General features: G+C 51.7%; 2 protein-coding genes across 7 annotated transcripts; both read left to right on the plus strand.

Annotated features, from left to right (window-relative positions):
• Positions 1-10,476: 10,476 nt before the first annotated feature.
• Positions 10,477-34,930, plus strand: LOC120392989 (maestro heat-like repeat-containing protein family member 7). The gene is made up of 12 exons (XM_039517640.1): positions 10,477-10,514; positions 14,880-14,982; positions 16,122-16,257; positions 19,646-19,746; positions 20,785-20,934; positions 21,559-21,713; positions 22,093-22,237; positions 27,776-28,203; positions 28,934-29,048; positions 30,319-30,459; positions 32,245-32,421; positions 34,871-34,930. Exons 1-12 carry the CDS (start codon positions 10,477-10,479, stop codon positions 34,928-34,930), a joined length of 1,749 nt encoding a protein of 582 aa, XP_039373574.1.
• Positions 34,931-34,947: 17 nt separating this feature from the next.
• Positions 34,948-51,022, plus strand: LOC120392994 (maestro heat-like repeat-containing protein family member 7). Of its 6 annotated transcripts, XR_005591842.1 has the most exons (7): positions 34,948-35,026; positions 35,850-35,951; positions 36,222-36,324; positions 36,773-36,832; positions 37,840-38,136; positions 47,655-47,883; positions 50,947-51,012. XR_005591842.1 is itself a non-coding variant. In XM_039517645.1 (5 exons), exons 1-5 carry the CDS (start codon positions 34,952-34,954, stop codon positions 38,022-38,024), a joined length of 525 nt encoding a protein of 174 aa, XP_039373579.1. In that variant the 5' UTR covers positions 34,948-34,951; the 3' UTR covers positions 38,025-38,533. The 6 variants fall into 6 exon arrangements, 1 of the variants encoding a protein (XP_039373579.1); XR_005591844.1 differs by lacking the exon at positions 47,655-47,883 and having other exon boundaries at positions 50,947-51,022; XR_005591841.1 differs by lacking the exon at positions 50,947-51,012 and having other exon boundaries at positions 47,655-48,540.
• Positions 51,023-67,333: the final 16,311 nt, after the last annotated feature.

Here is a 67,333-nt window from a genome sequence, read left to right on the forward strand (position 1 = left end):
GCATCCTCTCTGCCCCTCCTTGTGCTTCCCACAGCAAGTCTGCCCAGGCAGGGTCCTAGAGAAGCCAGAGTGGTCCTGCACCCCACTTCGCAGTCAGATGGGACTCTTAGCCAGCCAGTGCAAAATAGAGGTTTATTAGATGACAGGAACACGGCCCTAAAACAGAGCTTGTAGGTCCAGGAGAACAGGACCCTTTAGCCGGGTCCATTTTTTTGGGGGGGTGCAGTGAGCCAGAGCACCCACATCTGCACTTCACCCCTTTCATCCCCAGCCAGCTCCAGTAAATGGAAACTCTCCAGCCCCTGCTCTCTGGCCTTTGTCTCTTTCCCGGCCAGGAGGTCACCTGATCTCTTGTTCTCCAACACTTTAGCATCCCCTTGCAGGGGAAGGGGCCCTCGCCATTAGCTGCCCGGAAACAGTGTCAGCCATTTATGCAACACTGGCCTTTATCCCACCACCTAGAGACTTAAGAAATGCAGAGGGGAAACTGAGGCACCCCTACAGTATTCAGAGGAAACATTAAGAACAGTCCCACTTTGTCACAGTGAGAGTTGAGAGTCTGTGGAAGCTCCTCTCTGTGAAATCAACCACCCCAGACAGTGTGGGTCCTTCAGAGGCCTGAGGGTGCTGATCCGGCTTTGCGGCGCTACCCAGGGCTGTCCCATCCTGGCTCATTCCCAGGAAGCTGGGAATGTGAGTGGTGGAGCTGCTGGCTCTGGGCATCTCCCTTCCCAGCACGAGATTGCCTTGTGGCGGGTAAGCTCACCCCAGGAGCTGCCATTTGTTGGCCTCTTCACAGAGTGCTGGAGTCTCAGCCACTCCAGATTGGGGGAGGCCAGCTGTGAATTTGGAGCCAGATCCGGTTTGGATCTGAATCGCCGGTGCTGTGGAGCTGCTCAGGATGGGGAGCCAGCTCCTGCTCCACACCATAGCACAGCGTGCCACTTCAGCCAGCCACCTGCCAGGCTCTGGCAGCGCCCAGTGTGGAACTGCAGCTGGGCCCTCCAGAGCCGAGCTGCTCCTCCTCTCTGCTGGCCAGCCAGCCGCAGCTCCTCAGCACCTGCCCGCTCAGCCCCACCTCAGTGCGCCTGCCTCCCAATCTCCTCCCTGGCGCTGCACTCACCCTCTGCACCTGGCATGTCAGCACCAGCGGGGCCGGGAGCCAAGCGCCCTGGGAGCCATTTGTAAGGGGGCTGAGTCCTCCTGTGCTGGGCTCCAGCCAATCCACAAGCCAGAACTGGCCTTGTGACTCCCAGAGCAGCTTATATCAGTCTCACAGCAGCAGCTCAGTCTGCTCAACATCACCCAGGGCCAGGAACTTGCCCTGCCTGACAAAGGCAACAGTCTGAGACCCAGGAGACCCATGGTCATTTCCCAGCTCTGACACAGATACTCCATGGCCTCGGCAAGTCCCTTATTCCTCTGTGCCACAGTTCCTGTCTGTTCAGTGGGGGTAGTAGCCAGGCTCTGCCCTGCAGGTGGTTAGATTAAATGCACCGAGGTTGGGCAGTGCTCTGATGACATGGGGATGAGGGCCAGGATGGTGCCTAATACAGACCAAAAGCAAGGGGGAGCTACAGAGCCGGTGGTGAGAGGGTTTTGGCCTTTGACAATCTGCTCTGGGTGCCTGGGCTGTCAGACCCTAGCCAGCCACTGGCATTGCCAGACTTCCTGAGCTATGGTGCTGCTGCTTTCCTGCTTCTAGGAGTCACTGCCTTCCTGGGCTGAGACCCCGCAACAATCATCTCCTGGGCTGCTGTGGCACTGAGTGGCTAGCAAGGCCTGAGACTCAGCTGGGGGGGCTGCTCTAAAGCATGGGCTGGGAGCTGGAGGAGGAGAGAGTTCGGGAACCCCCGGTCTGTACTGTCATGAGGAGGAGGAGCCGGGATGGAAGTGATTCTTCCACTCAGGGATCCATCCGCAACCTCCTGGCTTCAGCTGCATGGACGCAGGGAGGGCTCTGCCTGGGGTCTGCAGGAGCTGGGACTAGACAAGTCCAGCAGTCCCTTCCAGCCGAACGTCTGTGACTGTGGGGAGCGGAAGGTCCCTCCCATGACCCTGGTGGGGAAGGACAGGCTCTTAAACCCTGCGAGGCCAGAACTAGTCTGGGCTGGGGCATCCCATGGCTGCGGAGTCACACACTGGCTGGCTTGTGACTCGCCTGCCCATTGTGACATGCCCTGCTGGCTGGCACAGCCTCATCCCCTCACTGCCAGGCTTGGCCTGGCAGAGCGAGAGCCGCACGTGCTGCTGAGGAACGCTGAGCCAGCTGCTTCAGCCTGCCACCGCAGCAGAAAGTGGTGGACCATATACACACCGGCTTTTGCCCACCCCTGACTCCAGGTAGGAGAATCTTCTATTGGCCACCTCTGCTCAGCCACTGCCATGATGGGGCCAGGTAAGTGTCCAGACAGGGAGGCAGCTGGTGGCCAACTTGGTCCATGTGGCAGTGATGAAAGGCAAATGGGAAGAAGCATGAGAGGTGAGGGAGCTGAGAGTCTGTGGGAAGCTCCTCTCTGGTGAAATCAACCACCCCAGACGGTGCGGGTCCTCGCAGGCCTGGGGTGCTGATCTGGGCTTTGCGCGCTATCCGATGCTCTGATCCTGGCTCATTCCCAGGCAGCTGCGAGCGTGAGTGGTGGAGCTGCCGGCTCTGGGCATCTCCCTTCCAAGCACGAGATTGTCTCTGGGGGAAGCCCACCCCAGGATCTGGTGTTTGTTGGTCTCTTCCACAGAGCGCTGGAGTCTCAGCCGCCTGGATCGGGGGAGGCCAGCTGTGAATTTGGAGCCTGATCTAGGTTTGATCTGAATCCGCCAGTGTTATGGAGCATTCAGCTGTGGGGAGCTAGTTCCCGCCCGCGCCACATCACAATGTCCCACTCCTGCCTCCCCAATCTCCTCCCTGGCTCTGCACCTCGCCCCCTGCACCTGGAATGTCATTAGCGAGCTAGGCCTGACCACCTCCATCACCTTTGCTGACCCCATCACTTCCATAGGGAATGGCACTGAGGATGCCAGGGGAACAGGCATTCTCAGGTTGCCAGGAGCCATTGTTCTATTTACCAAGACAGTCCGATGCCAGGACAGTGCCCCTGAGCTCTGGACAGGGCTAGGGCTGCATTAGGACACTCACTGTGCAGCTGCTGGAGAGTCAGCAGGAGACATTGAGTGAGGAATAGAGCCCCCCAGAGCAGGGGCCATTTAGGAGACCCATCATGGGGGGAATCAGGCCTGGGATGCTTTCCAGCGGCTGCTGCCACCCAGGCCTTGGAGAGATGAGCCGTGAAACCCCCAGAAAGCGTGGCCCCTGGCACACAGCTTTGTAGCACTGGGACCCCAGACACATGAGCCGCCATCCAGCAGGGCCTTGGGCCAGCCCCACCCTCTCCCACTGCCCCACTCTGGGAGGCCAGGGAACAGTTCACAACTTTGCAATGACCAGCTGCAGGGATCCTGGCGGGCCCTGGGATGGTTTTAGCAGCATTTTCAATGTTTGGGAAAAGTGAGATCTGTGCAATAGGCAACGTTGTTCCATCTGGGCACAAGCCAGCTCCTGTGCCCCAGAGAGCTCTCTCAGCTCACACTGAACCAGGGACAAAGGGGGCAAGAGCTTGGAAGAGAAGGTGCCAGCCTGGGACCCAGGAGACCCATGGCCATTTCCCAGCTCTGCCAGAGATAGTCTGTGTAGCCTTGGGCAAGTCCCTTATTCCCTCTGTGCCACAGTTCCCTGTCTGTTCAGTGGGGGGTAGCAGCCAGGCCCTGCCCTGCAGGGGGTGGTCAGGATAAATGCAATTGAGGTTGGGCACGTTGGAAGAGAAGGTACCAGCCTCTCTGCTGCTCTCCCACCTTCTGCTCCTGCCCTTCACGGGGGTGAGCAACTCCTGCTGCTCACGAGCCCGCCCCAGCTGCCCCACCCCCCTGGCCTCGCCCACCTGGGAACTGCCATGGCCCCAATATTCCTGGGGAAGGGATTAGGTAATTTCCTGGGCAGGAAGAATCCTGAGTGGCTGGATCCAGCCTGTCTGCTGTGCAGCCAGAACCAGCAGAAGGAGAGGTGGAGTGACCCAGGAGGCCGCTTGGCCTGCGGGATGGGGTGCTGGCTGGGCATAAGGAGACCTGGGTTCTAATCCTGCCTGTCCTGCTGACTGGCTGGGTGACTTTGAGCACATCCCTTCACTTGTTTCCTGCTGGCTGCCTTGGCTAGTTAGAGTCTGAGCCCTGTGGCCCAGGGATTGTCTGCAGCACCTGGTGCAACAGGGCCCTGATCTCAGCTGGCATCTGTAGGCGCTGGTGGAACAGAAATAATTGGGCTGGCCCTGATGCTGAACGGGCAGTCGCCTCGTCACCACAAGCAATGCCTTGTCCTGGCTTCTGCAGGATGGCTGAGGAAGTCCCCAAGGCCCCTCAAAGCCCATCCGTGCCTGGGAGGAGACGGAACCTCCCAACGGAAGAGTTGGCGAAAGAGCCCACAGCGGAAGCAGGAGCTGTGTGTGCCTCAGCCCTTCCGTGCCGGTGAGTGGGCGCCCTGGGTGGGCGGAGGGGCTGCAGAAATGGCCGGGCCATGGCCCTGCATTGCGGTGGGGCTTGGCCCTCTGGGGTTGGGTGGCAGGACTAGGGTGTCACTGGGGGGAGAAGGTCCATAGACCTTGTACTGCTCTGGGCTGCCATGAGATGGAGAGACAGGAAAACCCCGGCAGGGGAATGGCCCTCCTGCTGGCAGCAGCTGCAGCCTCTAGAGCTGATTGGGGCATTAGAAACGGCAGCTGAAGCATGGGGTGGAGACTGACTGAATCGCCCACCCTGATCTGTCACGCTGCAGGGTTGGAAGATATTTTCCACCCGCGAAGGGGCTACTTGGTGCAGGGTGGGTTGTTAAAGCCTAGGATTGCAGGGCACCGCCAGAGCATAAGATGCCCCTGGTGTTGCAGCCCCATCTGCTGGCTCCTTTGTTGCATGTCCCAGCACAGGGCATTTGGGGGAGTGTTGACGATGGGAGCCCAGTGCCTGCCCAGGTTACACCCGATGGCTCTGGCTGGCTGTTGGTGCCAGGAGAGGCAGTCAGAACAAGCAGAACGGGCAGGCTCTGGGTCCCCATCTCTCACACAGACTGGGCAACTGTTCCTCTCCTACACGAGGACCAGACCACCCACTGCCAGTCCTCTGCCCTCCAGCAATGGCCTGGAGAGTTGGGACACCACTCATGGCCTGACATCATCCCTCCTTCCAGATGTGACGCCCCAAATCCCCAGACTGAGCCTGCATGCTGGGCGGGAAGTGGGTGGCTGTTGGGAACCAGGGTTTGACTGGATCTTTGCTGGGCTGGGCAGCAAAGAGGTGGGAATCCAGGAATCGCTGTGCCAGACCCTGCTGTGCATCGGGCTGCTCTGCTGGGGCGGAGTGAGGGGTAAGGGTTTTCTAAGATCTCTGTCACCCAGCCTGCAGCTTGGCAGACCCAGGTATTACCACCGCTCTGTCTTTGATCAGATTCACCAGTCTATTGTAACGCCTGCTTGAGGAGGCTAGACTGGGAGCACAAAGAGGCCCTGACTACATCAACGCCTTTCTAACGAGCAATGAACAGGTACTAAGAGCCCTCCTCTGACCTGTCAGCTAGTGCCCTGTCCACATGCACCATCCGCCTCTTCTCCGGGAGACGATGGATTCTAAGGCCAGATGGGACCACTGTGACCTCCTGTAGAACACAGGCCAGAGACCAGCCCCTAATAATTCCTGTTTAAACTAAAGCATCTTAAAAATGTCCTGCCTTGAGTTACAAAAGGTCACCCACCATGCCACTTACTCAGTTGTTCCAATGGTCTATTACTTTCTCAGTTAAAAACGTACATTTCAGTTCTCTGAATTTGTCTACTTTCAATTTCCAGCCCCTTTGAGGTGCCACCTGATGTATCGGGATACCACTGAGCCCGCCTGTTCTGTTCAGCCTGGGCCCCTTTACCTTGTCTTGCTGGGCTTGGGCAGGCCACCCAGAAGGGGGAAAAGTGGGGCAATTTGCACCAGGCCCCGGCCACGAGAGGCCCCCACGAGAATGCCGAGGCTCCTCCGCCTGCCCCCATCCCCGGCCAGCGCCGCACCGCCGCCTCCAGTGGCCCTGGACAGAGCTAAAGCAGCGTGGCTTGGGCGGCCTGAGCTCCTCCCACTTGGAGCCACGTGGTAAGGGCGGGGCCCGAGCGCCTCCCGCTTGAGCTGCATGGTAAGGGGGCGCCTGAGCACCTCCTGCTTGAGCTGCATGGTAAGGGGGCATGGCCTGAGCACCTCCTGCTTGAGCTGCATGGTAAGGGGGCGGGGCCTGAGCACCTCCTGCTTGAGCTGCGTGGTAAGGGGGCGGGGCTGAGCTCCTCCTGCTTGAGCTGCATGGTAAGGGGGCGGGGCTGAGCTCCTCCCACTCAGAGCTGCGTGGTAAGGAGGCATGGCCTGAGCACCTCCTGCTCAGAGCCACATGGTAAGGGGGCGGGGCTGTGAGCTCAGGTCCCGATGGAGCCAGGCTGCTGCAGTGCTGTCCAGGGGCCAGGAAAGCTCCTGGACGCGGCGCGCTCTGAGGCTCTGGGAGAGTGGGGAGGTGGGAGGCAGCATGGTAAGCCCTCTGAGCTGGACACCCTCCTGACAGGCCCCCAACCCTGAGCCCAGCTCCCACCCAGCCCTGGGCAACAGCAGCGCCACCCCAGGCAGCGCCGCCCATTGGCACCAACCATCACCATCCCCCAGCGACAGCCCATTATGTAATTGCAAATGTATATATACTGTCAAGGTTCCTTCCCCACTCTGAACTTTAGGGTACAGATGTGGGGACCTGCATGAACACCTCTAAGCTTAACTACCAGCTTAGATCTGGTTTTGCTGCCACCACTCCTAAATACTAACTCCCTTCCCTAGATAGTCTTGAGAAACTTCTTTACCAAGTCCCTGGTGAACACCGATCCAATCCCCTTGGATCTTAAAACAAGGAAAAATCAATCAGGTTCTTAAAAAGAAGGCTTTTAATTAAAGAAAGAAAGGTAAAACTCATCTCTGTAAAATCAGGATGGAAAATAACTTTACAGGGTAATCAGATTCATAGAGCCCAGAGGAACCTCTAGCCTTAGGTTCAAAATTACAGCAAACAGAGGTAAATCCTCTTAGCAAAAAGGAACATTTACAAGTTGAGAAAACAAAGTTAAACCTAACACGCCTTGCCTGGCTGTTACTTACAAGTTTGAAATATGAGAGACTTGTTCAGAAAGATTTGGAGAACATGGATTGATGTCCGGTCCTCTTAGTCCAAAGAGCTAACACCACCAAAACAAAGGGCACAAACAAAAGCCTCCTCCCGCCCCAAGATTTGAAAGTATCTTGTCTCCTTATTGGTCCTTTGGGTCAGGTGTCAGCCAGGTTACCTGAGCTTCTTAACCCTTTACAGGTAAAAGGATTTTAGTGTCTCTGCCAAGGAGGGATTTTAGAGTATTGTACACAGGAGGGAAGTTCCTTCCTTTATAGTTATGACACACACATTAAAGCATTGAATGTTTTAAAATCATGTATTTCGTGTATACCTCTACCCCGATATAACACTACCCAATATAACACGAATTCGATGTAACGCGTAAAGCAGTGCTCATGGGGGTGGGCTGACTCCAGTGGATCAAAGCAAGTTCGATATAATACGGTTTCACCTATAATGCGTAAGACTTTTGGCTCCACAGGACAGCGTTATATCGAGGTAGAGGTGTATTTTCAAATTATTAAAAATTAATTTTTGAATGTATTTCACTGGTTATTTTTTACATTTCCAAATACATGATACTATAGTATTGCAACTATTTTTTAATGGAAGGGGCTCCTGAAATTGCTTTGCCCCAGCCCCCCGAATCCTCTGGGCGGCCCTGGGCTCAGCTCACAAGCCACTTTCAGCCATACACTCAGGCAGGGCCACACCCAGCTGCAGAAAGACACAGACCCTGAGATCAGCTCTGGGAAGACTCAGCTGAAGGGGCTTGTCCCAGTACTCTGGTGCCCACCTCCTTGGAGTACAGACCCAAAGGTTTTATGAAATTTGACTCCTCCCTTGATGTGGAGAGAGGCATGCCCAACTCTTTGCCCCTCCCCCCAGTTACTAATTGTACAAACTGGGTTATGGTATAAACAAGAAATAAGATTCTTAACTACAAGAGGTAGATTTTAAGTGGTTCTAAGAGAGAGCAAACAGAACAAAGCAGATTACCTTAGTAAATAAACACAACATACAAACTAAGCTTTCCACACTAGATAGATATGATCTACACTAGCAAATCTGCAGGCTGGCAGATTCTTAAGATTCTTTGCTGTGCAGCTTGGATTTCCCAGGTTTTCTTACACAGGTTAGGAATCTCTTCAGCCTGAGACCATCACTTCTCATAGTTCAATCTTTGTCCTCAGGTGTTTCCAGGTGTCTTATTGCAGGAGCGTGAGGTCCCCGATGTCATTGTTCCCTTTATCTCCTCTTCCCACCTGCTGGAAAACTCTTTGCTGCGACCTGGGTCCAACAGTTCCCACTGTGTAGCGTTATCTCAAGAGGTTTCTATGTTGTTTGTGTGCATTTCCTCAAGAAGCCATTGTTTGGCATTTTTACTGTTGTATCTGATAGGCTGTTTTGAACCTCACAACGTGTTTCAGGAACACATACATAGCTGAACTTCATAACTGCACATACAGCGATAGGACATACAATCCAACGAGACATTAATGTCTAGCAGATAAAGACTTTTAAAATACCTTACAATATGTACTTTGTACAAAACATATCCTAATGACATGACAGTGGCGAATATTAGTGTCAGGTGTCCCACCCAGATGTTCCTCCCACTCTGTCAAGCCCCTGCTAACACTGTCTGGCTGCTTAGCTGCCATGTTGCAGTTCCTCTCTGACACCTACCCCGTGAGATCTGCTCCTCTCTGGTCCGGTTTCATACAGAGCTGCCCTGACCTCCCCAGATAGTCACTCCTGTTGCCGGATGAATGGCCTTCTGCCATTTGGCATATCAAAGCCTGAGCAGCACTGGGGAAGCTTGACATCTCTCCCACTGGCAGCTCCTTTCCACACTAACCTTCCTGTTTGTGTCTAATCTCTGCGGGCGAGGACGAGGCCAAGAACCTCAAGTTCTTGATTCCATCAGCAGCCTCAGAAGCCTGCCTGCTTTTATGGACCAAGTCCTGCTAGTAGAGAAGATAACGGTGAGTAAAACACACACTGGGGCTGTGTTACTTGGCGGGTTTAGTGACTGGCCTGGAGATCTTTGCAGATTTGTCGAACTTCAGCTGCCAATCATTGGATCGAGTCAGACTGAAGAGCCCATTATCCAGTATTTGCTTCCCCTGTAGGTACTTACAGACTGTCATCAAGTCACCCTGTAACTTTCTCTTTGTTAAGCTGAACTGATTGAGCTCCTTGAGTCTCTCACTATCAGGCATGTTTCCCAGTCCTTCAGTCACTCTTGGGGCTGTTCTCTGACCCCCCTCCAATTTATCAACATTCTCCTTGAATTGTGGGCACCGGACCTGGACACAGGATCCCAGCAGCGGTCGCACCAGTGCCAAATACAGAGGGAAAATAACCTCTCTAACAACTGGAGATTGCCCTGTTTGTACATCCTGGGATGGCATTAACCCTTTGGCCCCAACTTCGCACTGGGCGCCATGGGCAGCTGATTACCATGACTGCCAAGTCTTATCCAGAGTCACCGCTTCCCAGGTTAGAGCCCCCCATGCTGTGGGTGTGGCCTGCCGTCTTTGTTCCTAAACATATAACTGTATTGAAATGTAGATTGTTCCCTTGCACCCAGCTTCCCAAGTCACCAGGTCGCTCTGTGTACGCCAGTCTCCTGCCCAGAGCCCCAACACTCCGCAGTCAGTGCCCACTAGGGAACTAGCAACAAATCTGCTCCGTAGATTTGGAAAGTCTTTGCTCTCCAGCACCTGCAGAAAGCTTTCCAGAGCTAACCTCCCTTCCTGAACGTGGGACAGCGTGGGCTGGTGGGTGGTCCAGTGGGCTGGGCTCAGCACACCGGGTTCTACTCCCAGTTCTGCAGTAAGACCTGGGCAAGTCACTTCCCTCTGTGCCTCACCCCTCCCATGCCTTGTCTCGTCTAGTTAGCTCGTGAGCGAACTGGGGCAGGGACTGGTTCTCACTGTGTGTGTGCAGCACCGGGCACAAGGGGGCCTGATCTCAGGTGGAGTCCTTGGGTGATAATGCTGATGGAGCCTTTGCAGAGCACTGGCGCGTGACACTGGGACACTGAGCACAGGCCCTGCACTGCGCTCCCTGGCTGGAGCCCTGCACACCATCAAGCCTGCAGTAGGACGACCTGGCTGCTGAGCCCACGTGTTGCAGGCCCTGCGCTTTGCTCCTGTCGGAGCCTTGCAGGAGCTTGGAGCCCAGCTGGCATTTCCCACATTGTCTCCTCAGGAGCTGATTGATCACGAGTCCGTCGACTCCTGACCGGCGTGATGCGCCAGCAAGCAATGCTCGCCATCATGAAGCTGAGGTACCCAGCCTGCCCGGCCCAGCCCCAGCCAGTGCTACATGCAGCCAGACATGCCAGCCACTTGGCATGGCCAGTTTTCCAGAGCATTCCCTCTGCTCCTCCCCATCTTCTGATTCCCAGGAAATGTGGCACCAGATGATGGTGCTGGTGCATGTGGACTGGCACCAGTGGGTAGGTGGTGGAGGATCCTTCGGTGCCTGGTGACCTCCACGTGGCCTTATGAAGATATGGGGAGGGGCGTGGAGGCAGGACCAGTCCTCTGAGGGGAGAGGGGCAGTTAGGTGCTGCTGGAGCGGAGCGATTGGAGTCAGTGCCAGCTGCGCCACACTGGCAGCCCAGCGACTCCCAGTGGCTGAGAGGCTGGGCAGGCTGAGCCTGGCACTTGGCACTGCCTGTGCCATGGGGACTCTCTCAGTGCCGCTAGTGCCCTGCTCTGAGCTTCCCAGAAGCCTGCCCATCAGGCGCCTGGAAGGTGATGGATGCTGCGGCTGGAGCTGGGCTCGCTGTTGGCTCAATTAGTTCCCAGGAATGGGAAGGAGGTGGGGCAGGAGCTGGAGCAACTCTCCCACTGAGCACTGGCTTCCTGACAACGGGCAGGCAACGGCATTGGCCATGATTGCGCTCTCTGCGGGGTGAGAGGGGCGGGATTTGCGCCAGCACTGGGCGAGCTGTTCCTCACTGGCTGCCTGCCACGAGGGGCGCGGCTCTGTCCTGCAGGGGCAGCCTGGTAGTCACCTGGCACCTCATTGCATGTGCTGGGGCCATGCTCTGGCAGTGGGGGTGAAGAGGTTAATGCTGTCTGGGCTGTCCCCACCTTCCTGCCCCTGCACACAGCTGTGTGCCCTGTCCAGCAGGCTGAGAGCAATGGGCAGGGGCAGAGCTTAGATCCCTGCTTCGGTTCTGCCCGGCAGCGGGCTGATGCAGCATCTCTGTGCTGGCCTGACTGTGCAGCCGCAGTGCAGACGGCTGTGGTGGAGGGTCTCTGCCCAGCGGGCAGGACTGGCAGGCTCCTCTGCACTGTGGCCGCTGGGTTCAGAGGCGCTGGTGCCAGCAGGCTCTAGTCTCCTGTCCATGCCATTTGCAGGATGTTGTTTCTCGGTGAAGCACAGCGAACTCAGCCCCAGCCGGTGAGTGCTGGTGGGGTCACAGCAGACAGCTGCAGGCTACACTAAGTCCCTGCCTGCTGGTATGGGAGAAGGCAGCACCAACTCCTTCCACCACCCCCTGGCCTGTTCTCATCTGCCACCCGCCAGCTGGAGCCCCCGCAGGTGTTTCAATGTCCTGGGAGCCTGAGGGCAATATTAGCACATCAGTCCCGCCTCAGACCCCAACCGCATGTGTCTCTCTCTTAGCAAAGTGAAGCTATCGGTGTGGCTCCTGACACGACCCAGGCTGCTCACCACCTGCTTCTCCAGCATCTTCTCCTGCCTCCAGCACACACCATGGAGGAGGTGGAGGCTGCTCTCACACCAAAGTAAGCCCCAAACCGGCCATGTTGAGCCGCCCAAACCGAGTGGGAATCCTGCCACTCGCCGTACTGTCCCCTGGGTTACCTGGCACTGGCATAAGAGTGTAATGATCACAGCTCCCGACAGGACTTCAGCGCAGGACCTGCAGCACCAAAGCACAGGCCCCAAAGCACAGGCCCAGATAAAGGAGTAACTCCCTCCTAGGGTAGCAGTAGTAGGCATTTATCCTTCACATGCACCGACAATTAGTGGGGAACAGACACTCCCTTTACAAGCACATTCATCCCCCATGCGTGGCTGGGGCACAGGCCTGAGATCGGCTGCTTCAGGTGCACATAGGCCAGGGGAGCAGAAGCTTGGCTGGAAATCTGCCCTCCAAAGGTGGAGTCCTGTCTGACTCTCCCAGTGGGATAGACTGTGTGCAGTGGGCTTTCTGGGGAGAGCAAAGACAGGTGGGGCCCTGTTGCCAGGAGGAGTTTGTAGTAGGTCTCTGCGGGTACAAGTGAGTGGTGAGCTGTAATACCAGGGGCTGCTATGACCTGGGGTGTCACACGCCAGGCATTGGTTCATCACCTGGCTGGGTAACTCCACTTGCTCTGGTTTCTCCTCTGCTCTGCATGCAGACGCTGAAAACCATGGATGAGATGCTGAAGGCCTTGGTGTGTGAGGATAAGGAGCCCAACCTTGTGGTGCTGCAAACATCGTGAAGGTCTGGAGGCGTGGGGGCAGGAAGGGACTAGTCCTGTAGCTGGGTGGGGCTCAGGGACCAAGGCTCTGTTTAATCCCAAGCATGGGACACCCCGTGCCTTTGGCCTCAGAGCACGCTCTACAAAGGTTCTTGGGCTGAGGGCCAAGTGCCCCACTATATCTGAAAACGTCTGTATGGGGTGGGGTGGAGGAGCGCCCACCCCATACGGGATCTGCTGTGTTCTCCACTGAGCCCTCATGTGAACCTGTGGGCCCCACCACAGGTTCACCATGGCCCCACCAACCTGGCCAGAGCCCGGAGCCAGATTCCCCAACATTCTAGTTCTGGGGCCACAGGAAGTAGATTCTGTGGGTGGTTTGTGCTCCCAAAAGAGGGAAATGTCCTTGACAGAGATTCGGTCTCCTCGATCCCAGAACCTGGGAAGAGGGAATCACAGAAGTGCAGGGCTGGAAGGGATCTCAAGAGGTCATCTACTCCACCCCCTGCACTGAGGTAGGGCCAAGCATTCCTAGACTGTCCCTGTTGAGTGTTTGTCCAGCCTGTTTTTTAAAACCTCCATGATGGGGAGTCCACCACTTCCCTAGGTCACCTGTTCCAGTGCTTAGCCACCCTTAGACTTTTTCCTAATATTTAACTTAAATCTCCCTTGCTGCAGATTAAGCTCATTACTTCTTGTCCTACCTCCAGGGGACATGGAGAACAATTTGTCACCATCCTCTGTATAACAGCCCTTAACGTATTTGAAGACTGTTACAGGTGCCCCCTCTGTCTTCTCAAGATGAAACATGCCCAGTTTGTTCAACCTTTCTTCACAGGTCAGGTTTTCTAAACTGCTGATCATTTTGTCGCTGTCCTCTGGACTGGCCCCAGTTTGTTCACATCTTTCTTAAAGCATGGTGCCTGCAACTGGACACAGAGCTCCAAGCTAACACAATTCAGAATGGCATTTCCTTTTCACAACAGCATCACACTGTTGATTCATATTCAGTGTGAGATCCATGATAACTCCCAGATCCTTTTCTGCAGTACTGCCACCTAGCCGGTTATCCCCCACTTTGTTTTTATGCATTTTTCCTTCCTAAGTGTGTTACGTCACTTTTGTTTTGACTGAATTTTATCTTGTTGACTTCAGACCAACTCTCCAATTTAGCAAGCTGATTTTGAATTCTAATCTGTCCTCCAAAGTGCTTGCAACCCCTCCCAGCTTGGTGTCATCCGCAAACTTTACAAGCATCCTCTCTTTCCGTTAACCAAGTTCTTAATGAAAATATTGATTAGTACTGACCAGGCACACCCCTGGGGACCCCACTTGAGACACCCTCCCAGTTTGCTAGCGAGTCAGTGATAACTCCTCTTGAGTATGGTCTTTCCATCAGTTGACGCCCACCTTATAGTAATCTCATCTGGATCAGACTGGCTTAGTTTGCTTATGAGAATGTCTTGTGGGACTGTGTCAAAAGCCTTACTAAACTTCATATACATCATCATATACTGCCTGCCTCCATCCACTAGGCAAGTAACCCTGTCAAAGAAGGAAATTAGATTGGTTTGGCATGGTGCTATTTGTTATTACCCTATTATCTCCTCTAGATTCTTACAAACTGTTTAATAACTTGTTCAGTATCTTCTGGGTACCAAAGTTAGGCTGACAGGTCTATAATTCCTTGGGGCCTCCTTGTTCCCCTTTCTGAAGACAGGTTCTGTGTCTGCTCTTCTCCAGTCCTTTGGGACCTCAACCTCCTAAAGGTTCAGCGATTTCTTTGCCTAGCTCCATCTAGGGTGAATATCATGAGGCTCTGCCAACTTGAATACATCTAACTGACCTCAATTGTCTTTTACCTGTTCTCTCCTAGTCTAGCCTGTATTCCTGCCCCTTGTTGTTAATATTGTGTTAAGCATCTAGTCGTCATTAACCTTTTAGTGAAAACTAAAGCAAAAAGGCATTAAACACCTTGGCTTTGTCTGTGTCATCCATTCTTTGCTCTCCTTCCCTGCTGAGTAGTGGCCCCACACTTTCCTTTGTCTTTCTCTTGCTCCTAATGCATTTATAGAGCTGCTTCTGATTGTCTTTATGTCCCTTGACAGTTAGAACTCATTTTTGCCTTTGCCTTGCTGATTTTCTCCTATGTGCTTGGACTATTTTTTGGTACTTCTCCTTAGCAATTTGTCCCAATTTGTTTCTCTCAGGTCCTGCTCCCTGACCACATCCAAGGAGGTACATGAGCGGTTGAGGGCAGTGGGAAGGATCAGGTGGCTGATGGAATTCATGGGGTCTCAGTGCAAATTCCAGGTGAGCAGCCTGTGACCCTGGCCACCTCCTAACTACACTGAACAGCCTCAAGGTGCAGCACGCCCTGGCATGGAAAATGCAGGCCTAGAATAGTGACTCAGCAAGATCCTCAGTAGGAGTCCAATCTAACGAGCCCTGATGTCGATGGGTCTTTCCTCTGACTCCAGTGGGCTTTGGGTCGAGTTCCATCATTCTGTCTCCAAGGACTCTCCTGCTGTTCCCCTAGCACCAAAGTCTGCTCTGCAGGGTCAATGCATTTACACAGGATTGCCCTGACAGCAGCCTCCGAACCCAGGTATCTGTTCATCCCCTTTGTCAGATGCCTGTGGGATGCTTTGGCATCAGCTCCTGCCAGGCTACCAGATGAACGCCCCTTGCTCTGCATGCTCAGGGCCATTGAGCTGCTCCAGATGCTCCATCCCCTGTGGAAGGGCTTCCTCTGGCAGCTGGAGGGGGTCGCTGGATGATGTGCCCCAGAGGCTGGGGCAGCAGAACAGAATGAGGGAGGTGGAGGGGACACAGTGAAAGGGATGGTGGGGCCAAAGGCGCCAGAGAACTGGGAGTGGGAGTGGGGAGGCTGTGCAGACCCCGGGAGAGGAGGGCAAGGGGCTTGGTGCCAGGTGGGGAAGAGCAGGGAGCCAGTGCAGGGGCTGCAGGAGGGGGAGACGAGAGGACAAGGCTGCAGGAGAGAGCTGGCAGGAGAGAGCAGGCAGGCTGGGGGCAGCGCGAAAGGAGGGCTCTGGGAGCTCCAGGATGGAGTGAGAGAGGCAGGATGCAGAGCAGAGGAGTCCAAGGTGACCCCAAGCTCCTGGGCCTGAGGTCAAAGAAGGGAGGGGATGGCAGAAGGGGCTGGGATTAGGAACTTGCCCTTGAGATGGAGACTGACGCTAGTTCATTTGTTACCTGGGTCCCCACTGGGGTAACGTTTGCTGACTTTGCTGCCCAGATTTCTCCGTCCCTGCTGAGCTTTCCTCAGCCCCTGGTGATGGGCCCCACAGCTCCTCCTGCCTCATTGTCTCCAGTCTCTCTGCGGTGGCCTCTGCCTCCCCTGTTCTAACCCATTGCTAGGGCAATGCCAGGGGACTCGCTGCGCTAGGTCTGCAGGGGTGAGTGACTCCTTTGCTCCCTCTCTCCGTCAGGAAGTGGAGGAGTTCAGCGTCCTGGGCCAGCTGGTGGGGTGTCTCACTCTGTGCCGTGCGGAGCAGGAGCAGGAGATCTGCCAATCGGCTGTGGAGGGACTTCGCCACCTCTACTCCTTCATGCTGCATCTAAAATGTAAGAGCACTGGAGACCCTTGTCCTTCCTAAATACACTGACATGGGGTTTCCAACATGAAAACCATATTTATTAAACACTTCCACCTTTTCTGCAACCTTTAAACAGTCTCCATCTAGTAATGAGCCTACACCACTGCTACGATTTCTTTTGTTCCTAATACACTTTTTTAAAGAAATCCTCCTTATTATCCTTAGTCCTGCAAGCCATGGAGTTTACCCTGATGTTTACCCTCTATCCATATTCTACTCTTCATAACTCACATAAGAATGGACATACTGAGTCAGACCAATGTTTCATCTAGCCCAGTATTGTGTCTTCAGATAGTGGCCAGTGCCTCATGTTTCAGAGGGAATGAACTGAACAGGGAAATTCTGAGTGATCCATCCCCTGACATGCAGTCCCAGCTTCTGGTAGTCAGAGGTTTAGGGACATGCAGAGTATGGGGTTACATGCCCTGATTATCTTGAACCCAATTATACTTTTAGCCTTCACAACATCCCACGGCAACAATTTCCACAGGTTGCCTGTGCATTGTGTGCACAGATACCTTCTTTTGTTTGTTTTTAACTTGCTGCCTCTTCATTTCATAAAGTGACCCCTAGTTCTCCTGTTATGTGCAAGAGTAAATAACACTTCCTAGTCACTTTCTTCATACCAGTCATGATTTTATAGACCTCATCTTATCCCCTTAGTCATCTCTTGTCTAAACGAAATAGTCCCAGGTCTCTACTACAGACCTATATTGTTATAACTATATTGCTCAGGGGTGTGAAAATCCACACCCCTGTCGGCAGGAGCACCTCTCCCATTCACCTAGCCAGCGCCTCAGGAGGTGGATTAAGAGCTTGTTTGCATAGGAGCATCTTCACGTAAACTCTACAGCGCCAGTGCAGCTATGGCGATACAGTGTTTGAAGTGTAGACTTGCCCCCCATATTTTTTATCTCTCCTCATATGGAAGCTGTTCCATCCCCCTAATCATTTTTGTTGCCCTTCTCTGCACCTTTACAATTCTGGTATATCTGTTTTGAGATGGGGCAACCAGAACTGCACGCAGTATTCAAGGTTTCAAGCATCATAGATTTATATAGAACCAGTGATGAGCTGCCAAAATCTTAACAACCGGTTCCCTATAAAAGTTCTGATTTAAGGGAGGGAAGCAGAGGAGGGTCCGAGGTCCTGCAGGGCCTGGGGCAAATTGCCCCACTTGCCCTCCCCGCGGCCCTGGAGCTTGCAGCCTCCTCGTACCTTACCTTGCCAGCAGCTCAAAGCAGCAGGACGACTCAGGAGCTCAGCTGAGCTGCCCAGCTGCTGGCCATGCTGCGGCTCTGTGGGGTGGGGAAGCGGGGAGAGCCTGGGAGACATCCTCGTGGGGCCGGGGCCCTGCAGGGCCTGGGCCAATTGCTCCACTTGTTCCTTCCTCCCCTCTGGCCAGCCCTGAGCTTGCAGCAGCCCCCTTCCCCACCACACTTGCCGGGCTACTCAAAAAGCGGCAGCAGGACGACTCCTGAGCTCAGCTGAGCTGCCCAGCTGGTGCCGGTGGCTGGCCACGCTGCAGCTGGTGGGAAGCGGGGGAGGGGCCAGGGGAACCTCAGCCTCCCCAGCTGGGAATCCTGGGAGCAACAGGATGGTCCAGCCCGCGGACCGGAGTTCTTTGCCCACCTCCTGGCCCTTTAACAACCGGTTTTCCACGGAGGTCTAATTTTAGCAACCGGTTCTAGGGAACCTGTGGGAAACGGCTCCAGCTCACCACTGTATAGAAGCATTATGATATTTTTCTGTTTTATTATCTATCCTTTTCCTAATGGTTCCCAACATTCTGTTTGCATTTTTAACTGCCGCTGCACGTTGACTGGATGTTTTCAGAGAACTATTTACGATAACTCCAAAATCTCTTTCTTGAGTGCTAACTTAAACCCCATAATTTTGTATGTATAGTTGGGATTATGATTTCCAATGTGTGTTACTTTGCATTTATCAATATTGAATTTCATCTGCCATTTTCTTGCCCAGTCCCTCTTTTTTTTTAGATCCCTTTGAAGCTCTTCGCAGGCTGCTTTGGATTTAACTATCTTGAGTTATTTTGTATCATCTGCAAATTTTGCCACCTCACTGGTTACCCCTTTTTCTGGATCATTTATGACTATGTTGAACTACACTGGTCTCAACACAGATCCTTGGGGACCACGCTATTTACCTCTCTCCACTGTGAAAACTGGCCATTTATTCCTGTCCTTTGCTTCCTATCTTTTAACCACTGACTCATGAGAGAACCTCCCCTCTTATCCCATGACAGCTTCCTTTGGTTAAGAGCCTTTGGTGAGGGACCCTGTCAAAGGCTTTCTGAAAGTCCAAGTACACTATATCCATTGGATCACCCTTCTCCACATCCTTGTTGACCCCTTCAAAGAATTCTAGTAGACTGGTGAGGCATGATTTCCTTTATAAAAGGCATGTTGGCTCTGCCTCAACAAATTGTGTTCACCGACGTGTCTGATAATTCTGTTCTTTCCTATAGTTTCAACTATTTGCCTGGTACTGAAGTCAGGCTTACCAGGGATCACATCTGGAGACTTTTTTAAAATTCACTCACATTAGCTATCTCATACAGAGGCTGATTTAAACGCTAGGTTACATACCACAGCACTGCACATAAGTCTGTCTGGATGTCTCGTGATAGCTCCAACCTTGCACCAGGCAGGCAATTTACCATGCGGTTCTCCCAGTCATCACAAACCCAACTGTTTATATGTCTATTGATTGAATCCCCCATTACTATTTCCTGGCTTCTCTTTGTAAGTGGGATTCCCGCCTTAGGAGGGGTAGCCTCAGTGTGAGAGGACATCATGACTTCATCTGGAAGGTGGGTCCCAACTATGGATCGTCTCCTCTGCCCCAGCTCGATGTTCTCCTTCCCGAAACTTTCACCCTCCTCAGCAGCACAGAGGCTGTCAGACTGGGGGTGGGACTACTCTACTGCATCCCTAAAAGTCTCCTCTATGTACCTCACTGTCTCCCTTGGCTCCACCAGTTCAGCCCCTCTGGTCTCCTGGTCTCCGATGGCCAGTAGCTCCTTGGGCCAAATGCCCACATATGCTACCTGCCCACAGGGCTGGTAATCGTACATGCTGCATTCAGTGCAATCAACTGGAGAGCCCCACGCTGCTGCTGCCCTTCTGCCTGGTTTATTTTTACTCTTCCAGGGGGTTTAGTTTGTTTAGTTTGGGGGAGGGATGGGGGAACAGGTTATTGGCCTGAGTTTACAGTATGTTTGTTAGATGTACTTGTCTCTCACACACCCTCTCTAAACTTCCTTGCAAAACTCCCGTTTGCTAACCAAGGTCTGATTTATATTGCCTGTTGTCTGTTTCCCCGCCCTGGGTCAGCTGAAATTCTGAGGAAGCTCGGTGCAGAGTATCGGCAGATCCTCAAGAACAGTCAAGTTGAGACAGCCTTCTGGGTCACCAACACCAGAAATATCACATTGGTAACTACAGTCAGTGCTTCCTGGGATTGTTGTGCCCAGAGTTATCAGGAGTCAGAAATTAACACCCTAGGAGTCAGGGGGAAGGGACAGACTAACCCCATCCAGCTGGGACAGAGACCTGCCTATGGCCCACTCCACCTCATAGAATAATAGACCTCAGGAAATTATCTAGTCCAACCCCTTACTCAAAGCAGGACCAACCCAACTAAATCATCCCAGCCAGGGCTTTGTCAAGCCAGGCCTTAAAAACCTCTGAGGATGGAAATTCCACCACCTCCCTAAGTAACCCATTCCAGTGCTTCACCCCCTCCTAGTGAAATAGTGTTTCCTAATATCCAACCTAAACCTCCCCCACTGCAACTTGAGACCATTGCTCCTTGTTCTCTCATCTGCCACCACTGAGAACAGCCGAGCTCCATCCTCTTTGGAACCCCCCTGCAGGTAGTGAAGGCTGCTATCAAGTCATGTGCCCCAGCCCCCGCATCATTTTCATTGCCCTCTGCTGGACTCTCTCTGATTTGTCCACATCCTTTCTCTTGTGCGGGCCCAAAACTGGACGCACACTCCATGTGTGACCTCACCAGTGCCGAATAGAGGGGAATAATCACTTCCCTCCATCTGCAGGCAGTGCTTCTACTAATGCAGCCCAATATGCCTCCTTACATGACACATCCCAAGATGCAATGGGGCTCATCCAAAGCTGATCCCAGCTCCTTGTCAGGTTTCTTAGATCTTACTCAGAGATTAATGCAATAAAAGGCATCATTGCATCTGCGCATGAGCGCCAGCCCTGCTGAGCACTAGACAGTGTATCCGCATGGCGCAGTATTGTGCCCCCGCACTGCCACGCTGGCCTCTGCCATGCATGACAGCTTCCGATTGCTGGCTGGGTACTGTGCTGCCCAGGTGCAGTAAGCCAGGCCTGTCCCGGAAGAGTGGGGTTTGCCTGCACTCCTGGCCGGGCCAGTCCTGGCTGCTAGGCCACTGACCGGATCCGCGCTGGGCAGCAAAGGGGTTTCACTGCGCAGTTTGTTTCAGATTTTTGGGAAGTACTTGGAGCCGTCTGAAGGCATGGACTTTCTCCTCACTGCTATCGACGGCATGAGAGACTCCAGCGTCCATGACGCAGTGACGGCCAGGAACATGCTGCATACGATCCTGGAGGTTCCTGGCCTCCGCTGGTGGAGGGTAAGAGCTGCAGTGAGAACACTGTGCTGGGGGAGCCCATCCGTGGGAGACTCTGTCTCTGGATGCTAGGCATTATTGGGGGGCAGTTCTCTGGCCTGTGAAATGCAGGGGGTCAGTCTAGGTCAGGGGTCAGCAACCTTTCAGAAGTGGTGTGCCAAGTCTTCATTTATTCACTCTAATTTAAGGTTTCACGTGTCAGTCATACATTTTAATGTTTGTAGAAAATCTCTTTCTATAAGTCTATAATAAATAACTAAATATTGTTGTATATAAAGTAAAGACATTTTTGAAAATTTTTAAGAAGCTTCATTTAAAATGAAATTAAAATGCAGATCTCCTGGACCGTGGCCAGGCCCCGCAGTGTGAGTGCCACTGAAAATCAGCTTATGTGCCACCTTCAGCACACGTGCCATAGGTTGCCTACCCTGGTCTAGGTGATCACCATGACCGCTGTGGCCTTGCAGTCTATGAATCGATAGGCTGGGAACTAGTGCTGTGTTCTAGGCCTGGGGCTGGTGAAGAGGTTCTGGGAGGGCAGATGGCTCTCAGGTGCAGCAGGTCCTTGGCTCCCAGATCAATAGCCGTGCGAGGAAGCCAAGGCCCCAACTCCCATTTCCCTTCCAGATGTCAGAGGCTGTGAGGAGCATTTATAACCACCTGGACTCCATCAGCGAGCCACTTGCCCGGCAGGAGCTGCGCAGGGCCCTTCTCCTGCTGGGCTACCGGTTCAGCGAGGAGGTGGTCGGAACCCTGCTGGGCTGCTCACGGTCATGTGACAGGTACGGGGCTGCGGCTACCACCACTTGCACTCTGGGTCCCCCGGACTGGTCCCGCTGCCAGAGACAGGGGAGTGCAGAACCCTCCAGAGATCTCCTGCTCCCTGCAGAGCTGCTGCTTCTCCTGGAGGGTTTTGCAGGCTGGCTTGCCCTGGACACAGGCCAATTTGCAAAACCCTGTACGGCATCCCTCGGCCTCTCCTGTGGCTGACACTCAGACCTGGCCCCATGTAACCTGCACCAGCCAACGGGGTCCTTGCAGGAGCAGGAGGGCAACAAAGGGCCGGCCGGTGAGGGGAGACCCAGCAGGCGTGCCAGTGCCGAGGGGTGCAGGAGGCTGGCAGGGCTCTGATCGGGTGCCACTGGCTCTCTCCCTTTGCAGTGTTGCTGCGGAGATGTGGAAGATGCTGACATCCCAGCCCAACACCTCAAGAAAGATCCTTGGGGAGCTGGTCAGCAGGCTGCAGGAGCCGGCTCGGCGACGGTATCAGCTCTCTGAGAGACCGGCTGGCTTCCCCCCCTTGGCCGTAAGTACCAGCCCCTGCAGCAAGGGAAGGAGTGCCGTGTGTCCCCATCATGGCCTGAGGGGGTCTCTCAGTCTCCCACGGGGTATAGTCATTGGGCCAAAGAGAGAGAGAGTGTGACTTTAGCCAGTGCTATATTCGAGCCGGAACACGCCGAAACGCTCTCCTGGTGCTATTCAGCAGCACTCATAGAATCACAGGGTGAGAAGGGATCGCAAAGTCAGCTCGTCCAGCCCCCTGCAACAATGCAGGACTTCTTGTTTCTAACCCACCCTGGACAGATGGCTCCAGCCTCCTTCTGAAAACCTCCAGCGAAAGAGTTTCCACAAGCTCCCTAGGCATCTTTCCCATCGTCCTACTCTTCTTACAGTTAGGAAGTTTTTCCTGAGGCTTAATCTATATCTGCTGTGCTGTAGTTTGACCCCATCGCCTCTTGTCCTGCCCTCTGTGGCAAGAGAGAACAACTTTTCTATCTTTTTATGGCAGCCTTCCAAGTATCTGAAGACCATTATCTAGTCCCCTTAATCTCCTCCTTTCCAAACAAAACATAGCCAGTTCCTTCAGCCTTTTTTCTTATGGCTTGTGTTCCATCCTCTGATCACCTTTGTCACTCGCCTCTGGATCCTTTCCAGTTTCTCCACATCCTTTCTAGACATTGGTGACCAAAACTGACACCGTACTCCAGCTGAGGCCTAACCAGCACTGAGTAGAGTGGTACTATCGCCTCCCATGACTTGCATGCTATACCCAGGGGCGGCTCTAGTAATTTTGCCGCCCCAAGCAGGGCGGCACGCCACGGGGGGTGCTCTGGCGGTCGCTGGTCCGCGGTTCCAGTGGACCTGCTGCAGACATGCCTGCGGAGGGTCCACTGGTCCCGCAGCTCCAGTGGAGCATCCGCAGCCATGCCTGCGGGAGGTCCACCGGAGCCGCAGGACCAGCGGACCCTCCGCAGGCACTCCTGTGGAGGTCTGCCGGAGCCACCTGCTGCCCTCCCGGCGACAGGCAGCGCGCCCCCTGCGGCTCTCATTGCCGCCCTAAGCGCGCGCTTGGCACGCTGGCGTCTGGAGCCGGCCCTGGCTATACCTCTGTTAATGCAACTTAAAATTGCATTTGCTTTTTTTGCAACAGCATCGCATTGCTGACTCATGCTGAGGTTGTGATCCACCACAGCTCCCAGATCCTTCTCAGCTGGTTATCCTCCATTCTGTATCTGTGCATTTGCTTTTTCTTCTCTAAATGTAGCACCTCACATTTGTCTTTGGTGAATTTTATTTTGTTATCTATAGCCCTGTGACGCTGTAGGGAGAGGGATGGATTGACCTGGAAATGGTGTTTAGTTTTACTGGGACTGTCTGCATGGGGGATGGGAGAGCAGGGGATGACTTTAGGTGAGGGTCAGTACCTGAGGCTGTAACCTGAGCCAGAAAGGGGGGTGGGATGAGTCGATACTGCGTACTAAGGTTATTCCTGTTTACACTGGTGCCCCAGCGCAGCAGCAGCAGCAGCAGCAATACTCTTTATTCCTCTCGAGGAGGTGGAGTACAAGCAGCGCTGTAGCCAGGAGATACAACGCTGTATATGCCTTGCCAGTGTGGACGGGAGTGAGTTACAGCGCTGTTGGTGGCTTTATTGTGCTGTAACTCTCAAGTGTAGCCAAGGCCTAAATCCACGCTCACACTCAGGGCTAGTCTACACTTACCATCTGGGTCGACGCGTGAGTTTGATTTTCGGAGTTCGAACTATCGCGCCTGATCTAGATGCGATAGTTCGAACTCCGAAGCACCGCAGTCAACTCCGTACTCCACCAGTGCAAACGCGGTGGTGGAGTCGACGGGGAGCCGCGAGTTCGACCGCCGCTGCCTGGACGGGTGAGTAGTTCAATTAGGTACTCAATTCAGCTACGCTATTCACGTAGCTGAATTTGCACCCTAATTCGAACCCCTTTGTAGTGTAGACCAGGCTTCAGCCATGCTGCATGAAATCACACGCGTGGAGCTGAGCAGTGGTTTCAGCTCAGCTGGCACTTCTGACCAGTATAATCAAGAGAGTCATGCTAGGCATTGACAATTCCTGTCAGTGACAGACCAGATTGGTTACACAGCAGCCCTACCTCCTTTTCACTTTATCTAAGGCCTTGGCCACACTTGAGAATTACAGCGCAATAAAGCCACCAACAGCGCTGTAACTCACTCCCGTCCACACTGGCAAGGCACATACAGCGCTGTATCTCCGTGGCTACAGCGCCGCTTGTACTCCACCTCCCGAGAGGAATAAAGAGTATTGTGCTGCCAGCTGCTGCGCTGGGGCACCAGTGTAAACAGGGAATAACCTTAGTATGCAGTGACTGATCTCCGAAGCTTCCCATAACCCTTTTAAGTGAAGGTTCCGCTCTTTGTTTTGTTGTAAACTCTGGGCCCGGGAGCTGCTTATCAAAAAAACAAACCCAGCTCCTGTTTGCTGTAAATGAGCAGAGGCAGAGGGCTCCCTTTGGAAGGCCCACAGCTCGTGTTTGCTTGAATAGAGGGGAGGGAGGAGGGTCCGTTTCATGAGCGGCTGCTTATCTGGTCTGTGAGGAAAAACAAAGAGGTGCTGTTCACTTTCAGTGAGTCAGAGAGGGCTAGGGGAGGGGTTGGAACTTGCAAGGCAGCTGCTGACACAGTGTTGGCTCCAAAATCCACTCTCTCTCCCCACGCTCCCTGTCACACTCCACCCCCCCTTTTGAAAAGCACGTTGCAGCCACTTGGAACGCTGGGATAGCTGACCATAATGCACTGCTCCCAATGCCGCTGCAGATGCTGCAAATGTGGCCACAACAGCGCGCTGGCAACTGTCAGTGTGGACAGACTGCAGTGCTTTCCCTACGCAGCTGTACGAAGACAGCTTTAACTCCCAGTGCTGTACAGCTGCAAGTGTAGCCATACCCTCAGCCACATGACTATGATTGTGAATGGAAATGTAGCAAGGGGCTTATTCCGCATACGTCATCACTCACGTTTAGCAAGCTACATGGCCCTTCATTTTCCATGTGGCATCCTCTCAGCTGTGCCAGAACTTGGCTCAGACATCCTTGTTCTCCTCTGATTCACAGACACAGAAAATACAATATGGAGAAAGACGCTTTGTGGAAATATTTGTAAAATTAGATCAATGCATTCCAGCAGGCCTTTGCTACTCCAGCCCGTTATGCCTTGATGGATTTTGTGTTACTTGTGTAGCCTACTAGCTACATTTAAAATAAACTTTTATTATTTCAGCCTGATACAGTAATGTCTGTAGTGCAGCAGCATGATTTATTTTCTATTTTCATTAGCCTATAGGCTAAAGTAAAAGAAAACTTGCTACGATTCATTGGTTTTTACCACTGTACTGTACACTTCTGTCTAGAGTTATATCTTTTACATATTCTATTGTAGACACAGTAATGGCATTTCTATTGTATTCTATTGCATACACAGTAATGGCATTTCAGCACAATGATTTCAACATTTAAAATAAATTGAATAGCTACTATGGGGGGGGTGTACAATTAAAAAAAAATCCAATACCTTGTTATTTTGGACAGCTGGCCTGTCTCCAGCCATGCCTGGTTTAGCCCAGGATTACTGTACCAGAAATTCAGTAGACAAATAAAATGTGAATTTCTATAATTCATATTGAAGAAAATCAGTATTTTAGTGGCATTCCAGGACCTTCATATTTTCGACTACACCACTGTCTCTAGCCCAGTGGTTAGGGTACCCAACTGGGAGACCTGGGGTCAAAACTCTGCTCCAATGACTATTTAAGTGTTCCCAAGTAGAGATAGATACCAAATTCCCTTTAGGGGTGGGGCTTAGGCCACATCCCTCTCCTCCGCATTTCCTATTGGTTGGTTTAGGCAGCTCCTCACTCTTAGCTTCATAGAGTTCAAGGCAAGAAGGGACCTCTGCGATCATCTAGTCAGATCCCCTGCCTGACACAAGCCAGAGAACTGCCCCCAGATCATTCCTAGAGCAGGTCTTTGAAGAAAAACATCCCATCGTGGTTCAAAAATAGTCAGTGATGGAGAATCTATCACCACCCTGGGTAAATTCTTCCAATGATTAATTACTCTCACTGTGATGTTTATGCCTTATTTCCAGTCTGAATGTCTACCTTCAACTTCCAGCCACTGGATCATGTTAGACCTTTCTCTGCAAGACTGAAAAGCCAATTACTAAATATTTGTTTCCCAGGGAGATACCTATAGACAGTAATCAAGTCACCCTCAACCCTCTCTTTGTTAAGATGAATAGATCGAGCTTCTTGAGTCTCTCCTATATCTCTCACCAGAGGTCCTGATTTTTATAGGGACAGTCCTGATTTTAGGGTCTTTTCCTTATATAGGCTCCTATTACCCCCAACCCCTGTCCTGTCTGGTCACCCTATCACTATAAGACATGGTTTCTAGTCCTTTAATCATTCTCATGGCTCTTCTCTGAACCCCTCTGCAATTCATCAACATTCTTTTGCATTGGGGCACCGGAACTGGACCCAGGATCCCAGCAGTTGTCACACCAGTGCCAAATACTCCCACTCTAGATTCTTCTGTTTATTTATCCCAGGATCACATGAGCTGATTATCCACCAGGACTCCCAAGTCCTTTACAGAGTCTCTGCTTCCCAGGATAGAGTCCTCGTCCTGTTCCTAGATGTATTCATTTACAATGAGCCATATTAAAACACATACTGTTTGATTGCTCCCCAGTTTACCAAGTGATTCAGATCGCTCTGTATCAGTGACTTATCCTCTTCATTATTTACCACTCACCCAATTCTTGTGTCATCTGCAAACTTTATCAGTGACGATTTGAGGTTTTCTTCCAGGTCATTGATGAAAATGTTAAATCGCAGAGGGCCAAGACCCGATCCCTGCAAGGACCATCCTGGAAACACACCTGTGCAATGCTGATTCCCAGTTTACAATTACATTTTGAGACCTATCAGCCACTTTATAATCCAATTCATGTGTGCCACGTTACTTTTGTAACTTCTAGGTTTCTGATCAAACTGGAGTGCAGCGCCAACTCAAGCGCCTTACAGAAGTCTACATACATTATGTCAATACCATTTCCTTTATCTACCAAACTTGTCATCTCATCGAAAAATTGTTGATTTGCATTAAATAAATTATCCTCTTTAATTCTTTATTAATTGAATCTTATACCAGCTGCTCCATTATCTTGCCTGGGATCGATGTCAGGCTGACAGGCCTGAAATTACCCAGCCCATCCCTTTCACCCGCTTTAACAATTGGCCCAACTGACTCTCTCTCTGGAGCATATACGGAGCCTGGGCACTTAACCCAGGGCTGTGAGTCCACTGGGCAGCAGGGCACATGCAGCTGGGCATGGCCACGCTGGGCCAAGTCCCTTGTGTGGTTCTAGCCAAGGTCTCACAGGCTAGGAATTGAACCCAGCATCCCAGGCCTTAGCTCCCCAGCCCACCCCAACCCCTCTAGGTGCCCTGGGGGAGCGTGGGAAGGACGAAATCCCTGCAGTGATGTCTGTCTCCTGTTCTTAGCTGCAGGCCACAAGAGCCCTGTATGTGATCCTGCAGGAGCAGGCCTGCAGGCAGGAGGTGAAGGAGCTCTTCCCTCAGCTCTACGTCGCGCTGCTCTTCCACGTCACCCACACAGTGCAGCACACTGCTTCGCAGGAGAGGGAGCATAACCAGGAGGACACGGCCGCACCCTCAGCCCCGCCAGGTACCGCCAGCCCGACACCCAGCCTGGGTTCTGCAGCGCCGCCCGCAGGCACGCGGCAGGGCCTGGCCTGGGCTCACTCAGTAACAAGAGGCTCGCCTGCACACAGGGTCGCGGTGAAGGCCATGGAAGCTTTGCTTCTATGCGCTGGCTACAAGGAGCAGGTCACCTTCATGATGAAGCAGGGCGGCTGGGACCTGCTCATGAGCTCTGACACGCACCACAAAGGTGTCTGCCTGCTTGCCCGGTGAGTGCTGCCCAGAACCGATCACAGCAGCAGCTCCTCCTGGCCCAGGACACGGCCACATTGCCTTCCCTGCTGGGTGAGACGCGGCTCCCAATCGCCTGCATGGAACAGGCCGCAGCCTCTGTGCTGTTGGCCAAGGGGTCAGTCGGCTACTTCTCCACCCTGCGCTGCCTGGCGAAACCGCTTCCTGCGTGGCTCTGGCAGGCATGGCTGGGCAAAGACAGCCTCCGCCATGTCTTTCCGCAGCGTTGGTGTAGCCCTGTCAGGCCCAGCACATGAGAGAGACAAGGTGGGGGAGGGAATGTCTTTGGTTGGCCCAGTGACTGTGGGTGAGAGAGAAGCTAACACAGAAAGCTCCAGCGCTTGTCTTGGGTGAATCTAAGATATTCTCTCACCCACCCTTCTGTCTCTCATCACCCAATATCTGGGCACATGAGGAAGACCACCGACCCCACCGACACCCTTCTTTGTCTGCAGTTCTCTTGCAGCCACAGCACTACGTGCTCAGAGCTGGCCTCATGGAAGGGCTCCCTGTCGAGTGATTAAGGGTTTGGGTCTCTAGCACATAAGCCGCTGGGCATTTTAAGCCAGCAGGAACTAGTCCGTGCCAGCTGCGCGTGACTAGTCGCCCGGGATCCCCTGTCCTGTGGCACTGGTCTGGTTAGATTCATAAATGGAGGACCAGTCCTTGCCCACCTTGATGATGTGGTGTTTGTGTTTCCTATGCCAGGGCCATGGTTTCGCTCAATTTCCAGGAGCGAAACTGGATTTTCTACCATCTGATGGCCATCCTCAGCGATCGGGACGATAGGCGGTACGTCCCGGCCGTGGCGCTCTTCATTCAGGTGAGCCTCACCAGCGGGTGAGGGTCGTGAGAAGAGCCCCGGCCCAGCGGTGACTGGGGCATGGGGCTGACCTATGGCCAGGGACAGCAGATTTGTAGAAATTTTGGTGGTGCTCAGCAGAACCTGCCCCTCCAAACTCTGCCCCCCTAAACTCTGCCCCCAACCTGCCTAAGTCTCTGGGAGGGAGTTTGGGTGGGGGAGGGGGCCTGGGGTGCAGGCTCTGGGATGGGTCAGAGGGTGGGAGTGCAGGAGAGGGTGGGGATGCAGGCTCTGGGAGGGAGTTTGGGGACAGGAGGGGTGTGTGGAGGGAGGGGCTGCAGGCTCTGGGAAGGAGTTTGGGGGCCAGAGGGGTCGGGAAAGGGGTGGGGCCAGGCTCTGGGAGGAGTTGGGAGGGTGCGGCGCTTATCTGGGGCTCCTAGGCAGGGCAGGCCGGGGGCCCTCCATGTGCTGCTACCCCGAGGCACTGCCCCCACAGCTTCCTACTGGCTGCAGGGGCACGCCCACCCCACCCAGGGGCCACAGGGAGGGGCTGGCAGCCATGGGAGCAAGCAGGCAGGAGGCCGCCTGCCGCGCTGCCAGTGGTGGTGGGGCCCCAAGCTGTTTTAAATGGCCTGGGAGACGTGGGGGAGAAGGTGGGGCTGAGGCCCATGGTGCCCAGGCACCATGGGCCAATGGAACTTGCCGCCATGCCTATGGCCAGGAGAGGGGTGGCCCTGAAGGCCCTGGGGTGGGTGGGTGAGCAGGGGCAGGGAAAGCTCCTACAACCCTAGGGGTGGAGTCACTCAGTCTGGGCATTGTTACCTGTCCCAGCTGGTGTCATGGGGCTGGAGCAAGGCCCAGGGTCAGGTGTCTCTTGTTCCCAAGGCTCAGTTCCATAGAATGGTCCCTTGTGTGACCTCGGCCTCGAGCCCCCTCTGACATCCGTGGTGCCATGCGCAGGCCGGGCAGCCGCCTGCCCATTCATGGCCAGTTCACCTGCCCCGCAGACCGGGCGACCCTTTGGAGCACAAGGCTGCAGACCCCACCCCACACCACTGCTCCGTGTGCAGCTGAGCCTTAGTGAGGAGCAGGGCAGGCCTTGATCTCAGCTGGAGCCTCGAGGGGCCGCCGCGCTAGCAGCGCTTCAGTGGGGCCCACACAGTGACCAATCGCGATGCCCTGCATGCAGCCCATGCCGGGCCTTGGCCAGTGGAGCTAAGGGCCCTGTGGCAGAGATGAGTCGCGAGAGGCCAGCCCCGTTCTCTAGCTTGATTTGCTGTTGGTGTGTTAGCTCCTCCAGTGCCCTGACCTTGGCTACGGGCTGGAAGACGCCATCGTGGAGGAGATGAGCAGGCAGCTGAGAGACCACCAGACCGTGGTGCGCTGGTTGGGGCTCAAAGGCCTCCTCAATCTGGCCCGTCTCCCAGAGAAGGTGAGAGGGGAGGAGGGCTGGGGGATAAACCCAGAACCGCAGGGAGCTGCTGCAGGGCTGGGGTCATTGAAACCTTCCCAGGGGGTATGGCCCTGGCCTGGAGTCAGGAGCCCTGGCTTCTATTCCTGGCTCTGCCACTGACCTGCGGGGTGCCCTTGGGCAAGCCCCTGCCTGGCCTTTGTCTGCTGTTCTGCAGGGCAGGGCCTGGCTCCTGCAGGGTGCGTCTCTAGGTGTGTGGAGCATCTGGCACAGCTGGGCCTGATTGTGTCTGGGGTCTCTGTGATCCAAAGAACCCTAGCACTAGAGTAGCAGCAGAGCTGCAGACTCTAGACCCCCAGGGAATGCTGGCGACCCCAGTGATCAGGGACGCTTGGATAGAGCCATTTCACTACAATTAGGAACCATTTTTTCCTACAAATCCCCTTTTAAAGCCTCATAGGTTTTAACTGTTGACGTCACGGCTCTGTCCCGCAGCACTCGCTCCTCTGAAGAGCTCTGGAAGGGCCTTTTGCTGCTAAGATCTCATAACAAGTTTGATACCCACAATATAGTGAAGGCAGAGAAAGTCCTTGGGGCTTAAATACACAGATCTGACAGCCTGGTAAAGAGGAGACAATCTGAAGGCAACTCTCGTTAATGATAATTTACTTCGCCTGAGAATAGGGGGGTCAGTCCGGTTTATTAAACCCGGACTATGACTAGATCAGACATGGAGAGGGCGTGACTGTAATTCTTTGTTATACACCATTCCCATCGGTCCATGCACTTCAGCCTGGTTTTCACTTGCTTGTGGTTCATTTTCCTTTCTGGAACCGGTTAGCCTGTATATGACCTATTTTTTCCCTGATGCCGGTTGAGATTTTGTGGGGCTGTCTTTGAAAGGTTGAAAAACCAAATACAGAAATGACTGAATCTGGCTTTTAGTAACAGACTAACCCTAGAACTAGTGTGCAATATTGGCTCCCTCCCCTAGGCTGGGCTGTAAGGACCAGGATTCAGGAGAACCCAGGTTCGGTTCCTGGCTCCGCCAGACTCCCTAAGTGACTGTGGGCGAGTCACGTAACCTCTCTGTGCCCGAGTTCCATGTCTGTACAATGGGGATAGAAATCCTTCCTTCGTGTGTCTAGCCTGTAAGCTCTAGGGCAGGGACCGTCTCTGACTGTGCCTGGAAAGCCCCCAGCACAAGCCCTTATTGCAGACAGGCCCTCGAGGTGCTATTTGAACAATAATACACTTGATTTATTTGGGGTCAACGTGTTGTGTAGAGAACTTCCCACGGATGATATCTGCTAATAAAAACCATCCCCTGAGATCTGGGGGACAAGGAAGCAGCTGCTTATGTTGCAGGTTGCCAGACCCACTGCCCGTGATCTTAGCTGGCTGTGCAAAGGCTTTGAGGCTGTAATATGTCTCTGGAGGCAGGGGAGCTGGAAGACTTTTTATAGTGGAGGTGCTGCACCCCCCCCTTACCCCTGTCCACACACCCCTCCACCACTAGAGCTTTGGTCAGGAGCAGGGCCATGGCTCCAGGAGGCAGGGGCGGGGGATGGATGGGGCAAGGGGACCAAGGCTGGGGCCATAGCTGGGGGTTGGCGCAGGGCCGGCAGCTGGGACCCTGTGTGTGGGGCCAGGAGCAGAGTCCTGCGTAAAACCTGGGAGTGCTGCAGCACCCCCAGCACCCCTAGCTCCCATGCCTCTGTCTGCAGGGGAGGCAGACATTGTTTTGGAAATGGCTTGTTGGGTCACTGGAGGGTGTTTCGTAAAGCAGCTCCTTGTTTCACACAGGTGGGGAAACTCCAGCGTCTGCTGCCAGATGTCCTGGAGCGACTCCAGGAGGTAGACAGAGCCCTCATCCGCAAGGCCATCGCCGTGCTGAAACACCTCCTCGCCGGCATGGACAGGCAGAGCGCCAGCCGTGCGGCTGTGCAAGTGGCTGAGCAACTCCTGCCATTGTTTGATGATGTAAGGCCTGGCAGCTCACAGGAGATCCCAGCAAACTGCGGACATGTGAATGGGGGCTAGGGGGTGGGCTAGCAGGGCCTGTGCTATGGTCCTAGCCAGAAAACGGATTGTCATAAATCATGAGCCCATTCCCGCCTTCCTCTCACTCCATGAGAGCACATGGCAGAAAGGATGGGACCCCTGGTGTCCCGCAGGCCTACTGACAAGGTTGAGGGCAGCCTGGGGACGAGGCTCCCCTGGGGAAGGACGTGCATTCCTGAGCCTGCATGCAGCGAGGGCCTCTGCAGCACAGGGTGCTGCCATGCTCTTGCTGGCTTCCAGGGTGAAAAGTGATGGAAATTTGGTTAAAATCTGCCACTACTATCACTGGACAGGAATCCTAAACCAGCCCTGTCAGCGCCATAAGGACATCGCTCTGTCTGTAGGTTCTGCAGCTACCGCCTTTCCTCTCCCCTTCGCTCTCATGGCAGGGCAGCGCCAAAGGAGGGAAAGTTCTCCTCAGATCTTTGTACCCACAAACTAGCCCCCGCTGGCGCATTCACCAGACTGATGTTCAGTCCCACACTGGGTGGCGAGATCCAGCAAGCGGGCAGGAGAAAGGGGCCCATCCGTTACTGCCTTCCAGGGGTAATGCCCCAGTGGGGGCTCCTGGAGGGACTCCCCAGCTCTCATACTGCCGCTCTTATTTAGTAGTGGCACAGGCCTGGCTAAAGCTGTTCCCAGGGTCTCCTGGATCCCCAGCTGGCCAAAGGGACAGGGCAGCCTGGACCAAGGATGCAGGATCTCGCCTGGGACGAGCCCTTTAAACCAAACCCTCTCAGGCCCGGGGAACAGAACAGGTACTTTAGGGGGCAGGGGTTATATCCCCATCGTGTCAAGGAACACAACGCCCAGTGTTGTCAGAAGCGTGTTGTCAGAGTGCTACCGGTGTGGTGCTCTGCTTTCTCCTTGTTGATATCACTCGGCTGCGTGCGTGTGTTCCCTCTGTGTGCTACCCCAGCTCTGCAGATAGCTGACACAGCAGACCCGACGAGAACCCCCAATAACCACAGAGTCCAGTAAGATGCAAAGCCACGTCGGCTAGGTTTATTGCGACCTCGGACACAATTGCAGTTCCCTGTAGGTTTCTTAGCCTAATTCAGGGCATACTAAGAGAAAGTGCCTCTGGCAATGGACCCGGCTCATTGGCGGGACTTTCCACTGCCCTCGGCCGGACAAAGGCACCGCCCCAGGATGCATTCTTATACACAGACACAAACAAGTTACACATCACACCTGACGTATGAGGTACAACCCCTCCACGTAGCACGGTACAACCTTTCTATGTATTTAGGTGCCCCCTTCTACCTTGTACATGTTGGTTCGATCAAAACAACTCTATCCATCATTTTACCCTTTTGCCCCTGTCATTGGGATGGGCCAGCCTGTTCTTTGTTATCTGTGTGGAATGTGCAAGTTTGTGAATGTTCAGTACCTTTTAGATATGTATCAGCCCTTTCCTTGCCAGCTTCTGTGAGCAGGGCCTGCCTCTGGCTCACAGCTTAACTTGGCTTTATATTAGCAAAGTCTTGTTCATTACTTTAGTTCAGGCCTCAGGCCTCATACTGGGCCTTTATCATGGCCTGCACTTACTACACCCATCACCAGGGAAAGGCAAACAGGCCTCAACAACTGGAGGGAAGACCAGAGAGGTGGCAGTTCAACATCTGCCTGTGCCCACTGCAGTGCAGCCCTGATGCCCCCATACCCCTCCCATGTGTTTTGTACAGAGCCTGCCCAGCTGTTCTGAGCTGACCTCACCCCACCCCAAACCCCTGGAGGCTGGGTGGCTTCCAGTCATGGCTTCCAAGGCCCCCTATCTGGGAGCTCCTGCACATTTACCACCCCTTGGCCCTAGTTAAATTCACCCCAGGTCCCTGAGCATGGCCCAAACAAACACCAATGTAGAAATTTGCCCCCTATGCCTGGCCCCCTTGGCCCGGCTAGAGGGCTGCTGTGGGTCAACACCAGTGTGAGCTGGGCCTGCAAAGTGGGTGGACAAACTACACCCCCCCTTCGCTCTTTGAATCTTTCCTCATCGCTCCTCTCTGCCGCCCCTGTCCTGACACTGCTCCATCCTGAATGTTTCCCTTGGCTGACACAGGCGGGTGCTGATGTCAGTGCACCCAGAGCTGGCTGTGAGAGCCTAGGGGCAGTCTCACCCCAGCTTACTGCTCTCCCTGGCCAAGAAGTTACCAGGCCAGCCCCTCAGCTGGTGGAAATCTGCATCTCTATTGCCTTCAATGGCGCTATGCCCATGAGACTCTGGCCCCAGTTGTGGCTGTATGGCTGGGGGTGAGTTACCAATACCCCCTGCAGGGCAGACATCTCTGGCACAGTGTGCACTTGCCCTGCTGGATGAGAATGACTGTCACAGTGTCTCCTCCCCTCCCTATATCATCTCTTGCAGGTGACCAGCAAGCTCCGGGTGCTCTCCATCACCCTTTTAAAGACCTGCTGGAGCTTGTAAGGTGGCCCAACCGGGAGTGAGATGAAGGAGTATGTGCTCCAGAGCCTGGTCCCACTGCTCCTCCTTGTTCATGATGAGCGTCCCAACGTGTCCCAGGTGAGGCCACGAATTGGAGTCTGCAGCTGAGATAGTTACAGAGCGACCATTTGTTTGGGGCAACATGTGACACCCCTTTAAAGGGTCTGGCCGGTAGAGGGCAGGTGCTCAGAGCTGTGACAATCAGGCACTCAAAATCACTTGAATGTTGAGTCCAGTAGTGCCATGACCATGGAACCCCACCCAACTGCTGAGTCTTCTGCATCCTCTGAGCTCAACACCCCTGCAGTCAGGCTGAGAGATTGGGTGGGGCGAGTGGTCGCCTCACCACTCCTACAGCCACTGGCCTCCGTGACACTCCCTGGCTGTGCTTGTGGGAAGAGCACAACCCTGGCCATATCCCTACCAGGAGCAGGGCTACTCAGCCTCCAGATGGTACACAGGACCCAATGTGCCTTAGCCAAGCGGCCCGACAGCCCGTACTAGCCATGACATGCCCAAGCCCCTCCCCCCCCATGCCTCTGCACATGCTAGTGCTCATGGCCCCCATCACTTGGGACACAAATGCCACCAGCACTAATGAATTCACCCCATGAGGTGGGGAACTGAGGCGCAGCCTCAAAAATATTGAACCCCCATGGGCATTAGGCACCTAAATCCCTTTGCAGCCCTGGGCCTAAGCAACTTGCCTGAGTTCCTGCAGGGAGAGCTGGGAACTGAGTCAGGTCTCCAGCCATTGCCTTAGCCACACCGCCGCCCTTCCGTGAGCAGCCAGGGCAGGGAAGCGTTCAGCACGCACGGCCTCCCTGGCCTCCGGTAACTAGGCTAGTGGCTTCCAGCTCCTGTAACTGTGTCCGGCCCGCCCGGCCCTCTTGTTTTGCAGGTGTGTTGGGACACCCTCAGCAGTGCCGCCCAATTCCTGAGGTGGCACCAGCTCAGTGGCCTCATCCAGCACAAGGAAACCTGGCGAATCTGTGACTGCCTGGTGAGGGAGCCCTCTGGCCATTCACTGCACAGCCCTCGCTGGCAGAAGTGGAGGAATCAGTGGATAGGGCACCCCCGATTGCCTGGCTCTGTGCCCACACTGAGCCCCAGCCGCGGGACCACACCTGGCCCTGGGTGTGGTCCCTCTGCGTGATCCTCCCAGCACAGGAAGGAGGGGCCAAAACAGGGCGTGCGCTCCACACACCTGGAAGCTGGCCTGTGGGACGGAAAGGCCTTTAATAATCTTGTTCTCCCTTGTTCTGGCTCCTAGGTGAGGCGCTACAACGGGAGAGCTGATGACTTCCTGTGCCAGACCATGGCCTTCCTGCAGAACCCACAGACTCCAGTTAGGGAAGCAGCCATCAGGTTCCTAGGTAACCACAGAGCAGAGGGGTCCCTTTAGCAGAGGGGCTGGATCTGGTCCCAGGCTCTCCTCAGTCCCTGCCAGCAGCGAGAAGTGACCCCTGGGCTCCTGATTCCCTAATGAAGGCGAAGGGGTGTCAGAAACCCACAGGAGCAAGCTCACCCCAAACTGCCCTGATCGGCTGATAGGAGCCCTCTAAGCCCACTGCTCCTCATGCAGTCCCCATTCTCCGCCCCCACCCCACCGTGGGCTCTTGGGAGTGGACCTTCAAGGCGCTGTGCTCTCCTTTGGCAACCAGCCCTGTAGCCATCTCTGGGGACTCGCCCTTTCCCCTGGGGATTCAGGAGCGTGTCCTGGCCAGTGAGGGGCGGGGGGAAGCCGCGGTGCTTGGAGGGTGACAGGCTCTTTAACACCCTCGCTGGGGACGCGGTGATGTGATGGGCTGTTTGTGTGTGTAGGGCTCACTGCCCGGCAGCTGGACCAGGGGAGCCAGAACAAGTTGAACGCCATCTGCAAGAGTGAGTGGTCCCGCTTTGAGTACTGAGCACTAGGGGGATGAATGGCCCAGGGCTGCAGGGTGGGTTCAATCTCCGATGCCAGCAACGTGGTCACAGGCGAGAGCCACAAGGGGATGCAAAATGTAAATCCCCAACCCCCTGATCAGCTGGCCCCTCACCCTGTCGTGTCTGCTGGTTGGCATGTGCCCAGGCACTTAGCCCTGACCTCAGAGCTGCGGCCTGGTAGATCCCCAAACTGGGCCTTAGCTGGCTGGCCTTCGCAGATGATTGCCCCCCCCAAACACAGCCAAAGTGGGGTGCTGCCTCCCCCCTTGCACTCACTAGCCCAGTGTTTGGAGCAGTCACCTCCACGTGGGACACCTGGGGTCAAGCCACTGCTCCAAATGAGGCTGAAGTGACGTCCGGTCACCTACCTCCCTGCTGCGTGTCCAGACCCCTGGGCAGCACAGGGCAGAGCGGCATCTCCACCACATTTGTTCAGGAAAAGGGAAGGGTGGGTGACATAGCTCAGACTCCTCACTCCCAGAGCAGATTCACAGCTGGGCCTCCCAACCGGAGCTAGAGAATGGCTGAGCTCCCTCCTCGGCATTTCCTGGAGGGCAGCAGGGCACCTGAAGTTAGGCGGCGCCTAACAATGCCCAAGCCCCCTTTGTGACTCTCCCCCTCTCTAGGCCTAAGTGCCCATCTGTGCATTGTGGGGGGAAGGGGGAGGGTAAATACAGGCAGGGATGAGGCTCTCAGATACTGCAGGGATGAGGCAGTCCTAGAAATAGTGAGTGAATGGGGTTCATTGGGACTTCTTGCCTGTGTCTGGAGGCTCCCCCAGCTGTGGAGGGCGGCGGGGATGTTTAGTGAGGGTTGCTGGTTGTTCCCGCTAGTCCCCTGCCTCCTGCCACCTGGCCTGCTGCCTCCTTGTCGTGGGCCGAGAGGTACAGAGCTGGCTTGGCCTGCCAGGGCTCTCCAGAGTGCCATGGCTCTGACCTCCATTTCCTTCCTTTCAATCTTAGACCTCAAAGGCTTGCAGCAGGACAGCAAGTCCTCAGTCCGATGCCTGGCTTCTCAGACTATTTTCATCCTGGAGGCCTTCAAGAACCAGCCTCCAGCCTGCTGCAGCCTATGGACATTGGTCCATAGGATAACAACAATGTGCACTGAGGATAGCCCGCTCATTGAAGCTGCCCAGCTGCCCTAGCTCTGGGAAAAGCAAGCCTCCCTTCTCTGGGGGCTTGGTGCATCAGAGCCCACCTGGAGCAAGGTGGAACACACGGCTTCTTCCCAATTGGCTGCCTGCCCTGCCCAGCCATGTGAGTAGTTAACTGCTCGATAGCTTTCATCAGCATGTACTTTTTGACAGGTTTCCATGCACCGTGTTGCATTTACATCCTGCCCTCCGTCCCCATTTCCAGTCGTGTACGTTTTTGATGCCGTTGGCCATTTTGAAAATTTATTTTGTATTATTTTTCTGTGTTTGGCCGGGGGAAGGTTGTGTGCTTGTGTTTTGACATATTTAGAGAAAAAGTACAAATGAGTAGAAAGAGAGGCTGTAAAGGGTTTGCAGTCCCCCCCCAGCCCCCACCGTCCGTCCATCTGGGTGGGAGACCACACCCCTTGCTATGATACTTCCGGGTACGGTGGTTCAGGGGAAAATTAGCTCAGTGTTAATGGCTCTAGCCTGCAGTCAGGCCAAGTAACGGTAGAGAGTCTGTTTGCCCGGGCCTCAATCAGGGCAGGGCGTCAGTCGAGAAGGGGCTCTGGCCTACAGTCAGGCAGGCAGAGCAGCAGGAGGTCCATTTGCCTGGCCCTTGATCAGGGTAGGGCAGCAGTCAAGTAGGGGGGCTCTGGCCTACAGTCCGGCAAAGCTGTCACAGTCTAGGGGAGGTTAGCTCTCTGGTGGGAATGTCAGGACAACCCTCTGGCATCTGGATTCAGGCGGGTGCCAGACCAATTCAGGCCTCCTGACAACCAGGGGGGAGGCTGCCACTCCTGACGTTGAGGTGGTAGGGGCAGAGGAACTCAGGTCCTCCCATTCCACTGCGTCCCAGCCCAGGACCCTAACAGCGGTGGAGTTGTCCGCCACTGGGTCAGCGGGGAAAGTCCAGCCGCAACACGCTGGCTGGCTTGTAGTCAATAACACAGCCAAACCTAATTCTGCTTCCCATGGCTCCATCCTACACACCCATTCCATGTGTACATGGGTTCCAGGGTTGTTGTTCGCTTCGCTGGGATAGACAGCTAGTGGCAGCCCCCCCAGCTCCTCGGAGATCCTGGCGTCTGGCAGCTTTGTCAGCACCTCTGGGTCTCTGTCAGGAGAGCGGTCTCCGTTAGGTCTGGGCTCATGCAACGGGGAAGAGACGTCCTGCTCCTCAGGCAGCCCTCCCCCGACTGAGCTGGAGGACCAGCCTTTTATAGTTCCGCTTCCTGTCCCACCCCTCTGCTTCCAGCGGGGAGGCCATGCAAGTCCCCGTTCTACCCACCAGGGGGGCGTTCACGGATCCCTCCCTGTCTGTCAGGGCAGGAGACTATGCCCTCTCGCTACAGAGGCCTTAAAGAAAAGGAGTTTTAAAAAAAGAAAGATTGCTTAGGCTTAGAGGAAAAAAGGAAAGAAAGGTTATCTTAAATAGAAGAAAGAGGGGAAACTAGAGAAAGCAACAAGAGAGAGGAGTTTGTAAGAACGTAGTAAAAGGTTATTTTTGTTGGGACTAAAAAATTATGAGAGTAAAAAAAATTGAACTCAATTTAAAAAACCAAAGGCTAATTAAATAGAATAGGAAATATAAAGGAAGGTTGAGAAGGTCGGGTGAAAGAACTCACATGGCAGAATAATTAGCGAGAGATTCTGTGTCAGTGACATAGGGCTGTGTAAAGTACAGAAAACAGCAAGAGAGAGAAAGATCCCTTTTTGTTAATAAGCAGAAAACAGAGCTGTGCAAAAGAGAGAAAGATCCTTACCATTTCCCGCCGTTGTTCAGCCATCGTCAACTGAGCAGCACAGCTTCCGCTGCAAACTCTGCTCTCCCATTCTTGCATCAGTAGCAAATTTCTCCATGTTGTCGGTGCTGGGCTCCAGTGAAAGCTACAGAAGGAAACCATTTCCGCCTTTTATCAGCCATCTTGAACCGAACAGCTCTCCTACGTTTCATGCCATTTTTCCAGGATTACCCATGCAGGCACCATAGCGCGGCAAGTATGTAGCCCACTCAGATCTCTGCTGCAGTCTTGACCATTGTAAATACCTCACGCATTATCCAGCAATATGTGAAGTTTCTGCAAAAATGGGCGAGGTAGCGACGACAGCGCGATTACTGTCCTGATGAGGACATGGACACCTCTGTTCCTAGAAGCACAGCATGCAGCGATTGGGAGATCATGGTGGTGTTGGGCCAGGTTCATGCCGTGGAAGGCCAATTTTGGGCCCAGGAAACAAGCACAGACTGGTGGGACCACATAGTTTTGCAGATCTGGGATGATTCCCAGTGGCTGTGAAACTTTCGTATGCGTAGGACCACTTTCAGGGAACTTTGTGACTTGCTGTCCCCTGCCCTGAAGCACAAAGACAGCAAAATGAGAGCAGCCCTCACAGTTGAGAAGTGCGTGGCCGTAGCACTGTGGAAGCTTGCAATGCCCATCAGCTACTAGTCAGTCAGGAATCAGTTTGGAGTGGGCAAATCTACCGTAGGGGCTGCTGTGCTACAAGTAGCCAATGCAATCATTGACCAGCTGCTATCAAGGGTAGTGAGTTTGGAAAATGTGCAGACCATTGTGGATGGCTTTAATGCGCTGGGGTTCCCTAACTGCAGTGGGGCGATAGACAGAACGCATATCCCTATCTTGGCCCCGGCACACCGGAGCGGCCAATATGTAAACTGTAAGGGGTACGTTTCCATGGTGCTGCAAGCACTGGTGGATCACAAAGGACATTTCACTGACATCAAGGTGGGATGGCCGGAAAGTGCATGACGCTCGCATCTTCAGGAACTCTGGTCTGTTGGAACAGCTGCAGGAAGGGACTTACTTTCCAGACCAGAAAATTACTGTTGGGGATGTGGAAATGCCTATAGTTATCCTGGGGGACCCAGCCTACCTCTTAATGCCATGGCTCATGAAGTCGTACAGGCATCCTGGACAGTAGTAAGGAGCAGTTCAACTATAGGCTAAGCAAATGCAGGATGGTGGTCGAATGTGCTTTTGGACGTTTGAAAGAGCGCTGGCGCAGTTTACTGACTTGGTTAGATCTCAGCACAACCAATACTCCAATTGTAATTGCTGCTTGTTGTGTGCTCCACAATATCTGTGAGAGTAAGGGGGAGACGTTTATGGCGGAATGGGAGGTTGAGGCAACTCGCCTGGTGGCCAATTTCGCACAGCCAGAGAACAAGGCGATTAGAAGAGCACAGCAGGGTGCGCTGTGCATCAGAGAAGCTTTGAAAGACAGTTTCATGATTGGCCAGGGTACAGTGTGACACTTGTGTTTGTTTATCTTGAAGTTACCCGCCCCCTATATATATGAAAGGAAATAAAGTCACAATTGTTTAAAAACCATTCTTTAGTATTCATTGCACAACACATGGAGAGAAATCAGAAGGTAAATGGGGGGAGGAGGGGTTGGGTTATGGGGGTGGAGAAGAAGGGAAGGAGAAGTCCAGAAACCAAATCAAAAGTTCACATATGCCAACTTTCTGCTGCTTGGGTGAGCCTCTGGGGTTGAGTGTGGAGTCCCCTTAGCCTCCCCCGTCGTGTTCTTGGGCGTCTGGGTGAGGAGGCTATGGAACTTGGGGAGGAGGGAGGGCAGTTATACAGGGGCAGCAGCGGCAATCTGTGATCTTTCTGCCTTTCCTGCATTAGATCCACCATACAGGGCAGCATGTCAGTTTGCTCCCCCATGAGCTCGACCATAGTGTCCTGCCTGCTCTCATTGCGCGCGTCCCTCCTCTCTTCGTGTTCCTGTAATGCATTACGTGACTGCGCAATTGTTTACCACCACGCATTCAGCGGGCCCTATCAGCGCTGGAGGACTGCATGAGCTCTGCGAATATGTCGTCCAATGTTCCTATTTTCTGCCTTCTAATCTGGACCAGCCTCTTGGATGGAGTAGATTGGGGCTGCGTTGAAACATTTGCACCTGCAGGAGGAGAAAAAGGAAGAGTAGTATTTTAAAAGATACATTTCAGAGAACAAAGGACACACTGTTTCTCAGTGAAACAGGCAATTCATAGTACACAGCACATCACACACAGCCGGGCAACAGAATTCAGCTTGCAGCCAGCCATGGTAAGCCCTAGGGGCACGCGGGGTTCTGTTTCTTCCGCATTCATTTCAATACTTTCAAACTGCTGGGCCCCCTTTCTCATAGCAAGCAATGCCTGGTAGGTTTGCAGTATAAAAGGAGGTCCTGCAGGCTCTCTGGGATGATTGCTTCACACAACACACACACACACACAGACTCGCACCCACTGCGTGGCTCCGATGAGGCTCTGAGCAGGGATGAGCCCTTTAAACTAAACGCAAACAGCCCAACGTGGCTGTGTTTTCCCCACCCCGCCTCCGCTTGGCTCCGATCAGGCTCCCTCGCCAGAAGTACCTTCTCCAGGATCATGGTAGTGTGGGTGGGGGCTATTGTCTCCTGCATTAAGAATAGTTCCTGGCTAGGGATGAAAATGGATTCCCCACTTACCGCCTGTGCACTGTCCTCCTCCTCCTCCTCTTCATCCTCCAATAACTCATCCTCCTCGCTCCGTTCAACTTCCTCCTTGGAGATATCCACGGACAGTGGTGGGGTAGTGGTGTCGTCACCCCCATAACTGCATGCAGCTCACGGTAGAAGCGGCATGTATGCGGCTGTGACCCACAGCGTCCATTTGCCTCCCTGGCATTTTGGTACGCTTGCCTGAGCTCCCTGATTTTTGTACAACACTGCTCTGTTTCCCTGGAGTAGCCTCTTTCCGTCATGGCCCTGGAGACTTTAGCGTACATATTTGCGTTCTTTTCTTTTTAACGTAGTTCTGCCATAACAGATTTTTCTCCCCAACATTCGATGAAATTCAGTACCTCCCATTCGGACCATTCTGGAGCTCATCTGCGAATCCGGGACTGCGTGGTCTCTTGTGATGGTGCTCTCTGCATGATTGCCTATGATAGTGGACTGTGCTGCTGGTCACCTGTGCTGCTGGTGACCAAACAGGAAATGAAATTCAAAAGTTCCTGGGGCTTTTTCTGCCCACCTGGCTAGTGCATCATAGTTGAGAGTGTTGTCTACAGCAGTCACAAGGAAACATTCTGGGATACTTCCCGGAAGCCAATAACTTCGAATTGCGTCCACACTACTTTTAATCTGGGATTGCGATCTCGATTTAAGCGCTACTCTACTTGCCAAGGTGAAGTACAGAAATTGGATTAAAGAGCCCTTTAAATCGAAGAAACCAGTTTGGTCATGTGGAAGGAATGATTTTTTTTTCTCCAAATTAACTCGGCTAATTCCGAAATAAATGAATAGTGTAGACCAGGCTTGAGAGAGGGAGAGTATAGAAAACAGCAAGAGATCATTTTGGGTTAGTGAGAGAAGGACAGTATAGAAAGCTGCAGGGAGGGGACACGGGGGAGAGAGAACTTACCCTTGTGGCTGCCTCTGGGAAAAGAGGCTCACAGCTGCCAGCATGGTTATCTCCGCCTCTCGGGATAGCTAGCTAGATAGATGTGGTGTATGGAGATAGATAGATAGATAACCCTATTGGCTTTACGCTCTTTTACATTTGATGTGATTTTTCTCTAATCTCAGCTCCTTGAACTTTTTCATGGTCCAAAGCGAACAACAACCCTGGAACCCATGCACACATGGAATTGGCATGTAGGAAGGAGCCCAGGGAAGCTGAATTGGGTTCAGATGTATTATTGACTACAAGCCAGCCAGCGTGTTATGGTTGGACTTTCCCTGCTGACCCAGTGGCGGACCACTCCACCGCTGTTAGGGCCCTGAGCTGGGACACAGTGGAACGAGAGGGCCTGGGTTCCTCTACCCCTACCACCCCAACGTCAGGAGTGGCAGCCTCCCCACCTGGTTGTCAGGAGGCCTGAATTGGTCTGGCACCCGCCTGAATCCGGATGCCAGACGGTTGTGCTGACTCTCCCACCAGAGAGCTAACCTCCCCTAGACTGTGACAGCTCTGCCGGACTGTAGGCCAGAGCCCCCCTACTTGACTGCTGCCCTACCCTGATCAAGGGCCAGGCAAATGAACCTCCTGCTGCTCTGCCTGCCTGACTGTAGGCCAGAGCCCTTTCTTGATTGATGCCCTGCCCTGATTGAGGGCCCCGGGCAAACAGACTCTCTACCGTTACTTGGCCTGACTGCAGGCTAGAGCCATTAACACTGAGCTAATTGTCCCCTGAACCAAGGTACCCCCGGAAGTATCGTAGCAAGGGGCATGGTCAAAGGGGCTGACGGCGCCAGAAATGGGGATGGGGTGTGGAAACCTGCCAAAAACTGTTAGGTGATGAAAGCTATCAAATGGTTAACTACTCTGTAACGGGCCGGTGTGGCTCCCCTCCTCCCCTGGGAGGGTTGAGCCCCGGACACTGGAAGGGGCGGGGCTACAGAACAGTGAGCCCGCCCCTCAGAGGGTCAGGCGGTGACCCAGAAGTATAAAAGCCGGCCATCCGAGCTCAGTCAGAGCCCAGCCACCGCCGGGAGCAAACCTGCCCGAGGGAGCTCGTGACTGGGAAGACACTGGGGCCCAGAGCAGTTGCCCGGACTGGCCGGAGCTTCCCCTCACTCGCTACCGGGAGGACCCGCCGGAGCTTCCCCGTGCCACCTACGATGAGGAGCCACCAGAGGCTTCCCCTCTCCACTGTTGTTACCCCGAGTAACCCCCGGAGCAGCACTGGCCGGACTTCCCCGAGGAACTGCCGGATCTACCCCCCACCCGGGCTGCGAGGAGCCCATGCTGTGGGACTTCCCGGGAGTGGACGCCGCGGACCAGGTAGGCCCAGAGGGAGAAATTGGAAGTGGCCCGGGGGCAGCTGACCCTAGTCAGGCTGCAGATCAACCCATACCCATGTCAGTGTGTTGCGGTGAGGATCCCCACTGACCGTCAGCCGTGGTAGCCGCTGCCTAGGACCCCGGGCCGGGACGCAGTGGAGTGAATGGGCCTGCGTCCCCCCTGCCACCCCACTGATGGGTGGCAGTTTTCCCCCTCACCCCAGTGCTCAGCCCCTGCCCCAAAGGGCCTGAGCCTCCTAGACTGTTTGCTGCCCAGTCCCTGCCCCAAAGGGCCTGAGCCTCCTAGACTGCTTGCTGCCCAGTCCCTGCCCCAAAGGGCCTGAGCCTCCTAGACTGTTTGCTGCTCAGCCCCTGCCCCAAAGGGCCTGAGCTCCTAGACTGTTTGCTGCCCAGTCCCTGCACCAAAGGGCCTGGGCCTGCTGAACTATTTGTACTGTTGCTCAGCCCCTGCAGCAAAGGGCCTGGGCTTGCTTGAACTCTTTGTGTTGTGGCCCAGCCCCTGCAACAGAGGGTCTGGGCCTCCCCAAACTGTTGCATATTGTTGCTCAGCCTTGACTCGTGTATTGACTCGTGTATTTGGGCCGTCCCTAATTGACTCGTGTATTGTTGCTCAGTGTAACGGGCCGGTTTGGCTCCCCTCCTCCCCTGGGAGGGTTGAGTCCCGGACACCCACGTTTACAGTTGGTACCAGAAGTGGGGAGTCGATCCCTTGCCTCTGTGAGAAGGGGCCGGTAGGTGGGTGGTGAATCACCCCCTTCCTAGCCAGGAACATCGATATGCAACGGCTGTTCCAGCTGCTGGTGGAGAGCCAGGAGCAGCAGCAGGCAGCCCAGCAGCAGCAGCAGCATGCCGCCCAGCTGGAGCAACAGCAGCAAGGAGATGCCGCCCAGCTCCAGCAACAGCAGCAGCAGCACGCAGCTCAGCTGGAGCAGCAGCAGCAGCTAGTACAGCAGCTGGGGAACCAGCTGCAGAACCTCATGGGCCCCGCACCCCGCCCCGCCGACTGGCCAGCGGGGGAGGGCACTGGGGGGGGTGCATGTTCGGCTGCCCCCCTGTGCCTGACCAAGATGGGCCCGGACGACGACCCCGAGGCCTTCTTGGTCATGTTTGAGCATGTGGCCCTTGTCGTGGGGTGGGCCCGAGACCAATGGGCCACTCTTTTGGCCCCGTATTTGACTGGGACGGCCCAAGCGGCCTACTGCGGACTGGCGACAGAAGAGGCCAGAGACTATGACCGAGTAAAAGCTGCGATCCTGGACACTTTGGATGTCAGCCCAGAGACCTTTAGACAGCGGTTCTGGCGCCAGACCTACCCTGCGGGCGCCCGTCCCCGGATGGTGGTCCAGACCTTGAAGTAGGCCTGCCGCCGGTGGCTGCAACCAGAGGTCAGGACGGCGGAGGAGGTCACTGAGCAGGTTGTCTTGGAATAATTTGTCCATACCCTGCCGGCCCGGGGAAGGGCCTGGGTACTCCGACACCGGCCGGCGACCCTGGCTGATGCCGTCTCGCTGATGGAAGGCTTCCTGGCTGCGGAAGCCTCCATAGGACCCACCTTCCGGCCACCTACCTCCGGGCCCGAATGCCCCATAATGAGAAGAAGGCGACCAACCTGCCCAGCCAGCGAGGTCCAGGCCACGGATCAGAATCCCGGCTGGGGTCCCAGACCCAGCGCTCAGACGCGGCTTCCCGGCTGGCAACCCCGGCCTTCAATCAGGGGGCCCCGAGGGCCCGTCGGAGCCCCCCCGAAGTACCCGAGTGGCCCTCCCTCGGAGCGGGTGTCCCGAGCTCGGTCCCTGCTTTGGATGCGGGAAGGCGGGGCACCTACAACGGGACTGCCCCGAAATGGACTGTAGCTTTGGGTAGGTCTACGCAGGAGCCGGCCGGACCCGATTACCACAGGTCCCCAAACTCACGGTCCCAGTGATGGTTGGGGACCAAGCCACGCAGGCTTTGATTGACTCTGGGTGCGGCCAGACGTTGGTGCGCCAGGCTCTGGGACCCCCGGTCGACCCCCGTTTGAAGCCGATCCGTCTGCAGTGCATTCATGAAGACGTCCGGCCCTACCCGAGCGCTCGAGCCCGACTAACAGTGGGTGGTATCACCCGACAATTAGTAGTCAGGCTGCAGATCAACCCATACCCATGTCAGTGTGTTGCGGTCAGGATCCCCACTGACCGTCAGCCGTGGTAGCCGCTGCCTAGGACCCCGGGCCGGGACGCAGTGGAGTGAATGGGCCTGCGTCCCCCCTGCCACCCCACTGATGGGTGGCAGTTTTCCCCCTCACCCCAGTGCTCAGCCCCTGCCCCAAAGGGCCTGAGCCTCCTAGACTGTTTGCTGCCCAGTCCCTGCACCAAAGGGCCTGGGCCTGCTGAACTATTTGTACTGTTGCTCAGCCCCTGCAGCAAAGGGCCTGGGCCTTCTTGAACTCTTTGTGTCGCTGCCCCGCCCCTGCACCAGAGGGCCTGGGCTTGCTTGAACTCTTTGTGTTGTGGCCCAGCCCCTGCAACAGAGGGCCTGGGCTTCCCCAAACTGTTGCATATTGTTGCTCAGCCTTGCAACAGAAGGCCTGAGCCCTAATTGACTCGTGTATCGTTGCTCAGTGTAACGGGCCGGTGTGGCTCCCCTCCTCCCCTGGGAGGGTTGAGCCCCGGACACCCACGTTTACATACTCACATTCAGCCTCCTCCGCCCCCTTGTACATAACAATCCTCTGTTTCATTTTGATGTATTTTGATGTATTTTAATGCTTTTATTCATTTTATTTATTAAATAACTGTGTTTACAGTAATATAGCAAGATATAAAATATATACACATCTTGTCCTGTACACAGAACACAGACCGCTCCACTGGATCCCACAACCCATACAGGGAGAAAGCCGTAGAAAATGCTGACATCTCCAAAATCATATCAGGGCAAGAAAAGGCACTTGCTGTTTGCAACACTTGTACAGGACAGACACAGGGTGAGGGCTAGACTAAGTGGCCATGGTTAGTCCTGCTCCATCTCTACCGTCTCAGTTTCCATCTACAGCTGTTCACACTCAAAATGCAGGACAGGGGTAAGGTTAGCCCATCACCAAAAGAACCTTAATGTAAAGCAGTGTTCCTTCCTGCGCCTGGTGGGGATCACGCAGACAGACAACACCCCAGGCTGGGCATTGTCCCAGGGTAAAGCAGGGCTGTAGCGTAAGGTGGAGTCGTCCCTGGACGAACAGGGTGAGGCATGGGACAATGCAGCTGAGAGTTGCAGGGCTGGGCACCAGAAGAATCGCCGGGTGGAACTTTGGGGTATGGCAGGGAGGGGTGGAACAAGCCCTGCTCTGGGTCAGTCCCAGTGCCATTGGCCCACTGCCTTTGAAGAGGCCACCGATGAAGGCCATTTGTCCTACTCCCCTGGGTCCAGCAACCCAGCTCTCCCTGGAGAGAAACTTTGCCTTGAAATTTTAAAGCAAGCGACTTTGTTGTTAGGGCTGAAGGGGGTGGTGGCACGGGAGACACTGACCATGTGATGACACCAGTCAGCTCAGAGAGAAATCTGCCGCTTGTGTTCTTTGGGGGATCGTACCTTAAAAAGGGGTCAGCGGGAGGTGGAAGGGCTGAGTGTAAAGGACCAGGAAGGAAGTAGGGTCGTGGGAGAGGGTCAGTGCCAGGACATCCCGTTGCTAATGAGAATCCGCCTTCCAAGTAGCACCGCCCCAGGTCCGTAATCCTTATGCTGGAGAGCACTGTGAAGCAAAGTCTCCCACTGAGCCACATGGCCCTGCCCAACATAAGAGCTGCAGAGCAGGGCCCTCAGAAGGGTCCTGCGGAGCATGAGGGATGGGACCCCTCGGAACCACAGGCTTCCCCCAAGGCTTTGGGGGCTAAAGGAGTCGGCTTCTGAAGTGGACACTGTGCCCTGTCACCAGGGATTAGAGGGAACGGGCTAGCACTCTGGCTCTGCAGTGCTAACAGCTAATCCAGGGCCTGAAAGGGGTGAGCCGTGGAGTACTAGACCTTAGTCCAGTAGTGTAGCTAGTGGGGTGCAGGGGAAGCAGCTGCTTCCCCTCAGCACATTTTCAAAAAAGCCATGCCTGAGGCGAGGTTACCATGGCACCAGGGGCAGGGCCCATGCTCCACTCTGAAGCTTGGCCTGCCTGGCTTCCCCCAGCTTGCTGCATACCCCGCCTGCACCCATCAGCTGTGTCTCCCAGCAGGAGGGAGACAGCTGATCCCGGGGCGGGGAGGGGAAGAGAAGAACTGAACTCCAGCAAGCTAGGATCCTGCAGGCAGGCTTTGCTGGCTTCCCCTAGTGTGCTGCATAAACCCTGCTCCCTCCCTGCCTTGCCGATTAGCTGTCTCCCAGCAGGAGGGAGACAAACAGCTAATCAGCTAGGGAATGGGGGGAGAGGGAAAGAACTGAGCTCCAGCAAGCTGGGCTCCTGGGGAGGAGGAGAGGCTGGGGCCTTGGGAAAGAAGGGGGTCAGTCAGGGCATGCCCCCTCTAGGGGGCAGGGGCACCTGCCCACAAGCCATCAGCTGTTCAGCCAGGGCAGGGGCAGTAGGGTAGCTAGCTAGGGGAGTGCGAGTGCTTGCTGATTAGCTGGTTTTTGGCCACCAGCCAATCAGTGAGGGGAAATGCTCCTGGAGCAAGGGGCTGAGCAGCTGAGACACCCCAGCTCCTTCTCCTACCTGCTTCTTGTGGCACTGTGGCAGGTGTGCTTTCTCTGGCTCTGCAGCAGCAGCTCCTAACCTCTTACCCAACTAAAGGCAGCCAGTAGCAGCAGCTGGTAAGTGTATTTCAAAGGGGGTCTTTCTTGTGGTGAGGCTGGCTTGGGGGCGGGGGACTGGAAACCCTCCAGGTGGCTGTGAGAGCCAGCACCTGGCTGCTGGTAGGATGGCTGTCTGCCTTATACTGGGATTGGGAATTAGTGCCCTTACATGCAACTCCTCCTATTGTGCCAGTGTAGATCCTGCTGTTAGTACAGCTATTTGCAGGTGCCCTGTGTTTAGCTGAAACTTTGGACTTAGTTTAGTGGGGATGGACTCAGACTGAGAGCTAAACTGACACTACTATCCTGCTGTGTGGATCCCAGTGTGCTTGTACTGTGAATGTTTGGCATGCACATGTGGCTATATTTATCTCATTGTGCAGATGTGCTTGGTGTGATGATGACATTATGCTAAGATGAATCGTGAAAATAGTGTCCTGGTGTGATGGTGGTCACTCTGTGCTGTTCATGTGAATCTTGCATTTTTGTATGCTGGGTTGGTGTAGCCCTGTTGTTCCCAGGAAATTAGAGCCACAAGGTGGGTCAGGTAATATCTTTTATTGGAGCAACTTTTGTTGGTGAGAGAGAGAGAGAGAGAGGGAGAGAGCGAAGCTTTGGAGCTTTCATGGAGTTTTCTTCTTCCTGAAGAAGAGTTCTGTGAAAGCTCAAAAGCTTGTCTCTCTCACCAACAGAAGCTGGTCCAATAAAAGATATTACCTCACCCACCTTGATATATATTCCCCTCCGCCCCCCGCCATATTACCTCATCCAGCTTTCCGGGAGTGAGTTTTCATCATGACATGGGAAGTGCTCTGACTTGTCCTGACTTCTCTGTATCAGCCCCTCTAACTTGCACTGCAGCCCAGTACTTGGGGGCTGGGTGCCTGCAGTGCTGAGATCTGTGAGATCAGGGACTCTCAGACCCAGCTGGGAGGGGAAGGGCACTCCTTGTTGGCCTCTCTCTCTCTTGCTGCCTCCTTTTTTCCGAGTGCCTCATGATGCATAGAGTCAGCGTGGCTAGGTGCTGCATTGGAGAGCCTCCCAGTGCAGCCCCCAACCCCCTCTGCCCCATGCGAACCCCCAACAGACCCTGCCCACCTCTGTCCGATTGTCTCTCTTATGTGGGGGACTGTGCCCCCACCCCCTGTTCCTGTGTGCTGCCTGCTTCCAGGGGCCACAGATTGCAGAGCAGCCCCCTCAGGAAAGATGAGAGGGGCTGTCCCACCAGGTGCGTGCACAGCCCTCCGGAGCACTGCTTTGTCCCGTTATATCCGAATTCATGTTATATCGGGTTGTGTTATATCGAGGTAGAGGTGTAATTTAATATGTCGTGTGGCACCTTTTTTTATGTGTTGGCTCCCCCTGATTTTAGAACCTGGCTATGCCACTGCCTTAGTCAGCCCTGCCGCTGCAGCACACATGGTAGCAGATGAGACAGAATGAGGCCCAGCTCCAGGAGGGTACCACAGCCAGTGCTGTGAAGGGAGCTGCATGGCCTGTACGGCTGGGAGAGGACAAGGGTGGTCATGGGGGAGAAGAGAGCCTGGCAGCGACAAAATACTGCAAATTATGCAGAAACAGGGCTGAGCAAAATTGTCTCCAGTGTCCGTTAGGGTGGATTTCCCTGCACCCAGCCACCCAGAAGCAGGTAAGGGAACAGGGCCCCTGGGTGCCACGCTAGGGGTACATGCAGTGCCCACAGCCATTCCAGGGAGGCAGCTCAGATATGTAACTTACATCCCCACTGGTCAATTTCACCATCGTTCTGCAGGAGGCGCCATTGCTGCAGAAGCCCTGAAGGCTACCTGCATTGAACCGTCCCTCCCAATGAAGGCCAGGGCCTGGAGCCACTCCCTGAATTAAACCCCCTTCTTGTGCAGTGGGTAGGTGAAGGCAGCCAATGGCCTTTCAAGTCTTGGATGGTTTCAGGGCCAGAAAGGGGGATGGAGAGAGAGGAGGTCGGGGAGAGGTTACATCCACCCTGGACTCCTCTCTGCATTTCACCCCAAGTTACTAAGCTACAGCCTCCCCCCGCCTCTGGTGCCAATGCTGAGGAGACTCTTGGGGGGTGAATTGGTCTCCTGCACCCCTCACTCTCCTTCTCTGTTACCTGCTTCCCACAATAGACAGACACAGTTAAACTCTCCCAGTGTCACAGTTACTGTCACTCACTGCCCCTGCACAGAGGCATTTGTTCCCTGTCTTCCCAAATTACATGGTACCATGGGGATGACTGCACCCAAAAGAACCTCTCAATTTGTGCTGTCCTTTCGCCTGTGTTGCCCCCTGAAAGCACAATCACATGCAACCACTAGGAGGCAGATTTTGAAGACAAGAAACCAATATAACTCCATAGTTATAAGAGGTGAACGCCCCCAGCTACAGACAATAGGAGGGGTACTCCAGGGGGTGTGCTATGAATTACTGCCCCGCAGAAGGGGTGCGGCATATATAGTTTATGGGAATGTGCTTCCCCTTTGATTGTACATTACAAGGCTGTTCCTTATTCCTGTGATTAAGCGGCATTGTGCTTTCAGCCAGGGCTGTTCCAGGATTTGCACCTTCGCATGAGGCACATCGGTGGGGGTGCGGTCTGGACCGGGCACCTGGAATTCCAGTCTCCACGGCTGGCGAGCTGCCCAGCAGTACGGCTGCAGGCTATGAGTCCTGGGGGGGCTCGCGGTATTTCTCACACTGGGTGGCATATGAAGATGTGCTCAGCACTGGCCTCCTTCTGCTCCCACTGAGGTCAACAGAACGGCGCCTTCCCTCCCGCTCGCCATGGGAGCAGAGTTAGGCTGATGCTGAGTGCTCTGGACTACCCCATCCAGAGCGTCCCCTCCTCGCCAGGCTTTTGGCAGGCAGCAAGCCCCTGGAGCTGGCACGTACGGGAGAGCGAAGTACAAAAGGTGGCTGGAGAACTCAGCTGGGAGGCAGCCGCCAGAGGAGCCAGATGCCTCCTGTGAGCTCCCAAGCTGGAAGGCTGCTGCTGACCCCGAGGGAGCCGAGGACTGGCCAGGGCCATTTACAGACCCAAGCAGGGAGGAGCTGCAAGCTGTGAAAGTAGAATGAATTATATTGTAAAAATAAGAATGGATTAAAGAAATGTTGTATGTACCTTTAAGCAGAAATAAGAAATGTTGAAATACAGGTGCCAGGAAAAGAAACATTAGGCATAAACAATGGTGCTAATGGCGAAACATTAACAGAAGATCGGGAGTTGCAGCGCTGGATGTGCCTTGCAGGTGTGGACGGTTACTAATTGCAGCGCTGGAAAGCCTCTACCAGCGCTGCAACTTGCAAGTGTAGCCAAGCCCATAGTTAATAAGAAAATAAGATATGCATGCCTAGCCCAGGTAAACTTATCTGATTCTGCTTCCTTTGTTATCTTGTTAAGTTCTCACCCTTTTATCTGTATAAATAAGATAGTTGGTGTCTTGCATGCGGCTCATGATCTGGGTGTTATTAGCAGAGCGCTGTGCTAATAAAACAGATTGGTCTGACAAACTGTGAGTCCTGAGTCTAACTTTGACAATTTGGAGGTTCCACCGAGATGGCAACCGTCTTCACTGGGGCTGTGAGATTCCTGACTGTTTTTTGTAGGACGACCGTGGCAGCCGGCACCTGGGCATTTGGCCCGAGCGGTCCTCCACCAGAACGGAAAGGCGCACAACCACAGTGAAGTCTACGCCATTGAACCTCTTGGCTCCCTCTCTGGTTGGTTCCCTCTCTGTTCTGGTAGGGATCCTGGGATCTGACATCAGGAATCTGGTCAGGTAATTATTTCTGTGTTTTGTGCGGACTGAGGACTGTCCTGTCTCTGTGTCTATCCATCCTCCTGTGGAGTGTTTGAGTCTGGGTGCCATCTCTGTCCAAGGATCGGCCAACCAAGGGGTTCCTGTCCCCGCGGTCTGAGTGAGTGGAATCTGCACAATCGCAGCTGCACCGCACTTTGGGTAAAACCCCTGGTGTGAAAGCAAGGGCGATTGAGGCAGTAGCCTGTGGGCTCCTTTTGTATGTTGCACCGGGCATGGCTCTAAAGAACCCAAATTTCCTTCTTGTGCAATTGGTGTGTGAAGTCCTCCCGTATGGGTAACCAGACGTCTAAGTCGGGACAGTTCCCTAAACGAACGCTGGCTCATTTTATATATTTAGGATGGGTCCGGACTCCTGTAAATTTCTGGAAAAATGGTCTAGGCTAACTCAGGGGGATCCCAAAACTCAGTGGCCACTGTTAAAATCTTGGAACAAAGACCGAGTGGACATCTTAAAGAACAAACTCGGCCAACCGAAAACTAAATTGGCTAAAGAAGAGGTTAATTGTTTCGTTCAGTGGTGGGAAGAGGCAAATCGTAGCTGGACAAAATCAAAACTCACCTCTCTCAAATATTCAAATAATAAGTTAAAATCTTTATTAAAAGCCTCCTCTCCCACCACCAGACTGAGTGCTCCCCTTTACCCCATTCTCAAAAAACCTCCACCCCGGATCGATCCAACCCCTTTAATACTCCCGTCTCATTGTAAAAAGGACAAAAAGCTCCTTGTTCTGTTCCCCTTTGTTGTCTGCTTCAAAAACTGATTCTTTAGTGTTCCACTACCAATTCAGCAAAGAGGGTGAGCTCCTCAACTAGCCCCCACCCTTCCTGGTCCCTTTCCTTAAACATTTCTTTCAAAATTGTGAAGTGACCACAGTATCACTCACAAATGGTTCATTGGAAAAAAAAGCAGGATCGGGCCCAGAAAAGCAGGCAAGCAACAGAAAAAGAAACTGAAAAACAGGTTGGAAGCCCTAAGGGCATAGTGTTGGCAGTAAGTGCAGGCATGAACCCCTGGAACAATACTTAAAATGGTGAAATCTGAGGTGATAAAGGTGTCATTTTGGGAGATCCAGTGATTTAAGGAAAGAGAGTGAAAAGTTAACTCTACAGAGGCTGGAGAGAATTAAGCAATTAAACTTTGTGAAAATGTTTAAAAGGACCATGTTAAAGAGAGAGAATGCTTGGTTTCTTTGCAGCCATTCTGAAGGGAAAATGGGCCCTTTTCCAGAAGAATGCCTGTAAATAATCCAAATATATATACAGCTATGTAAAAACAAAGCAGTGTAAAGGAATGTTAAGGACAAGAAAATGTGTATGTCTCTATTTGTCTGTGGAAAATACATAAAGTTCTAAGAATCTAAACCAGCACATCTGGTTTGTAAAACTCTTGTTTTGTAGGTGTAAGATACATTGGTTTTGTTTTTGTTTTTAATGACACTAAAAATTCATTTGACTCTTTTAATTTAAAGTTTCAAAACAGATAAACCTTTTTGCAAGACACAGGTAATTAGTGTTGTTTGGCTTTGGGATTTAGCATTTAACCCTTAAGGGGTAACTTGATTCTTTATAAAATGTAAAATGTTTTTAAATAAAGACCAAGTCATGGCTGCAATAGGGCAGTCAAAATCAGGAGAATAGGGAGAGATTCTGGGGTCTTTTTGTTTGTTTGGATAGGGTTTTTTTTTGTAACGATAACAGATAAGAGCTGTAGTGAAAGAATAAGAAATTAACAGTGACCCTCTGAAGCAACAGCAGAGGTGAGGTGCACACAGGGCCGGCTCCAGACCCCAGCGCGCCAAGCAGGCGCGTGGGGCGGCATTGTCGGGGCAGGGCAGCATTTGGCTCCGGCGGACCTTCCGCAGTCATGCCTGCGGGAGGTCCACCGGAGCCCCGGGACGAGCGGACCTGCCTCAGGCATGACTGCAGAGGGTCCACTCTTCCCGTGGCTCCGCTTGAGCTCCCGCAGGCATGACTGCGGAGGCTGCGCTGGTCCCGCGGCTCGGATGGAGCTCCCGCAGGCATGCCTGCGGATGCTCCACCGGAGCCGCGGGAGCAGCGCACCCGCCGCAGACACTTCTGTCCCGGCCACGGGACCGGGGAAGGGCGGCGAGCGCGCCGCCCTGCTTGGGGCGGTGTAATTTTTAGAGCCGCCCCTGGGTGCACAAAACAAAAAGAAGCAACGTTAAAAACACTGAGCCTTCAAATGGCTCTGTGTAATCAGACTGTCACTTTGATAAGGGTACATGAAAACTCTTTAAAATCAAAAACAGTTACACCTTATGTAAAAATTGATATGGCTAATGTTTAAAAAAAAAAGTTGTAGTATAGAAGGAATGCACTTTTTTCCTAGGACATATGCAGTGTATATTGTAGAAAGGGGTAAAAGAAATGCAAATGAAACGTGCTGCTGAATTCAAATCCTATTAGGGCTCCAAAAAGAGCCGCAATAGACTGTGTTTTCTTTTTCAGATCTCTGTGTGTTTTGCAAGCAGGAGTTGAAAGTGGAAAGAAATCAAAATTCTGGTGGAAGTTGATTGTGTCCCTTTTAAGACAGAGTCTCTGAGCCCTGCTGATGGCTTTGAATCCAAAAGCCAAGCCTGTGTTGATGCAAATGACCTAACTGATAAAGTAAGGTGAAAACTGCCAGCACAAAAGAAATTGCCTAAATAAAAGACATGGTATAACAAGATATCTTTAATAGATATGACGCTAACGTTATTGTTAATATTAAACATTGAAATAAATGTAATGTTAGTAAGCACCCTGTAACAATGTATAGTGTGTATGATTTTTGGGAAAATCCTTTAAGGTAATATGGTAATGATGCTTCTCAGCTATTACCTGTGAATAAACTTAAAGCTTAACACAGCAGGAAAAAACATTACAAACTTGGTCTACTATATAAGAAGAAAAACTTGAGGTACACCACCTCATGGATTTAATAACTAAACAATGGAATAATTTCCCCATAACCCTTAAAAAGTAGAAGCCATTAAAACCTGGCCTGCCTGTAGAACAAAAACGCACAGGAAAATATGGGGGTAATTCCTCTGTTTTGTCTGCAATCAGCAAGGGTATTTGTAAAAGAAAGGAATCTTTAGCGATAATCAATGCCAGCCTGAAAGGGGTAGAAAAATGTTATTTTGTCTTTCAGAAAATCAGAAAAAGCTAATACCAGCTACAGAACAACCTATTACAAAAACAAATAAAAGTTAAAAAACATACTGCAATAGCTATGGAATGTACTGAAATGCAGATATTTAGAACATAAGATGTTTTGGGTAATATCAGAGAATATTAAGGTTTTGATACATCTGTTAAAGCAAAGAAAAAGATAATTGTTTAATACCTATCAATATAACTGGATGCAGTATGTCTCCAGTATGGTAAAACAAAACTTGTTAAGTGAAGAAATTGTTGTTAAAAATCGCACACCAACAGGCTCTGGAAGCAAAGATATGGAAAGTTAGCCCACTCCACCGATTGCACCTGGGATCCTTCTGGCTACCCCAGATCTCAAGCCAGTGGGCTGGGGAGGAAGGGAAACTATTGGACACTAGAGGTTGTACCAAGTGGACTCCTCAAAAGTGAGTATGCTTATCCATGCCTGTTGCTCCAAAGCCCTGTAGTAAAGACATCTCACTAGGATCCTGTATGTGGGATAAAATTAATAATTAGACCAAAGTATTGTATAACGGGCAATGTGTGTGTTAATCTTGGAAAGAAGTGTTTTAAAAGGATAAAAGTGTTAGCAACCCACCAGTAGACAAATGTACATGTAATGTAAGTACTGTGTTTACCAATAATCATATTTACTATTTGCCACAACCAAAAAGTCTCAGCTTACTGTGCGCACTGATTTTGCTGAGTTCTCTATCAATCTTGGCATTGAATGGCAAACAGTTACCAATTATCTGTTTAGAAAAGGTAAAAAGGGAACATAGTTCCTAAAAACAGAAACAAACAAACAAAACAATGTGGACCATTCATATTATACACGCAAATGGGGACATGTTAAGAATTGCCACTGCAGAAAAACATAACAGCTTACCATTGGTATAACATATTTTCTGGATGGTCTCCCACAACTACTGGCATACTAATGTTACTACCCCTAATTGTTTTTGGTTTTAAATTGTATGTGTTTAATTAAAATGTTTAAAATGTGCTGGTGGATAAAACAAAGCTAAAGCCACAGGCCCAAATCACCTCCCACTATTTTCTATTACGTGGACTAAATAAGAAGTGACACTGGCGATTAATAATCTTAGTGTCAAAAGGGGGATATGTAGGAGCAGGATTTTATAATGTCCCATAAGAATTAAAGTATAATTTGATTTCATCCTGCTAGCCATCCTTTTTAAATAGCAGAAAGAAATGACCCTCTGGGACTATAAGATTCTGTTTTCCCATATGCATTACAAATTGGGCCCTCTCTAACTCTTTGTTTTAAGATTTAGGTAGTAAGAGACAGGATTCTCTATTGTGTCTATGGGTAGGTCCATACTTACCACGCGGGTCGACGCGGTGAGTTCGACTTCTCGGAGTTTGAACTATCGCGTCTAATCAAGACACGATAGTTCGAACTCCCCACGCGCTCCGGTCGACTCCGGAACTCGACCTTGGAGCCACGGAGTTCGACCCCGCCGTGTCTGGACGGGTAAGTCAGTCGAACTAAGGTAGTTCAACTTCAGCTATGCTATTCGCGTAGCTGATGTCGCGTACCTTAGTTCGACACCGCTTAACCCCCCATAGTGTAGACCAGACCTATGTTTAAGTAAATTAGAGAAACATTGAAGGCCTTGGTCTCAATGTAAATTGTCTTGGTTATTAACTGTAAAACTTAGCAAGGTTTAATGTGCAATGCCTTTTTGTTGGATATAAAATACTACTGTTTGTATTCTCAGTCTTTTTGTGTGAATGAGGAATGTCTGCATCAGGAAAAGATAAGGTGTGAAGGCCATGGTTATAGCCAGAGTCAAGGAAGAAGTAGTAAAGAGACTTAAAGAACATCAGAGAATCATCAGGCACTGCTTACTAGCCAGATAGCTGTTAAACTGTCTGGCATTGCAGAGTGGATACATGCTTCGCAGTGTAAGAATGCACCACCCCCAGTGAACCAATCATCACCTCGGGACCACGCAGAGTCAATTTTGACTCCAGAAGAAGATGTAGAGGAACAGCCTGCAATACCTTACATTCTACGCTCTCGTAAGGGTTGCCAGAAGCAGACGATGACCTAAAGCAAGGCCCAAGAAGAAGCAGTAGTGAGCCTAGCGCCTGCTGCCTGGTGGATGTAAAACCGTGACTGCGGTTCCCTCAGTTGAGTTTATCAGAACCAGAAGGGCCCTGCCTCCAACATGCGCCTTTGGTGGCACCTGTTCCTCAGCTGCTGGTGTCTTAAGGTCTGGGGAATCCACAGTGACAATTCTTTTATCCAGCAGCAAGTGTGGATAGCTCAGACCCTTAATATTTCTAAATGCTGGGTCTGCAGCCACATCCCAGTCCACTCTCAGACTGGTGTTCCTGCCCTGGCTGAGATGTGCCCTCCCAGATATTCAAACAGAGAGAAATACTGACCTCTGCCCCGCCAAAAAAATTCCAAACTGACCAATACAAGAAACCATTCACAGGTGGTCAAGCTACGGATGAGATGAGCCCAGAGTAAGATCCCAGTTCCAACGTCACACACTTTGGGAGCATTTGAAGTTGTGTCTCTGGCTCCCAGCTCACTAACCAGCTGGACCAAAACCCCACTCCAGAAGCAGAGCTGGGATGCAGTCAAGGATTTCCCAGCTACGAGCCCTCACTCTTATCTTCACTCTGGCAGCTGCTGACACACTGCTTGCCAGGGGAAATGTGAAATTGATCCCAGACAATTCCACAATCGCAGGACAAAAAAATCAATGCATTCATTCGTATTCTACATATATCAATGATGCTTAAAAGCTCCTTACATAAATGGGGGTGGGGGGTGTGAAATGGAAACTCTGTAGCTGAAAACAACCAGCTCTTCAAAATCATAACTAAAAAAAAAAAAGAACTCCTAAAACCTACCCAGGACGTAGATAGGACACACACAGTTTTTAGACTCTACTGCTAGAATAAGCTCTACTATAATTCCAAGTCATAGATCATTCCCCTCCTCCTCCTCCCAGGGCGCTCTGGAATCTAATAGGCTAAGAAAAAATTAGATTTTGTTGATTTGATGCAAAATGAAAGGTAAAAATAAGGCAAGGAGAGATTGAACACACACCCACACCCCTAGAAGAATTCTGATCTTTAACATTACACTGTAGCATTTACAGAGTATTTTTAAAACAGTATCTGCTTCACCAGATTTTTGTATCCATGATTACAAGAAAAATAAGGTGACTGTATAAACAAAAAGCAACCTTTTCCACTGCATTCAAGCAAATGGAAAACACCAAGAAGAATCTTGTGTATTACCTATTTTCTTTAACACACACAAATGATCTGCGGCAGTGAATTCACAAGTTCCCTACACGTTATGCATGCTTCTCACTGCTTGGTATATTCAGCCGCTGTATAAAAGAATTCCTGAAAACAGTAACCTTTCAAAAATCTTTATTTTTAAACCAGCACGTTCCAAAAAGAAGGTTGTACAACTCCTTCCCCCTCAGCAACACCTTATCCCTCATGTCTAAAGAGAAAAATGTACAGATGAGAAATTGTTTTCATATTATATGATGTCCCCCCAAATTTGTCATTGTTGGTTGCTTCCTCTGAGTATCAATAAAACAGCAATACTTGATTTGATTCCAAACAAGGTGAAGTCCAAAGCTTTCCCCCTTGGTATTAGCAGGTTTCTAACACACACCACACAATCCCAGTGAATATTTTAACTTCTTGAAAGTGTGGGACATAAGTTTTTGGTGTATTTTGGAGGAAGTTTTAAAGAGAAAAACAATGTTTTATAATATCTTGCTCTTGTTCCTGTTAAAATTTCCAAGTAGTAAGGGTTCCACCACTTCCCCGGTAGAGAATACCATAGCTTAATGCATGTTGCCATCAAAATAGCTTCCTAATAGCCTAAATTTAATCTTAGTTCATTTATAAGCTCTCCTTTTAGAAACTATTAATTTTTTTCTTTTATTTTTGCAAACATATTTTATTCAATTAGTGTTCTCTCCTTTTTCTGCTGTTCCGTTCTTACATTAGAAATCCAGATCCCTGAAGCTCCAATTTCCAAGAACATATCAACTACCAATGGATGAAACAAAATCTAAACTGGGTCTTGAAAGGCATATTTTGTAATAGAATAATATCTTCTTCCACCTAAAAATATGTAGATGGTGTCTTCTGATTCAGTTATTTGAGAGAACAGGGTAGAATTATACCATGTTACATTCAAATTGAGAATATAATCTACAGGTTCTTATTTCTTCTAACCTTTTCTTTCTTGACGTGAACTGAAATGTTGCATGTGACATCATTGTTGGGTTAACCACTAATATACTAGATTTCTTCTATATAATGTTTTTCTGCAAACACAACAGACTTGAACATTGTGTTCTTTCAGTCTTTTAAATGAAGTTGATTGAAAAATGATATCTAACTTGTAAATCTAATCTCTATTTCATTACTTCCATATGTCTCTATTTTAATATTGAAGGAACAAATCATATTGTATTCTTTGGGTGAAAAAAAATGCATAACACAAAGATTATAAGCAAATATAAGATTTTGTCCCGTATGGGGACATGTACTAGTTGTTCATCAAACTAGTCAAATTCCTCCCCTGAAGAGCTTTGCTCTCTTTAGTATATATCACAAAGAGGTTCAGAATTTGATTTCATAAGGACTTTAGTACTTTACAAGGTATTTGCAGTAGCCATTATTAACCAAGATTGATATTCAATATGACTAGAAACTGAAACTAATATTCCTCTTTAAAAATGTAGTTTACATACATTTATGTAGATGTTGACTCCTGATACAGGGGGAAACTTCCAAAGGAATTCCTCAGCTCAGCTTTATTTTATAGTGAGGAGTGGGGCATGGGGGACCCAGGAATAGTTTGGTTCTTTTATGTAAATAACATTTTTTCATTGTTTGTCCTTGCAGTTACTAACTCTGCTTACTAATTAGCCCTAGCCCCTGTTATAGCCATAATGCATGTTTTCTCCTACTTTTTCTATTGTTAGGGAAATATTATGAACACTGCTTTAACATGAAATCGATTGAAAATATATTTCTATTGTATGCTATTGTTAGACATCAGGTAATTTTTTAAATGAAAAAAAAATTAACATCTACCAACTTTTTAATACAAAACTAATATTTGTTCTTGAAGGTACTGTAAAGTACAACATCTGAAAAGTTTAAAGTATCATATAGACTAAAGTCTAAAGCTGTAGAAGACTAAAATATATAACTATTTTGATATTAACTGTTTTTGTTTTTTTCAGGATGAAGGTTGGTGCTAGTTAATGGCTTACAAATTAACAGACAATATTGTAAGACGAGAAAAGCTTCATACATTAGCACTGAATTTCGGTAGTGAAAATAGACCCCTCTCAGGCACTTTCACTACAACTTTTCTCCTTTGAACTGGACTTGTAATTGGAATCCACTGCATTTGAAAAAAGTAAAGGAAGTGGATCATCCCTTTTGTCTTTAAAAACTGGTTTCTGAAGCAAGCAAAGGCAGTTGGCAGCATCAAAATTACTTGCTGTTCTGTACACGCAGCTGGCTCCTTATTCTGCCTCTCCATAGTGCTAAATGTTTCACCTGTTAAAGAACGTGTTGGCCATCTGAGCGTGGCATAGTTTGGATTGTGGGTTTTAGCTGAAGGTGGCAAGAGAGCCTGTTGAGATGCCTGCTTACAGGCTTCCATCATGATGTGAGTAATATTAGTCTTTAAACCTAAATGTCAAGGTGCCAGACTCTAAATGGAATGTTGTGGATTCTCGATGTGACGTTTCTTCAGATTTAGTCTTCAGCTGCAGATGTTTGTTGAAGTAAGAATCTCGTCAGATAAATCCACCTTTCATTCCCAGCTCTATAACTTCGGTTTCTTTTTACAAATTTGAGACATAGTGTCTCCCCTAAGAGAAAAGAGTGAAGTGTGTGAATTTACGTGGGGTTCCAGAGATGTTCAGAATACTCGTCACTGAGTTTTTAATAAAATGTACTGAAAATAAGGCATCCAGTTTCTTTCCCACAATCAACTAGCACTTTATAAGAAGTAAGCAATGAGATCAAAAGTGTACTCCATAGCAAGTTCTCCAGTGGTTTAGTGACTAAATTAATGTTTGTTTAATTGAATGTTTTAGTAATAAAATGTCTTTGGAGGTCTGAAAACAAGCTTTTTAAATTCAGGAAATGGCACTCTCTGCTGGTAAGATGGAGGTGATTGTAACCTCCATTATTATAATTTATTTTATAATTTAAAACATGTTTATATTTTTATAATCCCAGCTATGTTGAGTTTTGCATAAATCTTTCCACAGGTGGTGAAACTGTAACTGAAGGAATTTGTGGGATTTATAATGCCATCTTTAATAAAAGGAATACTGAATGAAGACTCTAGTATCCTCTTTTTTCCATAGTTGTTACTATAAACTGATTATTTACAAGTGATGTTGAAATCTAACCCTCTGTCGTGATCCAGTCACTAGCTGCTAGCAGAACAGAAGAAAATGTGTCCTTTTCCTCTTGCAAATAATCACCTTTCTTTTCTAGGGTACAGGGATTTTCCCTGACAAATGTAAAAGGGATGTCATTTTGTTGAATAATTCCTCTTTGTCCAGCCCGGGGTCCCACAGGATCTGTCAGGAGGAGATCCCACTGTAGCTGAGCTGTGGGCAATGCTCTGGCAACAACCTGCAGCCACAACTTCCCCCTGGACCCTGCCTCCTGTTACAGTGTGAACAAGCACTGGGAGGAGCAGCCGGAAGTGGTGCTGTGGTGCATTCCTTCTGCCTTAAATCCCTGATGTTCATCATAGGGTCACAGTCTAACAGGGACAAGAGCCTCTTGCTGGGGATGCATCTCCTGCTCTGGAGCAATACGGGAGGGAAGGGAGGGATGATGCATGCTTCCCATCCCAGTTCCCTGAGTCCACACTATTTCCCGTTCTCCTCCCCCCACATAATGGGGAAGATCAGGGACCCATCCATATACTAATTTTAAACTACACTTTGGTCCTATGCATTAGACCTCAGCTAGGGGTCCTGCTGATTTTTTTTTTTTTTTGGTAATGAAGCAGCAAAAAGGTTAATGTTGGACCTGTAAAAACAATCTCTTATTTCTAGTTAGGGAAAATGAGCCTTGCAGTCTGTCCCTAGGGGCACACTGTGGCTATTACGATCCAAGTGTCTCTCTCTAATCTGCTGGCTTTGGAATTAGGTTTCTCTGAAAGGCCAAGAAGGAATATTTAAGAAGAGGGATGGGCAGTGACTAAGAGATTTTTAGAGTCACATTTCCCATCAAAGGTGTCTCTCCTTTGATGAGGTGTTTTGAAATGTGTAACTATTTAAGTATCTCCCTCATTCGGTCACAGATGAGACCTTCAAATGCAGGTTCCACAGAGAAGGAAATGACAAAAGGAAGGGAACATAAGACTGAGGAAGGATGCTTGTGTGGTACTTAAACTACAGGAAGAGTAGAGAGACGCGGGTTTTTCCAACTCTGCTTTTGGCTCTACCGCACATTGCGTTATTGATTTGTACTGCAGTAGCACCAAAGAGCTCCATTTGTGTACCAGGACTCCATTGTGCGAGGTGCAGCACAAACACCGAACAACAACCAGTCTGTTGTAGCTACGTCAATACCCACTGTCCAGTCAGTCTAGGTCAAAAGTTTTCAGCCTGTGGGTCCACAGATTGTCTAGGATTTCCAAAGGGGGCCGCATCTCCATTCCAAATTATTTAGGTGTCTGCAAATGGAAAAAGGTTTCACTGGTTTAGGTGACTGTATTACTGTATTTTCTGTTAGTGTTGTCGAAGAAAAACTCAGTTCTCGCTTTTTGTTTGGGTGCAGCAAAATCAAATACTTTATTATTTCTCCAGTAATTACAATGGAGGGAGAGAGTGCCATAGGACACAGGGTCGCCCCAGTCCTGGACAGGTCTCTCAACTGGTAAACAATTACATCAAGCCTTTATACCTTTGTTACAGACAATTTCTAGCAATCATGGAGACAGTAAAAAAGCAACAAATACATTTTGTTTATACATAGCAGAAAGGAGTGAGACAATAAGATAAGCCTAAGAAAAGCAAGCCTGCATTTTGGTTAGTGATTGCAAGGTCGTAATAACTTTGTACACAGTTCTTGTCCTGTCGCCTCGCACTATCTTTGCTCCTACAAGTCTCACGTCATTAGGGTTACAGTATGGCCTGACTCTTGCTAACTGACTGACACGCATTAAAATCCGCTTCAAATCCTTATTGAAGCTTTCCCTGCTTCCACACTGGCTAATAGCCATTGATGGACCTGTCCTCCAAGAACTTATCAAGTTTGAACGATAAGAAAGCGATTAGTGTTCTGAGTCTTTCGGATGCTTGTGCGTTGCTGCCTGCATTAATCTGACTTGTGAGATCTGCGTTCCACACTGCAGTGTAACATTTGAGCAGGTGTCGTGTGAGCCTCTGCGAGTGTCTGAATCGCTAGACACAGGGCCGGCTCCAGACCCCAGAGCGCCAAGCACATGCTTGGGGTGGCGTGCTGCGGGAGGGCGGCAGACGGCTCCGGTGGACCTCCCGCAGGCATGACTGCGGAGGCTCCGCTGGTCCTGCGGCTCTCGTGGAGCATCCGCAGGCATGCCTGTGGGAGGTCCACCAGAGCCGCGGGACCAGCGGACCCTCTGCAGGCATGTCTGCAGGAGGTCCACTGGAGCCGCGGGACCGGCGACCGCCAGAGCGCCCCCTGCAGTGCGCCGCCCTGCTTGGGGCGGCGCAATTCCTAGAGCCGCCCCTGGCTAGACAGGAGAGGGACACTAAGTAGACTGGAGAACTGCTCTTCTACAGAAATTGTTACATGTCTCCCAAAAGAAGAGACCCATCCGCCCCACAACACCCCACTGCATCAGTCTCTCATGTTTCAAACTTGTAAGTAATAGTCAGGCAAGGCGTGTTAGTCTTATTTTTGTTTTCTCAGCTTGTAAATGTTCCTTTTGGCTGAGAGGATTTGACCTCTGTTTGCTGTAACTGTGAACCTAAGGCTAGAGGGGGTTCTCTGGGCTATATGAATCTGCTTCCCCTGTGTTGGGATTCTGTGCTTCCCAGTGAGTCTGATGCTGGGTAGAATCAAGGGACTTCGATTCCATGCGATTCAATTCAACAAGGCTTTATTCAATATGTGCACAAGGAGAGCCCCTGGTACAAAGAATCGGGCAGAGTCCCTCCAGCCAGGAGCCCCTCCCCTTGCTAGCGTATAGCACATGGCACTTACAGAACAAGTTATAGAACAACTTACAGAACAGGAAGCTCTAACCAATCACAGTTAAACAAACCCATAAATGTGTTTATCACATGCTCATAGCGCTCCATGCCACCTGCTGAGCTCAACCCCTCCCCCTGGCTTTCTCTAGAATGTTCCGAGGCTGGTGAGCCACAGTGGGCTTCCCTAGGCACAAGTACCCTGCAAAGCACATTTTATCCAAAATGAACACAAGCATCCCCTTCAGCTCCCCCATTTGGTTTTGGGGTAAGAACAATTCTTAGACCCCACTAACACCACTTCCTTGTATTTATTAGGAGCAATAATTAACTTTATCAATAATTAACTATGATTTTGACAACAGAATGAAATAATACATAATAATATTTACAATCAAAATAATAAGTCCACATACCACTGTGAGAACACAACCCAAATCCATTCCCCATGGAATTTTTGGTTCCACAATAGCAAACCCTTCTAGCCACTGAATCACTGTAATTGCCCTACCACTTTTTTCATAATATTTTTAAAAGGCTTAACACAATAGGAAGAACGAGATATTTAAGCAAGGCTTGCCTGCCACAGTTAACCACCCACAGCCACACCAGATAATGGCGTCCTTCCTCACTGCTGTATCAAACATTAAATTACATTACATGCACCATTAAGTCAGGTCCCAACATTTGAGATAAGGCTTGTCCTGACTTCAGGTTTTCCATACACAAAACCCATCCTCCAGGATGGAACATTGGTCCCGTGGGAAAGCCATATAGTTATCTCCGGCCCTTATTCTATACAGGTGTCTGTGACATGCGAATGGGAGTGGGTGCACTGGCTGAGCCTCCAGTTCAGGAATTAACACCCCTCCAAGGATGCAATGACCATCTCAACATACCCCTATTATCGATAGGGACCACTCCCCTGCCACCATCCAAGGTGAAGACATTCAGTCTCTGAGAACTGCAGTTCTCACTCAACATGGCACCTGTGGCACGAGTGAGTCTCCTATCAGGGCTGCAACTTTCATGTTGAACACCAGGAAGATACCATGCCAGGAAGATAACACAATTTTTCCACATGCCTAGACCAATGCTTGCTTATACATTTGAGTAGTTGTTAAGAGATGGCTGAGTACAACAGTGAGGACCTAACCAACTGTTGCTGAGTTAAGGGAATAGCTAACTTGATGAGATGTGAGCCCCACTCTCACCACAATGAACTGTCATTCCTGCTACAGACAAATTTAACCCAGTCCCTATGATTAGATTTCAGTAATGGCATTTACAACTGATCCAGTGGCTCCTCCCCAGGTGATTACATCAGTAAAACACTAAAAGCGACTGCAGCATTATTAAGACGAAACTTTCAAAACCACTCAAAACAATTAGTAGACTACAAAAATTCCTACATCAATTTTAAACTGGGAATATCAGATGCAAACACGTAGCAATATTACGAGCGGCTTTCCAGGAGTCCATAGAGTAAACAGGGATTATTGTGCCCCATGTTGGGTCTCACCCTTGAATACTTTTA

The sequence above is a fragment of the Mauremys reevesii genome, unplaced genomic scaffold (assembly GCF_016161935.1).
Source record: "Mauremys reevesii isolate NIE-2019 unplaced genomic scaffold, ASM1616193v1 Contig131, whole genome shotgun sequence".
NCBI lineage: Eukaryota > Metazoa > Chordata > Testudines > Geoemydidae > Mauremys > Mauremys reevesii.

Excerpts from the sequence above, each read along its gene's own strand:
- LOC120392994 (XM_039517645.1), top strand. The coding sequence starts at position 34,952 with ATGAAGGAGTATGTGCTCCAGAGCCTGGTCCCACTGCTCCTCCTTGTT. Across the intron at positions 35,027-35,849 it reads AGCGTCCCAACGTGTCCCAG|GTGTGTTGGGACACCCTCAG; the intron begins GTGAGGCCACGA and ends CTTGTTTTGCAG. Across the intron at positions 36,833-37,839 it reads GTTGAACGCCATCTGCAAGA|ACCTCAAAGGCTTGCAGCAG; the intron begins GTGAGTGGTCCC and ends TTTCAATCTTAG.
- LOC120392989 (XM_039517640.1), top strand. The coding sequence starts at position 10,477 with ATGCGCCAGCAAGCAATGCTCGCCATCATGAAGCTGAG. Across the intron at positions 14,983-16,121 it reads GGTCTCAGTGCAAATTCCAG|GAAGTGGAGGAGTTCAGCGT; the intron begins GTGAGCAGCCTG and ends TCTCTCCGTCAG. Across the intron at positions 30,460-32,244 it reads TGGCCCGTCTCCCAGAGAAG|GTGGGGAAACTCCAGCGTCT; the intron begins GTGAGAGGGGAG and ends TGTTTCACACAG.